At 47.5% G+C, this 71,599-nt stretch overlaps 4 protein-coding genes and 1 long non-coding RNA gene across 5 annotated transcripts; all 5 read right to left on the bottom strand.

The window, feature by feature from the left end:
- Positions 1-17,159: 17,159 nt before the first annotated feature.
- LOC119311184 (serine carboxypeptidase-like 2) lies at positions 17,160-19,222 on the bottom strand. The gene has a single exon (XM_037586815.1). The coding sequence runs from the start codon at positions 19,061-19,063 to the stop codon at positions 17,630-17,632; it is 1,434 nt and encodes a 477-aa protein (XP_037442712.1). The 5' UTR covers positions 19,064-19,222; the 3' UTR covers positions 17,160-17,629.
- A 9,313-nt stretch (positions 19,223-28,535) lies between these two features.
- Positions 28,536-36,653, bottom strand: LOC119311183 (cell division cycle 5-like protein). Its single transcript, XM_037586814.1, has 4 exons — positions 36,303-36,653; positions 33,718-35,433; positions 30,556-30,837; positions 28,536-29,836 (listed from the first exon to the last, which is right to left on the bottom strand). Exons 1-4 carry the CDS (start codon positions 36,477-36,479, stop codon positions 28,757-28,759), a joined length of 3,255 nt encoding a protein of 1,084 aa, XP_037442711.1. The 5' UTR covers positions 36,480-36,653; the 3' UTR covers positions 28,536-28,756.
- Positions 36,654-42,807: 6,154 nt separating this feature from the next.
- LOC119309868 (pentatricopeptide repeat-containing protein At2g36980, mitochondrial-like) lies at positions 42,808-45,497 on the bottom strand. The gene has a single exon (XM_037585770.1). It carries the CDS (start codon positions 45,495-45,497, stop codon positions 43,575-43,577), a length of 1,923 nt encoding a protein of 640 aa, XP_037441667.1. The 3' UTR covers positions 42,808-43,574.
- A 6,821-nt stretch (positions 45,498-52,318) lies between these two features.
- On the bottom strand, positions 52,319-57,766 carry LOC119311182 (probable 1-acylglycerol-3-phosphate O-acyltransferase). The gene is made up of 9 exons (XM_037586812.1): positions 57,410-57,766; positions 56,187-56,423; positions 55,583-55,629; positions 55,152-55,270; positions 54,909-55,069; positions 54,131-54,240; positions 53,940-54,039; positions 52,854-52,977; positions 52,319-52,771 (listed from the first exon to the last, which is right to left on the bottom strand). The coding sequence occupies exons 1-9, from the start codon at positions 57,634-57,636 to the stop codon at positions 52,643-52,645; spliced, it is 1,254 nt and encodes a 417-aa protein (XP_037442709.1). The 5' UTR covers positions 57,637-57,766; the 3' UTR covers positions 52,319-52,642.
- A 2,198-nt stretch (positions 57,767-59,964) lies between these two features.
- LOC119305903 lies at positions 59,965-61,915 on the bottom strand. Its single transcript, XR_005148798.1, has 2 exons — positions 61,621-61,915; positions 59,965-60,183 (listed from the first exon to the last, which is right to left on the bottom strand). It is a non-coding gene; the product is annotated as an uncharacterized LOC119305903 (long non-coding RNA).
- Positions 61,916-71,599: the final 9,684 nt, after the last annotated feature.

Below are 71,599 nucleotides of genomic sequence, written 5' to 3'. Positions count from 1 at the left end.
TTTGGTATTGATTTCTTGCGATGTAAAAAACAAGCAGAAAACAACAACTAGCATTGGGCACTTTGTCAACAGGTTAGTACCAAAAAATGATATAAATGATTATAAAACATCCAATAATGATAATATAACAACATGGAACAATAAAAAATTATAGATACGTTGGAGACGTATCGGATATGTACCCGGTACCCTTCGGAACACTTCCGGTGTCCGAATACCATCGTCCTATATATCAATCTTTACCGATCGACCATTTCGAGACTCTTTGTCATGTCCGTGATCTCATCCGGGACTCTGAACAACACTCGGTCACCAAATCACATAACTCATATAATACAATATCATCATCATCATCGAACGTTAAGCGTGACCCTACGGGTTCGAGAACTATGTAGACATGACCGAGACACCTCTCTAGTCAATAACCAATAGTGTAACCTAGATGCTCATATTGGCTCCCACATATTCTACGAAGATCTTTATCGGTCGAACCGTTATGACAACATACGTTATTCCCTTTGTAATCGGTATGTTACTTGCCCGAGATTCGATCATCGGTATCTCCATACCTAGTTCAATCTCATTACCGTCAAGTCTCTTTACTCATTCCATAATACATCATCCCGCAACTAACGCATTAGTCACTTTGCTTGCAAGAATTCTTATGATGTGTATTACCGAGAGGGCCTAGAGATACCTCTCCGATACTCGGAGTGACAAATCATAATCTTGATCTATGCCAACCCAACAAACATCTTCGAAGATATCTGTAGAGCATCTTTATAATCACCCAGTTACGTTGTGACGTTTGATAGCACACAACGCATTCCTCCGGTATTCGGGAGTTGCATAATCTCATAGTCGAAGGAATATGTATTTGACATGAAGAAAGCAATAGCAATAAAATTGAACGATCATAATGATAAGCTAACGAATGGGTCTTGTCTATCACATCATTCTTCTAATGATGTGATCCTGTTTATCAAATGACAACACATGTCTATGGTTAGGAAACTTAACCATCTTTGATCAACGAGCTAGTCTAGTAGAAGCTTATTAGGGACATGGTATTTTGTGTATGTATCCACACATGTATCAAGTTTACGGTTATTACAATTCTAGCATGAATAATAAACATTTATCATGAAATAAGGAAATATAAAATAACAACTTTATTATTGCCTCTAGGGCATATTTCCTTCAGTTGTGCCATTCAAGACAAGGACTCCTTATTCGTGGAGGACTCCTCTCCACTGACATAATCGACTAGGACTCCCTAGGCCTCCCGTAACTTATATAAATCGGGGTTGGGCTAGTCGATAGAACACAATCTCAACACTCAACAATCTCGAGGTAGATTGTCGGAGTAATGGGCCACGGGTAGCCTAACCCGAGTCCCTGAGCCTTTCAAGACTTTGGGCCAGCTTCGCCCCGAGAGACACCAGCATAAGCACCGCCTTCCGGTGGCCGGCTAGCTCAACGGCCGGCTGCCCGAAGATGGCCGAGTACCAGCAGACGACACCAAGACGGGCCGACTCCTAGCAGGCGGCCTCCGTAGAGGCCAGCTTATAGGAGGCGGCCACCCGGCGCCCTTAGAGTCTGTGCCCCTCATCAAGAGGACAAGACAGGGTGAGGCTACAGTGTAGCCCCTCGCCCCCGAATCCTGGGCTTGGCGTGGCTACAGTGCCCCGTACAGGCGGAGATCTTCGCACGACGCGGCACTATTGCCACTTCCCCCTTGACATCATTCCTCACAGGCGGAGCCCTATTCCCATGACGGCCTATCGGTACGGCCTGCAGGCGGCGGGCCCTACCGGGCAGTGAGAGCCCGGAAGGCAGCGGAAGCCACACCAGCCGGATCTAAGGGAGGTCGACTTCCAGCAGGCAGCCAGTTCCTCCCTCTAGGCCCGAGAACCATTAACCAGATGGGGCAAGGTGTGACTATAGTGATCTCCCCCCAGGCGGCGGGACTGTAGCCACGCTCCCTTGACCAAGCCCGCGTCATTAGCGTCACGATTATAGTGATCAGCCACCAACCAGACCCGCCAGCGGCGAGGGTGGCCTGTCGGCTCTGTACCAGACCATTCGGAGGGCCCCACCAGGTGGCGGGCCCCACCTGCTGGCGGAGAAGCCGGCGACCAGAGACACTGACAGCCGGGTCCGGCACCCGGCCAAATTACCATTGTACCCCTGGGGGGTAGGCCTATATAAACCCCCCAGGGCACCCATGCAAAGGGTTCCCAACTTGTTAGAACTAGCTTCCACCCTAGAGGAGGAAGAGAGCTAGCCCTGCCTCCTTCTACCCCTAGCATACAGCTCGAGGAGTACCATTGTACGCACTAGTGCCTTAGTGATCATGCGGAGACCCCGCAGAGCAGGGCTAGGGGTGTTATCTCCTAGGAGAGCCCCGAACCTGGGTAAAGTGCGCTGGCGTTCGTGTCTACGCCTCAGCCCGCTTCCAGGCACCAGTGACGTTCTACTTGCTCCCACCATGATAAGCCATCCTTTGGCATATGTCGCACCCAACCCCTGACATTTGGCGCCCACCATGGGGGAGGTGCACCGTCATCCAGAGACCTGCTCTGGACGGGAACCTTGTTCCTTCCTGGCGAGTGCAGCCAACCCAGCACGCTCGACGATGTCAGCATCAATGCACTGCACGGCGTGGAGATTGCCTGCGCAGCAAGTTGCCTCGCCGACCTTGTTGGCGAGATCCGCCTCTCTAACGAGCCGGCGTCCGACGCGGGCACCGACTACCCTGAGAGTCGCCTCGTCAGCCTCCTCGAACAGCTCCATGTCGCCAGCGAGCCTACTATCGACTTGGAGTCTGTTGGCTCCACCGACCCGATGATCGTCGACTCCGACATGGCGTCACTTGACGCGTTCCCCACCAACGTGGTGGTCTATGACGAGCCGCCTCCTTGCGAGCACAGCGGCGGGAGCACCATCATGGAGGTGCTTGTCATTAACAGTGGTGAGCACTCGGACGGAGGCGTGCGAGACCCACTCGATGGGCGCTGCGAGACTTGTCAGCGCCCATCCCGGGAATCGCGGACGCTAAGACGCTGGAAGCACGCCGCGTCCAACTCGTCGAAAGCGCCAACCGACTAGCCAGCATGCGACGCCTCTCGGAAGCCTACCGGCGCGAGATGGACCGAGCCGTCGGTGACACGCCGGCTCCCGAGGGGCCTAGCCACATCGGCTCGATCCGGTAGTGTGGCGCGACCATCGTCAGCATGTTTGGGACGGATCGTCCCGTCTACGCCACGCCTGCGGAGAACATCTGAGCTGACCAGGCAGTGACAGATGAGCTGGACAAGTACGAGGGCGACGAGCGTCGCCACATGACAGAGCACGTCCAGCAGCTCCTTGACGCGGCCGCTGAGTAGCATGAAGTCGGCTGCCGCGCCGAAGCACCCATCCGACGGAATGACGAGCCGCCCCTTCGCCAGGATCATGGCGCGACATCCCGGACGCCGACTGGTGGTGCCCGTGGCAGAAGAGGCAATGAGCCAGCTGCTAGCCACAGTCGAACTCACCTCTCCATCGAGCGTGACGTAGAAGACCGCCCCCGAGCTGTGGAGCGACAAGGAGACCCACTTCCTTCTCCGCCTCGCGGAGAAAGGCACCCCACTCTGCCTCCTGTCACGCACCCGACACTCGGCGACCGCCTTGGCCGCCGGGAAGGAGCCGGTGAGAACGACGCCCGCCATCGGATCGACCGCCTCAATCATTCCTTGGTGCTAGAAGAAGAAGACGCGTTGGGCCCACCCTGTTTCGGCCCGCGAATCCGAGACGAGCCTTTCCCTCGAGGGTTCACGCTCCCAAGAGATACGCCCAAGTACACCGGCTCCGTGAAGTCGGAGGACTGGCTGGTCGACTACTCCATGGTCGTCAGCATAGCGAACGGCAACAAGCGTGTTGCTGTGAAATATGTCCCGCTCATGCTCCAGGGCACAGACCGGACGTGGCTTAATAGCCTGAAGCCGCGCAACATCAACAACTGGGTTGATTTCACTGAAGCCTTCATTCGCAGCTTCACCAGCATGTACAAGCGGCCTCCCAAACCCCGCCAGCTCTCCAAGGGCCCAGCAAATCGACTCGCGACTATCTCACGCGCTGGGCCGAGCTGCGCAACTCCTGCGAAGGCGTGCATGAGGTGCAGGCCATCGAATACTTCACCGTCGGGTGTCGAGAGGGCACCCTCCTCAAGCACGGACTCCTCTGCAACGAGCCGACGACTCTCGACGAGTTGCTGATCATCACCGACAAATACGCCACAGCTGACTCCTCCTTGAAGGCGGAGATCCTAGTCTATGCATCCGGCAAGGTAGCTCCTCAGGCTCCTCGGACCCCGGCTGGTGACACCAGTCGGCGACAGCCACCGAGCGACCACAAGCTCAAGGCCACGCAGCCGTCTTCCACCAGCCGGCAGGTGGCGACAGTTGAAGACCAACAGCCGGAAGGGCAGCCTCCGCCCAAGCGTCAGAAGGGAGGCAAGCCCAATTAGTTGCCCGCCTTCTCATACGAGCAGACTCTTGACGCCCCCTGCAAGTTCCATAGCGGCGCGAAGGCGTCCAACCACACCACTCGGAAGTGCCATTGGCTCACCCGAATTGCCAAGGGAGATGGACTCCTGCCTCCTTCGCCTGCCGGCACGCCGCCTCCTCCACCCCAGCAGCCGGCGGTTCGGCCAGTCGGCGCCATACAAGATGAGTATCCTATGGAGCATGGAGCCTATGTTGTGTTCACCAACGTGGCCGACGACAGGAGCAGCAGACGGCAACAGCAACAAGAAGTACATGCAGTGGTGTCAGAGACTCCAGAGTTCATGCACTGGTCTGAAAAGCCCATCAGTTGGAGTAGGGCTGACCACCCGGAGGTGATGCCCTCCCCTAGTTCTTATGCCCTGGTCTTGGATGCCACCTTCGCAGCAGAGAGGCGGGCAGCTCGCTTCTCCCGAGTCCTGATAGATGGCGGCAGTAGTATCAACATCCTGTACCGTGACACAATGGAGAAGTTGGGAATCAAGCAGAAGCAGCTTCATCCCTGTCGGACTGTATTCCATGGCATAGTTCCTGGCCTTTCCTGCTCGCCAATTGGCAAGACCCAGATCGATGTTCTCTTCGGGGACAAAAATCACTTCTACCGAGAGTCAGTTTGGTTTGAGGTGGTGGACCTTGAGAGCCCCTATCATGTGCTACTTGGCCGGCCTGCTCTGGCCAAGTTCATGGCGGTCCCCCACTATGCTTACCTCAAGATGAAGATGCCGACTACCAAGGGAATCCTGACCATAGTCGGAGACTACAAGAAGTTGTTCACCTACGCTGCATACAGCAGTCGGCTGGCCGAGTCCCTTGTGATTGCAGCTGAAAAGCGGCTCCTTGACCGGGTTGTGGCGATGGCAGGAAAGCAGCCGAAAATGTCACCCACCCCCAAGGAGTCGGAAGTTGAGGGCTCGTTCAAGCCGGCGAAGGAAACAAAGAAGATACCCTTGGACCCGGAGAGGCACGCTGTCATAGGTGCAAACCTTGACAGCAAATAGGAAAGCGAGCTCGTCGATTTCCTTTGTGAGAATCGGGACATCTTTGCATGGTCTCCCAAAGACATGTCGGGAGTTCCGACGGATTTCGCCAAGCACAAGCTACATGTCCGACCTGACGTCAAGCTGGTCAGACAGCCCTTGCGCCGCCTATCAGAAGAAAAGAGAAGAGTTGTTGGAGAAGAGATAGCCCGGCTTCTAGCAGCCGGCTTCATCATGGAAGTATTCTTCCCAGAATGGCTGGCCAACCTAGTTCTTGTGCTGAAGAAGAATAAGCAGTGGCACATGTGTATTGATTATACCAGCCTCAACAAAGCTTGCCCCAAAGATCCCTTTGCTTTGCCAAGAATTGACCAAGTGGTAGACTCCACAACCGGATGCGAGCTGTTGAATTTTCTGGATGCATACTGAGGGTACCATCAGATCAAACTGAACCCGGCTGACAGGCTGAAGACTGCCTTCATCACGCCATTCGGAGCCTTCTGCTACCTGACAATGACGTTCGGCTTGAGAAATGTCGGCGCCACGTTTCAGCGTTGCATGCAGAAGTGTCTCCTCAAGCAACTCGGCAGAAACGCCCATGTTTACGTGGACGATGTGGTGGTGAAGACGGAGAAGCATGGCATGATGCTGGAAGACCTCAAGGAAACATTTGAAAGCTTGCGCCAATTTCAAATCAAACTCAACCCAGAGAAATGCGTCTTTGGAGTACCAGTCGGCCAACTCCTCGGCTTCATGGTCTCAGAGCGTGGCATAGAGTGCAACCCTGTGAAGATCAAGGCCATCAAGAAGATGGAGGTGCCCACCTGACTGCTGGACATACAGAAGTTCACCGGCTGCCTGGCATCCATCAGCTGTTTCATCAGTCGGCTGGGCGAGAAGGCTCTCCCCCTGTACCAGCTCATGAAGAAGACCACTTTTTTCGAGTGGAATGACAAGGAAGACGAAGCTTTCCGACAGCTCAAGAAGATGTTGACCACCCCGCCTTTCCTAGCGGCTCCGACTGATAAGGAGCCCATGCTCCTCTACATCGCTGCCACAGTCGGGTGGTCAGCATAGTCATAGTGGTGGAGCGCAAGGAGGAGGGCAGAGCACTGCGGTCCAGAGGCCGGTGTATTACCTCAGTGAAGTGTTGTCCGCCTCCAAGCAAAACTACCCCCACTATCAGAAAATGTGTTATGGTGTGCACTTTGCCGCTAAGAAGCTGAAGCCTTACTTTCAAGAGCACCCAATTACTGTTGTCTGCACTACTCCGCTTGCTGAGATCATTGGAAGTCGAGATGCTTCAGGCCGAGTGGCCAAATGGGCCATAGATATGCCCCCCTACACCATCTACTACCAGCCTCGCACCGCCATCAAGTCACAAGCGCTGGCCGACTTCCTCGTCGACTGGGTCGAGACCCAGTACCTGCCGCCAGCGCCAGACTCCACCCATTGGCGGATGCACTTTGATGGATAAAAAATGCGCACCGGTCTGGGAGCCGGCATTGTCCTCACCTCTCCCAAAGGCGACAAGCTCAGATATGTGCTGCAAATCCACTTTGCCGCCTACAACAACGTAGTTGAATACGAAGCACTCATACACGGCTCCCTCTTGCCAAGGAACTCGGCATTTACCGGATCTTGTGCTATGGTGATTCTGACTTGGTGGTCCAGCAGTCGTCAAGCGACTGGGACGCCAAGGATGCAAATATGGCAAGCTACCGCTTCCTCGTGCAGCAACTCAGTGGATACTTCGAGGGGTGTGAGTTCCTCCATGTGCCAAGAAATGACAATGAGCAAGCAGATGCCCTGGCACGGATCGGCTCCACCCGACAAGCAATACCAGCCGGCGTCGCCCTACGGCGCCTCCTCAAGCCGTCTGTCAAGCCATCACCAGTATCAGACTCCATCTTCGTGCCGGCCCCTCTCGAAGCAGTCGGATCCGACTTGAGGGCCCCATAAGCTGGCGCGGGGACTTCGGCAGGCGGCCCGGGGACTCCAGAACCCGGCCCGGGGACTGCAGCAGTTGGCCCGGGGACTTCTCCAACTCAATAGGCGGTAGATAGCTCCAACCTGCCACCTCCCGGCCCAACCACCCTTGTACAAATTGTAGTCGTGATAGTCAAAGAAATAGTAGCACCATCATGGGCTCAACCCATCCTCAACTTTCTGGTGAACAAAGAACTGCCGACTGATGAGATCTCAGCCCGACAAGTGCAACGACGGGCAGCAACATACACCATCGTCAACAGAGAACGGGTGCGGTGCAGTGTCACTGGTGTGTACCAGCGCTGCGTGGAGCCGGACCAGGGCCAAGCAATCCTCAAGGATATTCATCAAGGTGAATGTGGTCACCATGCGGCTTCAAGATCACTTGTTGCCAAAGCTTTCCGCCATGGTATTTTCTGGCCGACTGCTCTAGAAGACGCCAAAGACTTGGTCCAGAAGTATAAAGGGTGCCAGAAGTTCTGTTCCAAGCCACATCTGCTGGCTTCTGCACTCAAGAACATTCCCATCGCCTGGCCCTTTGCCGTCTAGGGGCTGGACATGGTGGGGCCATTCAAGACGGCTCGCGGTGGCATGACTCATTTGCTTGTCGCTGTGGACAAGTTCACTAAGTGGATAGAAGCAAAGCCAATCAAGAAACTGAATGGGCCGACTGCCATGACTTTCATCGCCGACATCACCACTCGGTACGGTATACCACACAGCATCATCACCGACAACGGCACAAACTTTGCCAACGGAGCCTTGGCTCGTTTCTGCGCGACACAGAGCATCCGACTGGACTTAGCATCCGTTGCCCATCCGCGGTCAAACGGCCAAGTGGAGCGAGCAAACGGCCTCATCTTGTTCGGCATCAAACCCCGACTGGTCGAGCCTCTAGAGCATTCGGCCGGCTGCTGGCTCGATGAGCTGCCAGTCATCCTCTGGAGCTTGCGCACAACTATGAACAAATCAACCGGCTTCACACCCTTCTTCCTCGTCTACAGTGTTGAAGCCGTCATCCCGACGGACATAGAATTCGACTCCCCACGAGTCACCATGTACACCGAGGCGGAGGCCAAAGAAGCAAGAGAAGACGACATCGACTTGTTGGAAGAGGGCCGGATGTTGGCACTCAGCCGGTCCGCCATCTACCAGCAGAGTCTGCGCTGATACTACAATCATAAGGTCAAGCCAAGATCCTTCCAAGAGGGAGACCTTGTGCTCCGGCTGATACAGCGAACAGCCGGCCATCAAAAGCTCTCGGCACCTTGGGAAGGCCCTTTCATCGTCAGCAAAGTGTTGGGCAATGGTTCCTACTACCTGATCGACGCTGAGAAGCCCAGAGCGTGCAAAAGAGACGACTCAGGCAAGGAGACGGAGAGGCCATGGAACGCAAACCTCCTTCGAAGATTTTATAGTTAAAGCAGTATGTGTCATGCTATCTTTTGTATTAAGTACAAAGACTCCGGGTCCCCGAGAAGAACTCAGGGACTACCCTCTTTTATCTATATGATAAGAATTATGCCCATGAATGTGTTGTTCCATTATTTCGCCTGGCATCAGGCTCAACTAGTCGGCCTGGGGGGCTCGCCGCCTTCTACTATGTGCCGTCTCCTGCAGTCGGACAAGTAGTATGTCGGCACCAGAAAACTTCTCCAGGCAGAAACCGCAGCTCGTAGAGCAACTGTACGGTGGACAGGAGTTGCCAAAGCGGTGCCCATATGAAAAATGGCTAAGGAAAAAAGCGCACATAGCCGAGGCCGGCATCCCGCCTACTCGACCGGCTGCTGAGCAGCCGGCCGACCGGCTTCTGCTTACCTTGCGGACACTCCAAATGGCTAAGTACTTGCCCTCCCACAAGTAGCTAAGTACTCAACCCAGCCGCAGTCTGCAGAGCGGCTATTTGGCTGGCAAGAGGGTAGCCAAGGGAGGGCGGCAAAGGAAAGAAGCAGGGAGCAGAAAGCAAGAAAAGTCATAAGTCGGCAAACAAAGCATAATTCATGACAAAGAGTATTTATATAGCAAAAGGCCTATTGGCCAGCATTCAATAGAGTTTGAAATACACCCCGTGGGTGGAATTGTGCAAATTTATCAAAAATTTGTCGAGACCGATAAACAAGGAAAATAAAGGTGACGACCTAAGGAGCAACAGAGGGCTCTGGCTGGATGGCGATGTCAGCGGCATCGGTTGGTGGAGCGGATGGCTGGACGGTTGAGTCGGCGGCGCCGGTTGGTGGAGCAGACGGCTGGTCGGTCTCCGCCTGGTCGCCTCCAGCAGCAGTTGGCGCACTTGAGCATGGATCGTTGCTCGAGGCGCGGTCAGGTTGAGGCTGGCTGTCCACCCCAACCTCCGACGCGTCCTCTTCACTTTCCTCATCCTCCGCGTCCTCCCCTTCGTCGTTGGAATCGATCACCTCGGCCGAGTCCCTGCTGTCCTTCGGATTCAGCCCGAACCACTCTAGTGGCGTCTCGGCGCCGTCGTTAACCAGCTCTGGGACAAAGACGCTGGTGTCGGTGTAGTCGTCGATTGCCGCTGCCCACTTGACAAGGTCGTCCTCCACCGCCACCAGCTCCTCCTGCCCCTCCAGCCGAAACATGGTCAGCTGGGCTAGATCTAGCCCAGGATACCACGCCTTGATGAATTCCAGAGCTCGGCATGCTCCAGCCTAGGCCGAAGAGCCCTTCCAGGCCTCCAGGCGACCAGCCGCCACCTCCAGCCAGTCAGCAGTCCGACTGGGTGTGTGTGGAGCCGGCATGCCTGGCCAGAGGGCGGCCTGGGCCCCGACACGTTGAAGACGACGCATCATCTGGTGAGCCAGCCGAAGGCGGGCCTGGATGCTGAGAAGCTTCTCGCTAAGGGTCCGGGAAGCGTCAACGGCAATCTGCACGCCTTCTTCCCTCCGCTCCTCGCGAGAAGCCTCAATGGCCTGGTTCGCGACAATGGAGTGTCCTGGGAAGAAGTCTGCTTGGGCGAAAAAGCAAAGAAGCCAGAAGTTAGAAGCCAACAGTCAGCCTGGATAGAGGCTGGTGATTCAAAGAAAGGAAAAAGAAGAAGTTTACCGTCGACCATGTCCTCGATGCTGCCGAAGCCGGCAGTCAGCTGCGCCTCCTTGTCAGCCCATGCGGAGCGCTCGGTATCAAACTCAGCGAGAAGGTCGGTTCTTTCGTCTCCGCCTCCTTCTGAGCCGTCTTGAGACGCTCCGTCTGCTCCGACAGCTGCGTGACCAGTCGGTCACGCTCCTCGGCCAGCTTGCTGCACTCCGCCTCCTTGACACGCAGCGCGGTGTTGGCCTCGCCCAGCTGCTGCTGCAAGGCGGCATTGGCCTCTGCAAAGAGAGAAGAAGAAAGAACATTAACACTCATCAAGGAAGGGATGCAGTTGCCGGGGAGATCCGGCATGACTGCTCAGCAGTTGCCGGGGAGATCCGGCACGACTACTCAGCAGTCGACCCGAATCTCGGGGACTACAGCCCGCGGGTGCGCTATCACGCCCCCACAGAAAAAGAAGTCATCAATAGTCAATAAGATAAAATACAGTTGTCGGGGAGATCCGGCCCGACTGCTCAGCAGTCAGCCCGAATCTCGAGGACTACAGCCCGCGGGTGCGCCCCCGCGCCCCCGCGGGGAAAGGAAGCGAAGACTTACTCCGGCTCTTGGACAAGTTGGCAGTCTGCTTCTCCAGCTCCCGGACTCCGGAGTTCAAGGCGGCCGCGCGAAGGTTGTGGTAATCCTGCAATAGGAATGTCAGATGGAGTTAGCATTTGATGCTTGCAAGTTAAAGTTCCGGACCGCCTGCTTAGTAGCCAACCCGAAACTCGGGGACTACACCCAGTGGGTGCGCTGGCGCGCCCCCACCAAAAAATAAGAAGATCAAAAACAAAGAAGTGAGAAGCATACCCGGATGGCTGCTCGTGAGTTCAGGAATGCCTCGTTGCACCACTTGAGGGCGTCAGCTTCAGCCCAGAGCTTTGGTCTGGACCTCAAGGGCCGCCTGGTTCAAGGCTCCCGTCCCGCCTCCGCGCACCCAGCCAGAGGGCGCGGCGTTGGTCGCCTCGATGTCCGGGACCGACGAGCTCGTGACGCCGGCCTCCAGCGGTCGTGGCACCGAGGCAGCCTTCGCAAGACGGCGGCGTGGAGTGTGCGGGCCTTAGGAGGGGGCCCGTCACCATCTCGTTCCCGGCTGGTGGCGCCGGCGGGGCGGGTGGCTGCCTGTCTTGCGTTCCGCTGGTCGGCGGTGGCGGAGGCATGATGACGTCCGGCATGGCGACGTCGCCGCGCTCCCTCTCCATGATCGGTTGCTCGTCGCCGGCCCCCTCAGTCGTCGCCACAAACTCTGGCAGAGGCGGCGCGGAGTTTAGGGGAACCACGAGCAGCGGCTCCTGGCGGCACGCGGCCTCCGCAAGTCGCTCCTTCGCCGCGGCGTCAGCCTCCGCCTGCGCCAGCTTCCTCAGCACAAACGCCTCCTCCTTGTCATCCTCCGCCTTCTCCAGGCGGGCGGCTTCTTGCTCCTCGCGCACCTCCCGCGCGTTTCGCTCCTGCGCCTCCCGGAGGTCGGCGGCCGGATCAATTCGCCGGGTGGTGGTGGAGGTCTCCACCGACCTGATGACCAAGGCGGCGGCCGCCTTGTTAAGGGTAAGCGGGGCCCTGAGATAAGAGAGCAAGGCAAAGAAATTTTTAGGCCGGATCGGCAAGAAAGGGATAGCGTAAGAGAAAATACTTACGCCGACAGCTGCCTCTTAAACTTGGCCACCTTCGCCGCGGCCTCTTTTTGCCTAGTCGCGGCGGCCGGATTCTTGGGCTTCTTCGGCGCGCTGCCAAATAGGGCGGTGCCCTGCTTTCGCTTGCACTTACCGCCTCGAGCAGACGGCTCGGCGGAGGGGCCTGCGCTTGTGTTAGGAGCGCCTCGGGCGGGGCACGGCTCGTCTTCCTCGTCATCATCGTCAGGCCAGGTCTCCACGCCGCCCCCTTCCTCGAAGCCGCATGCTCGATCGCCGCCGCCTACGGCGTCGTCCTCCAAGGCGGTCGCCCCCAAGTCGGGGTCGTCCACGTCGCTCACCTCCCGGTCCGGCTGGTAATCACCACCCGGCCCCACGATGGAGGCCGTCGCCGAGGACATGTAGATCTGCGTTCCAAGGAAGGACCACTTCATACCAAGATCAAGATTGAAGCACGAACTAAAAAGAAGAAACTAAGAGACTTACGGCAGGCGGCGGGTTGTCATGGGAGTACGGCCGCTTCCCGAACCGCCAGGACCCCTCCAACACCTTGAGGTCGGTAATCTCATTCACCATACGGGCCACCTCGGCAGTCGGCATCTCCTTCGTACACATCCGGCTCGGGTCGTGGTGCCCGCTCATCCGACAGATCAGATGAGGGCGGCTTTGGAGCGGGAGAACCCGGCGCTTGATGAAGGCGATCAGCAGGTCGAACGCCACGAGACCCTCCGCCTCCGTCATCACCCCGAGCCGGCTGATGGCAGCAGCCGTGTCGGCCGCCACGGGCTTTGGCTTGTAGCCCCAGTTGGCCCGAGGCCCAATAGGGGGGCCGGCCTCGTAAGGCGGCAAGTTGATGAAGTCAACCGCCGGGTCGACGTTCTCCACGTAGAAATATGATTGCTGCCACAGTTTCACCGACTGTGACAGCTTGATGACCGGGAAGGCATTCTTCTTCGACGGCCGGCGCACGGCGACGAAGGCGTCGCATTCGGCCGCCATCTCCTTGGCGGAGGTGCCTAGTTTGGCGTAGAAGAAGGCTCCCCACAGCTTGATGGTGGGGAGGATGCCGAGGTAGCCCTCGCATGACGTGATGAAGGCGGACAGCAGCAACATGGTGTTGGGCGTCAAGTGGTGCGGCTGGATGTGGTTAAACTCCATGAATGAGCAGAGAAACCCACTCACCGGGAGGCCAAATCCGCGGAGGAAATGTGAGCGGAAGACGACCCGCTCGTCTCCCTGTGGCGCCGGCGAAATCTCCTCCTGCGGCGGCACCCGCACCTTGACGAAGGCCGCGTTGGGCATCCGGCACGTGGCCCGGAGGAAGGTGAGGTGATCCTCGATCACCGTCGAGCCATCCCAGTCTCCTACCTTCTCGCGCGCCATGCCGTCCGGGCGGAGCTGCGCGGGGAGGAGGAGCTCGATGACGGCAAGCTGCAGTGGCGCTACGGAGGGCACTGAGCAGCGGCAGCAGAGAGAGAGGAGGAAGAAAGAGTGGGGAGGAGGGCGCGCGTGCTCCACCGCTCCCCTACCTCCCCCTACTTATAGCCCTCGGGCTGCGAAGCCGAGGGGGCGGGACGTGGGATTGTGGGATTAACTGCGCCCGTGACCCCACGACCCCCTGATTACTACGCAGAGTTACTGCACAGTAACTCCTGCAGGAATGGCATCCGCCCGTCTCGGCCGCAGCGGATCCACCTGCGTGCCGAGGCCTAGTGGTGGCGGGCCTGACCCGCTGTCACGTCCCATCGAGAGCACGGGGTGGCAGGCTGGCCAGGCTGGCGTGCGCCGCGTGGCGTGCTCGTGGCGGGCGGCAGGCCTGGGGAAGCTTAGCAGGCACGCCATCTGTTTCCCGCCTTGGTGTTCGAAATCGGCGGACGAGCCCGCCTTGTCAAATCGGCTTCGGCAGCGGCGCGTCACAAGGCGGACCAAGCGTTCGATCAGAGCGCGGCAAGACGGGAAGCTGCTGAAACCTCGCGGACCGTCAACCGCGACGCCTCACCTTCTTGGGGGACTACTGTCGGAGTAATGGGCCACGAGTAGCCTAACCCAAGTCCCTGAGCCTTTCAATACTTTGGGCCGGCTTCTCCCCAAGAGACACCAGCATGAAGCACCGCCTTCCGGTGGCCGGCTAGCTCAACGGCCGGCTGCCCGAAGACGGCTGAGTACCAGCAGACGGCACCAAGACAGGCCGACTCCTAGCAGGCGGCCTCCGTAGAGGCCGGCTTCTAGCAGGCGGCCACCCGGCGCCCTCAGAGTCTGCGCCCATCATCAAGAGGACAAGACAGGATGAGGCTACAGTGTAGCCCCTCGCCCCTGAATCCTGGGCTTGGCGTGGCTACAGTGCCTCGTACAGGCGGAGATCTTCGCACGGCGCGACACTGTTGCCACTTCCCCCTTGACGCCATTCCTGACAGGCGGAGCCCTGTTCCCACAACGGCCTGTTGGTACGGCCTGCAGGCGGCGGGCCCTATCGGGCAGTGAGAGCTCGGAAGGCGGCGGAAGCCAGACCAGCCGGATCTAAGGGAGGCCGATTTCCAACAGGCGGCCAGTTCCTCCCTCTAGGCCCGAGCACCATTAACCAGATGGGGCGAGGTGTTGCTACAATGATCTTCCCCCAGGCGGCGACACTGTAGCCACGCTCCCCTGACCAAGCCCGCGTCATTAGTGTCACGGCTATAGTGATCAGCCACCAACCAGACCCGCCAGCGGCGGGACCGGCCTGCCGGCTCCATACCAGACTAGTCGGAGGGGCCCACCAGGCGGCGGGCCCCAGCTGCCGGCGACCAGAGACACTGACAGCCGGGTCCGGCACCCGGCCAAATTACCATTGTACCCCTGGGGGGTAGGCCTATATAAACCCCCCAGGGCGCCCATGCAAAGGGTTCCCAACCTGTTAGAACTAGCTTCCACCCTAGAGGAGGAAGAGAGCTAGCCCTGCCTCCTTCTATCCCTAGCATACAGCTCGAGGAGCACCATTGTACTCACTAGTGCCTTAGTGATCATGCGGAGACCCCGCAGAGCAGGACTAGGGGTGTTATCTCCTAGGAGAGCCCCAAACCTGGATAAAGTGCGCCGGCGTTCGTGTCTACGCCTCATCCCGCTTCCAGGCACCGGTGACGTTCTACTCGCTCCCACCATGATAAGCCATCCTTTGGCATATGTCGCACCCAACCCCCGACATAGATCATCTCTACTTTGTACTCCACCCAAACTCAATAAATCACAAGCAAGAGCAGAGTTCTATCTATCAGGAGAGCCCGAACCTAGGTAAAAACTCATGTCATCATTACTATCATCTCTAAACTCTTAGTTCGAGACCCCTACCCGAGATCCGTTGGATTTAGCTCCACCACCATTTGCCCGACCTGGTCTCAAAAGCTCTAGGCCGAAGCCCACCATGTAAGCCCACGGACACGAGCAACATGAGGCTGCACACGTACTCGCACCAGGTCGAGCGCCCCATCAGCATGTGATTCTCGCCCATCACCTACGCCGAGCGTCGAGATCCGTTGGCAAGTCCCTTGACCACATGTTCGCGGGAGGAACCAGACGCCGACGTGGGCCCCGCCGCGGCCGTCGACCGCGCGAGCTTTGCTGGCGACGACGGAAGGAACGAGGGAGTGGGAGGGGAGGCTGGGCTAGAGGGAGGCGACGCCGCCCGAGTCGCCTCAGGGGCGAGTACCACTCTCTTTTAGGCCCTGGGTGTTGGAAAGGATCTAAATGTGGATAATGGATTATCTTGGTCAAGTGTCACGTAAAACCTAAGACCATTCATGCAATAGAACCATTTTTCATTAGTACAAACAATGGTGGACATATCCTGAAATTTTTTTATGGTACCCTATACTGCTATAGATGAAAGTGAGCAGTATACAATCATCTACGCCGTTGATTTCCCGAGGGCAGTCTCGTCAGATTTCCTTTTTCCAGAATAACGCTAACCCATCAGAAATTAGTGTGTTCTTCCTGGTTGTGATGTCGCCCTGTTCCCCGCCGCCCACTCGACGAGTAGTCGGCTCCGCCGTGGTCGAACTCGCCACTACGTCCTGGCTTCACAGCTCGCCCTCGCCACTGGCCTCCGCCCGCGTGCTTGACCTAGAGCGTCGGACGTTGGTCGACCTGGCCGTGGTGTTCTGGAACCTCCAGCCGCGCCTCGTATCACCCTCATTGTATGTCCACGTCCTAGTCAGTATAAGTCACCTTCTCGACGGAAATGTTCTTTTTTTGGTTGATTGATAGAGTCCATCGATTGGCGGCTTCTGAAATACTACCTCTAATTTCCCTCGCTATATGGCGCCTGACAGTTGCGTGCGGCCCTGCCGAAGAAGAGGAGCTCGTTGGAATCGCGCTCAGTCCACGGTCATGGCTGAGTAAGGACGCGGAAGAAGATGAGATGCAACGGCGGCGCCGGCAGAGAGGAAGGGGAGCCGGGAGGAGAGAAGGCCTCGTCAAGGAAGACGATGCAGGTGCACTGACGGTGGACGATCATGGCCGGCGGCGTAGCAGCATCGGTCCACGAGCATGGTCAACAATATGGAAGTGACGAGGCGGCCGCTAGAATCCTAGCCGACGGGCGCGTGCTTACAGCCGAGAAGAACAAGTGAAGAGAACGAGTTCGCTCGGTCATGAGGCGGGCTGACTTTTTTTTTCTTCCTAAATCAGCCTCATGGCAAGTATACTGCTGCACCTGGAGCGGCCAGTGGTACCGATACTGCTGGCGATGGTCCTCGCGCAGTTGAGCAATATGGATGGATCACCACCCTTGGATTTTGATAATAGACGGTCCATATCTATTAGGGGGTACAGTAAAAGAGCTCGTGTTGGAAAGGATCTAAATGTGGATAATGGATTATCTTGGTCAAGTGTCACGTAAAACCTAAGACCATTCATGCAATAGAACCATTTTTCATTAGTACAAACAATGGTGGACATATCCTGAAAATTTTGCTCGTTTTAGTTGAATCCAGCAAACAATTCCAGTAAGTTGGAGAACAATGGGAAGAAGTCACCTTCGTCTTCGTCGCTGTTGCACACCATCATAATCTGCAATGTCATCCCAGTTTATCGGTTCATTCATACCCATTCGGTCACGGGAACAGAAGTACAGACGAGAAGTACAGACGTACTACGTGATAGGGCTAGCTCGGTGGTCTCGAGCTACCCCATGCATTTGGAAAGACTCCATGGAACTCTCCAGGTTTTTTCTGACTTTTATTTATGTCTTCGTCCTCTCGTGTGCATGGCACTTCAATCAATAGTACGACACCGTACATGCAATGATGTGAACAGCTAGCCCTGTTCCAAATCGAAATATACATACAGTACACTCATTTGTACTCGTAGGCAGTATGTATATAGTACTCCGACCGATGGCAACGGAGTGGCGAGTCGGATCACAGGCTCAGAGCCTGCCGTCGGCGGAGGTCCACCTGTCGAGCATGGCGAGGCACTCCTTGGGGCGGTACTCGGGCGCGGTGTGGCCGCCGCCCTTGACGGTGGCGAAGGTGAGGTTGTGGGCGTACTCCGTCGTGAACCCGGCGACCTGCCGGTTGGCGTACCACGGCCGCCACGGCGCCACCGCGGGGTACCCCAGCGTCCGGATCCACGCCTGCGTGCCCACGAAGGTCATGTCCAGGTCGTGGTCGCCGTTGTACACCAGCGCGCGGTAGCCGCGCCGCGTCAGGTTGGCGTGGTAGGGCACGGTGCTGTACACGTCGTGCCGGAAGTGCGTCAGCGTGACGCACCGGCTCCACGCGCCGACCGACCCCTCCCGGATGCCCAGCGTCGCCCTCACCTCCGCGTCGTCCGCCCAGGTGTAGGACAGCCGGTACCCGTTGTCCCGGCACTCCACCGGGAGCGCCAGCCGGTCCGCCTCCTGCACCAGCAGCCTCGCCGACCTTCTCCTCGTGCCCGTGGAGAGGATGCTGCTGATTGGGGTCGTCGGAGGGCGCAGCGCCAGGCCGCACATGGGCTCGAGGATGTGCACCGGGTTGACGGCGAAGGTGGCCATGGTGATCGCCATGAGCGCGTTGGCGCACTGCACGTTCCTGGGCGTCGTCACGAAGTCCCCGCCGCAGCTGCCCTTCGCCGCCTCGTAGAGCTCGTCGGAGATGAGCCCCATGCCGTGCATGAAGGGGACCTTGCCGCCGGAGTCGTACTTGTCGTCGGTGCCGGCGTTGCCCACCAGGTACCCCTTGAGGTTCAGCCCTCCCTTATCCGGCTGGTCGGCGATCTCGAGCGCGGCGACCGGGACGGTGTACCCGGAGTAGGAGTCGCCGCCGATGTAGAGTGGGTTGGAGGCGAACTCAGGGTGATCAGCGATCCACCGCTGCAGGAACACCCGGAGGTGCGTGCCGGTGCCGGTGAGGCTGACGTCGAGGCCCTCCTCGTCGCGCGCATAGGAGAAGCCGGTGCCCACGGGCGCGTCGAGGAAGATGACGTTGCTGACCCGGGTCCACGAGTCCTCGAAGTAGACGAGGCGCGGGAAGCCCTCGGTGTACCCCGCCACGTCGAACTTGAGGGGCCCGATCTCGAAGAGGAGGCCCGAGAGCGCGGAGCAGCCGGGGCCGCCGGTGATCCAGAGGATGAGCGGGTCCTCCCGCGGGCTGCGCTCCGACTGGATGAAGTAGTAGAAGAGCTCGGCGCCGTGCGCCTCGTCCACCTCCACGTACCCGGTCTCCAGGGCGAAGGGCAGCGGGCCGTCGAACCCCTTGACGTGCGTGATCGTGTTCCTCTCCTTCCCCGCCGCCGCCGCCGCCGCGTGGCCGTGGCTGGCGGTGACCACGAGGAGCAGCAGCAGCAGCAGCAGCTTGGCCATGCCCATGCACATGTCCATCTCGAAGCAAATCAGCTGGACAGCGGCGCTAGTGTGTGGAGGAGTGGAGGCAGCTATGTTGCAGCGTGGGAGTGCAAGTGGCGACGCCGTCCAGATGTAACAAATCTGCCGGCGTGAGCGTGAGGACCTAAGATCTTATCGAGACGAACGGCGCACACGGCATATGTACGAGAGGTGCGGTCACTGATCACGTAAGCTACTTGGTCGGTTTCCGGAGAGACCGATCAACCTCGATCGACAATTCATACGTCCGATTGCAACGATGATGAGAAGTAAACTCGCGACCGCGACAGCATACTACACCCCGCAATTTTCTCCGTACGGTTCCAAAGATGCAATCCTGACCGTTTAAAAACACTTCACTTCCCCCTTAAGTCTAATCTCTCGACTCGTCTTCTTCTTTTTTGCGAGTGTTGACTCGTCTACTATTATTCACCTGCAGAGTGTAAAAACCGTTTGGATTTGGGGCCCTATGTTCAAACTGACAACAGTTTCATAAAAAGAACCAAATAATGGTTGGTTAGAGCAACTGCAATAACTTCCCGAAACCAATCGTTTTACGGGATGTCTGTATAATTTAGGGTGAGTTGTCTCACACCTACTTTTCTCAGTTCCTTTCTCCAAAATTATTTTTTTGCATTTTCCATTAAACAAGCATACAAACGGCTTAGGGCCAGCGTCAGTCACAGGGGCGAGCAACGACGCGGCTCAGGGAGGCACGACGGCAAGTGGCAGCGCGTGTCGACGGTGGTTCAATGAGTGGCGCCGCGTTGTGGCGGTTGTTGACACCAGATTTTGGCACGGTCAATAACTTATTTAAAATGGCGTCAAATGGAGAAGTGATCTTCATGAAAGAGTTCCGTATTGTCGATATGAACATGTTTGAAGTTTGGGTCATCGCAGTCCGATTTCATCTCGAAGGCCGAAACTATGCTCAAAGTACTAAGATCTTATATTCAGAGTACAGTTTGGCTGATTAAGCCCCCAAGACGACCTTAAATGGAAACATTATCTACATGGATTGTCTTTGTCTCGTCGAAAAGGTCGATTTTGATATAAAAATCGTTCCAATCCGAGTTCGTATGCAAAAGTTAGAGCCATCGGAATACAGCCCTGTCAGGAGGCAAAAAACTGGCGCGCCCCACCAGACAGCCTGTCTGATGGGTAGCGCGAGGATAGCCTATTTTGCGCGACCGATTTGACCCTCAAGATGACTTCTGATCAAAAAACGTTCAACATAAAAGTTGCTCGTCTCGTCGAAACGGTCAAGATTGCTTTTGGGCTCGTTTCCATCCGAGATCTTTTACCACCACAAAAAAGACCCACGAGATGCAGCAAGTTTAAACCGAACAGTTTTGGAAAGTTCGGACAAAACCAATCCGAATTTGACTAGGGTTTTGAACGTGAATCCAAGCCTTTTCCTTGCATGGGAAGTCCAGCCGCCTCTTATATACCTAAAGGTTGACGGCCGATTGAACAACACACAATCGAACAATCATCTACCACTTTTATCTTTTATCTTTTCTCCTTAACCCTAGTTCTTCTTCTTCCTCGTTCTTCGTCTGTTCTTCTTGTTGAAGGGCGGCGAATCTCGAGGCCCTAGGGGCGATCACGTCGACCTAGGGCAGCCCATAGCCTCCACGCGTCCTGACGGGGTCCCTCCCGGGCGTGTGGGGTTTCGGGTCTACAAAAACGCCCGCCGGATTGTCTTGTGTACCGCGCTTCCGGCGGGTCTCCTTCGACATGAGCTGCGGTGCATCACCCCCGGTGTCGAGGGTACACAGCGACGTGTTCGTGTGTGAACACACTTTTTGGCGACTCCGCTGGGGACGAAGCTTTGAACGGTCTCCAGCCCGTTCTTGCTACGAAGAGATCGTCATCTAGGGTTTGCAATCTACAAAGGTAACATGAATACCCAATTCACTTATGTAGATGCAAATAATACATATGTTGTTGCTAGATCGTCTAATGAGTATATTGTATCGGCTAGCCCTAGTTTTATCAATCATGCATCTAATTATGTGCAACAGCCGATTCAGAATAATCTTCATGCTTCAACTTCATATAATTTTAGCAACATGCAACATATGTATCCCAACTCCCATGCATCGGCAACCCCACAAATCTATATGCCGATGAACAACATGAGGAGTTCGGTTAATCATGTTGAGACACCCCATGTAGGAACTTCCAATAGTATGCAACAAAGTGTTTCGACTTTTTATTCATCGGCAAATAACTTGCAGTATGTTAATCCAAACGTGCCAGTGGATAGGGGAATTGGCCATGCCACTACTTGTTATTCGGCCAATTACCCTCAAACATCGTATGCTACACCTCATGCTACGAATTTTTCGGCACCATACGCAATTGTAGATATTCGTGATTCGGCTCCGCACCTTCATGCTCATGGCCGAATAAGTGAGAATTCTACCAGAGCGCATGTGTCTTTACCTAGTAACGTAGCATATCATGTTGCCCCTGCACAATTACAGAAATTCGGCAACACACCATTGCCGAAAGCGTCTCAAAGTATTGGGGGGCAATCCGATGAAGATTGGGCTGAAATTGGTCGAAAAAAGCTTAAAGATAGACTAGCTACAATGTTTGCTGAATTTAGACAAGAACAAGCAACCTTGCAAATCAAAGAAAGAAAGAGTGGTGATTCGGATAACAAAGTTAATTCGGTTATTAAAAAAGCCGAATCAAATAGTATGTGTACCGAATCTATCAAAGAAAAAGAAAAGGAGGATGCCAAGGCATTGGAGAGTCATTCAAAAGTGGAACAAAGTATTATTCAAGTGATACAACCATCATGCTCTCCCAACGTAAGTGAAGAGGTATGTCTAGCAAGTGACTTGCCTATCTTCCGATTTGGTCGCAACTTTATTGTCGATGCTTCTATAAGAAAAATTCTAATAAGTAATTTTGAAAGACCAATGAACAAGGGTAATTTACTTGTTAGCAACAAAATTGTTATAGACTATATCGGTCAACCCATTGCACCATTTATAAAGACCGATAATGACTTATTGTTGTGGCCAAAGCTTTCCCCGTTGCTTTATCTAAAGTTCATATCTAGTTGGGTAGCTTTGCTTATTTCTTACTTGGCTTGCACTTTGTCTCAATTGAGACATGTGTGTTCTAAATATTTTCGTATCGAAAGTTTAAAGCCAAGGTTAATTTCTTTTGAGAAATCCGATGCTAATATAATATCTTATCCAAAGACACCGGAGATAGAGTGGAAAACACAATGTATAGCCGAATGGGAAGATTCTAAATCTGAACCATTCGTTTGCTTATCTTCAAAGCCGTTCACACAGCAAGATCGGCTAGAAAGCAAGAAGTTTACCTTCAATTCAAGCATGTGTGACCAAATATTTGATTTATTGCTGAAAAATAATTACATAAGAATTCTTGATCACCATGTCAAGCCATCAGTTCAAGGACGAATATATTGTAGGTTGCATCATTGGTTCAAACATAATTTTAAGGATTGCAATATGTTTCGTCAAATAGTTAAATCGGCCATTGAAAAAGGACGATTGAAATTTGTTGAGACACCAAGAGATGACCAGTCTATTCCGATTGGTCTCGACGGTAGAAAGTTTTTGCATCGGCTGCTTCAAGCCGATCCATTTAAAGAGGAGGTAAAAACTGCAGGTGATGGGGTCAAGCTTTCAAGTAAAGAAGTTGTTGAAGAGCATAATGAATATAATTTTAAGGGCAAGAATTCCATCGAAGCTACAATGGAGACACCAAGGACTGGGGGGCAGCAAGCAAATCCAATGATTGGTGCAAGCACAACCAAAGGAAACAAAGGCCAAAATAAGCGCAAGTGTAAGAGATCAAAAATCACCTTCGCTGAACTATTGGATAAATATCAAAAGAAGAGTGAAGAGAAGAATGCTTATCGGCCAAATCATGCAAAGAAACTAAGATCACCTCCAAGGCGCAAATATGAGGATTGGTATTGGCAAAGTGATAATTTTAATGCAACATATTCATATCCTTATTTTGGGCTGCCAATGCCAATGCCGTGGATGCCTCCCTATGCTCATATAGATACATATTCATCATGGGACAGGTATGATACAAGGACACATTCTCCATCTTATTCTAGACCATCTCACCAATACTATGCAGCTCCAAGGAGATCAACATTTGAACAATCACGCGTCAAAGACCGTTTCAATCATAAAGAATCGATCTGGTGCACAAGGAAGAATAAGGAGGTGGTCGAGCAAATCTACCGCGTCAAAAGAGATGGTCGTAAGAGTGCCACTTCAGATATGATCTCAAATGAAAAAGAGCCAATTAAAGTGTTGACATTGGCTACAAAAGGCAACGAGGCAAGTCAATCAAGTGCCAAATCTGAAGGGAAGAAGTTGAGAGTGCACAAGGTAAAACAAGAATTGCCATTACTTCAAATAAAATTGCAGCTGGGATGCCCACTCGACTTATCGTATTGGCAAAAGAAGGAGTTGCGGAAGCTTAGTGCACAAGAACTTGAAAAGAGAAATATGGCGTGGGTTCCCAAAGTAAATATTCAAAATAAGAATTATGTGTGAGCTTCCTTTACAAAGAGTGCGACAAAGGTGAAGAAGGAAAAGAGTGAAAGCTACGAAGGACCAAGCCGAAGGTTTCAACATCTTCGGTCCACACATTATCCATTTTCTTCAACAATGCCGTTGATGCCTATGCCATGGAATTCTTCATCAGGTATGGTTGGTTACCCTCAATGGACTTATTTTAATCCATGGATAAAATATAATTTCTTACATCATGAAAGGGTATTACCAAATCATTATATGTTCGATTAGCTTCACTTTTGTTGCTAATCTAAATGGCCGATATATACTTATCGTCTTAAGAATATGCAAAATGGCCGATGGAGTGTTGACATCGTCCTTAGAACAAGCTATGCGGAAGTTATTTTTCGGCACACAAACTTTGCCGAAAAACAGGGGGGCATGTGTTGACACCAGATTTTGGCACGGTTAATAACTTATTTAAGATGGCGTCAAATGGAGAAGTGATCTTCATGAAAGAGTTTCGTATTGTCGATATGAACATATTTGGAGTTTGGGTCATCGCAGTCCGATTTCATCTCGAAGGCCGAAACTATGCTCAAAGTACTAAGATCTTATATTCAGAGTACAGTTTGGCTGATTAAGCCTCCAAGACGACCTTAAATGGAAACATTATCTACATGGATTGTCTTCGTCTCGTCGAAACGGTCGATTTTGATATAAAAATCGTTCCAATCCGAGTTCGTATGCAAAAATAAAAGCCATCGAAATACAGCCCTATCAGGAGGCAAAAAACTGGCGCGCCCCACCAGACACCCTGTCTGATGGGTAGCGCGAGGATAGCCTGTTTTGCGCGACCGATTTGACTCTCAAGATGACTTCTGATCAAAAAACGTTCAACATAAAAGTTGTTCGTCTCGTCGAAACGGTCAAGATTGCTTTTGGGCTCGTTTCCATCCGAGATCGTTTACCACCACAAAAAAGACCCGCAAGATGCAGCCAGTTTAAACCGAACAGTTTTGGAAAGCTCGAACAAAACCAATCCGAATTTGACTAGGGTTTTGGACGTGAATCCAAACCTTTTCCTTGCACGGGAAGTCCAGCCGCCTCTTATATACCTAAGGGGTGACGGCCGATTGAACAACACACAATCGAACAATCATCTACCACTTTTATCTTTTATCTTTTCTCCTTAACCCTAGTTCTTCTTCTTCCTCGTTCTTCGTATGTTCTTCTTGTTGCAGGGCGGCGAATCTCGAGGCCCTAGGGGCGATCAGGTCGACCTAGGGCAGCCCATAGCCTCCACGCGTCCTGACGGGGTCCCTCCCGGGCGTGTGGGGTTTCGGGTCTACAAAAGCGCCCGCCGGATTGTCTTGCGTACCGCGCTTCCGGCGGGTCTCCTTCGACGTGAGCTGCGGTGCATCACCCCCGGTGTCGAGGGTACACGGCGACGTGTTCGTGTGTGAACAGCGGTGACCCGGCATCAGGACGAGGCGCGCGCCCTGAGCTTTTAGGCGGTTTTCTACCCTCCAAAATATATGGGAGGGTGATGACGGCGACGCGCCTTCGGCTCGCTTCAGTGCTTGTAGTCGCCACTAGATGGTCTGTGGGTCTGGATGTAATTTTTATTATTTCTGATGTCCGTTCTACTGGCATGATTGAAAATGAATAGATTGAAAGTATTCCCACCAAAAAAAGCGAATGGAAGTTTGGATGAATTATACGGGATCCCCTACAAACAGGGGTTTGCAGGATCTGTTGCAGGGCAATTTTTACCTCAACTTCCTGGTAGTTTTTTTTATGAATACAAAAGCTATTGGAGTTGCTCTAAGGAGGGTGGCCATACCCCGGGCTATCAGGGATCAAACCTTAGGTAATGCACATTTTTTTCAGCTCAAGGCAATGTTCCTGTCAATAGCTAGAGTATGTGGTGACTTCATCAATTTTGAAGCTCCACAACTCTGACCCCATCCTCGGTAGGTGTTGTGTGATGTGTGAGTGTATGCATGTGTGAATCTACCTTGTAACTCCTCGGTGTTTCTAAAAAGACTCTTTGATGCATATGATCGCCTAGTCAATAAGATGAGTTAAGAAACTTGGGCAAACGAGGAAAAGTTTGATAATTATCTTTGTCAAAAACAAAGATAATTTGAAAAGAAAACTAGGGGAAAAAATCATTTGCAGAAAACTAAGATAATTTGAAATGAAAACTAGGAAAAGGTGATTTAAAAAAATTAATGCGACCAAAAACAAGAAACCAGTTGTGTACAAAACAGCAAGCTTACACAAGGATATTTTGACTTGAAATTGATCAGAAAACATCTATAACGATAAAATGTTTAGAAAAATGTGGAACAAAAAGATTCTAAAAGTTTTGAGAGCTTTCAAAAGTAATAGTTGTTTATATCTAGTCCGATGTTCAAACTAAAAATGGTATGATAATGTCACGACACCATGACTTGTCAAATTAGGGCAAATGAAGTAGAAAAGAAAATAAATAAACAAAATATTGAAAAGAAATATTTTGTCGAAAACTTAACTAACTCGAAAAGAAAACAATGAAAACTGATGTTAAAATTTATAAATATATGCAAACAAAAACAAGAAACTAATCGTAAAAAATGTATAAAATTATAGAAAAAGTATACTTTAAAATTAAAATTGTCTAGGAACATCTATAAACATATCAAAATTTCAAAAAGTTTTAGATAATGAGGAATAGTCCAAAATACAATTACAAATGTAAAAAAATGTCTACATGGATTGTTTTTGTCTAATTCAATTCTGTTTCAGAATATATGTGTTTGTTAGGCATAAATTCCTAGGGGGTCATTAACATTTCTTATATATTTTAGCTCCTGTTGGTCTTCAACTTTCTTGTTTTCCCAACTTATTTTTGGCTAATTGTATGTCTTTTGACCTCGTCGTCAAAAGAAAAATAATTGGGTAATTGACCAACTTTTAGGCATTTATTAATGTTTTGAGAAACAAGAATGGCGAGAGTTGAGATACCAAGCCAATAAGTTGAGAGCCTACTGGCTACTACCTACCTTAGTAAACAAAAACGGAATTATAACAAGATGATTAATGTGAGAGAGGGGTGGGGAAAACAATGCTTTCGTATTTGTGTATACTCATATGGAGCATATGTCTTACAATGAGAAGCGTGGGGAAAACAAATTGTATACGGCCGGCGGGGTGGGTGATGAAAACTAGGAGCGAGAGATCGTTAGATGGCGACCGGGATATGCAAGTATGGCCGGGGACGGTGTCAATCAACACACATAGCAGGACGTAGTGCATTTGTTTTGGCTTCTCCGTTTGTCCTTTCCTCCTTCCATCATAGGGACTATACGATACGACGCACTCTGCCTAAACGGCAACCGCTAGTCTTACATATGTTCGTCGGATAGCTAGCTAGCGCCACTGGTCGATGGACAGAGGTTTGCGTTCCGTATCAATCACCACCGTCTCCTGCCGAGCTACCTACCGAGACCTTTCGAAACTTGGAAAAATCATGGAGCAGATCACTTCTAGAATCCTGGCGATAGACGTTTGATTCCGCCCGTCTCATAATATAAAATATAAGAGTGTTTTTATCTATAATATCAAAAATCTGTGTCTAGATCTCATTCGACTGAGATTAAGAGAGAAAACTGAAGGAAAAAAAGATATACAAATCTCAATGTAAAATCTCATGGACTCGGAGGATTGAGATGTCAACAGAGATATGATGCCATATGAAGAAGCAGAGTGTGGCCTGCTAAGGGAAAAAAATTATATGAGACCAGGTCTCACGGTTAGCAGGTAAGACCCATCCTGATGGATGACATGTGGCATTCACAAATCACAAAGCATCTAATCTTTCCCCTCCTGATTTTAAGTGGGGGGTGGGGTAGATGTTTTGTGATTTACGTGGCAAGGTAGGGGTGGCACGGACTAAGAGAAGTTTATCCAACACCATCGTTAACTGGATTTTTGAGTGAATATACCATAAGCATAATCTTTTTCAATAAAATTGTCACACAATAAATCAACAAAACCTAAAGTCGTTTCAGTTACCCTTCTAACTTCCTCTGTTTCTAAATATAAGCCTTTTTAAAGATTTCCATACGTACTATATGCGGATGTATATAGTTTTAGAGTGTACATTCACTCATTTTGCTCCCTATGTAGTTCATATTGAAATCTCTAAAAAGGCATATATTTAGGAACAGATGGAGTGCCTACTAAGTACTTTATATGGTCCAAAGAAAGGCGGCTATGATACACATGAGTAAGATTTGTGTTGTTTTCTGGATCGCATCTTTGAACAAGCAATGATATATTTTGGTGATCTGAATCACACACAAGGAGCAGTTTTTTCTTTTCTTCTTAAAACCTCCTCAAACCAGTGAGGCTAACAGACATGACCAACATGCGCAAAGCTAAAGCGCCACATCTTGAAAATCATACGCAAGTAGCACTGCCAACATGAACAGCACCAGCAGCGCAACAGCAGCAGTTATAGGCCCTGTTTGGTTCATCTTTTATCGACGGATTCCGCTGCCGCACAGTAGAATCTGAACCAAAGGGCGAACCCAGCAGAATCCGATTCCAAAAGTCCGCTGCCAAAATCTGAACCAAAATCGGAAGCAGCCCAGGACGTGCTTTTCAAAATCTGATTCCGCTGCGAGCCAAAATTTGAAAAAGCTGTATCATCTGGTTTGCCAAATGACCTACATCTTTATCACATCAGATTTTCCACAGTTGTTTTTCCATAGCAGATTTTTCACAGCTGCTTTTAGAAATCCACAGCCGAACCAAACAGGGCCATAACCCCACATCGCACAAACACCAGCTGCAGCCACCGCCACAAAAGACGGTGATATTTTGCCCCACATGATAAGTCAAACATGGGTACTTCTTCAAAACCCAGACCCGAAGCGAGGCCCATAAAAGAAAGGTCAAAAGCAGCACTAGCGGGATGACCTGTTTCCTCAAGTTCATATTTTCAATAGAAAGCTGTAAATATCAGGTTTTACTTCCACAAATGTTCAGACCAGCAGAGAGTCAAAACGAAAATTAACAAAACAAACATGGCACGCGAGCTAGTGTTCAGTAGTCACCTTTGGCATCATGCTTGTGACATCCGCTGCAGATGAGGTATGCAGAAGATGTTTTATTCAGGAACCATGCCACTCTCTTCATTTGGCGCAGCTTGATCCGAAGATACAGGTGCGTGAACAGCGTCACTCCCTTCATTCGAGACAGCTTGATCTGAAGATACAGGTGCGTGAACCGCATCACTCCCTTCATTCGAGACAGCTTGATCTGAAGATACAGGTGTGTTCCCTACATCTACACTTGTAGCAGCAGCCGCGAGAACATTTTTTCCCTCTTCCTGGCTACCAGCATCAATATCCATGCTACAACTGGTATTGTCCTGGCCATCTAATTTGGATGAATCGACCTTGTCAATGGCTCCCTCATTCACAGTAACGGTGTCACCACTCTGAGCGTTAGAAGTACTCTGTTCAATTGAAGCCCCATCGTTATCCACTGTGTCAGGCAATGGAGGAATTGGACCTACAAGTTCTCCAGCGACATCTGCACTGTCCATATCCATCTGATCTCCATTGATTTCTTTTCTTCCTGCAGCTTCTTCATCAGTAACCTTAGTTGTCTGTCCTGATTCCTCTTGAATGGCATGATTCTTCCTCTCATTTTCTTCCTCAGCAGCACGATTTCGAGCTGCAGCTTCCTCCTCCTTAGCACGGTTTTCTGCCTCTAATGCCTCCTCCTTGGCACGGTTTTCTGCCTCTATTGCCTCCTCCTTAGCACGGTTTTCTGCCTCTAATGCCTCCTCCTTGGCACGGTTTTCTGCCTCTATTGCCTCCGCCTTAGCACGGTTTTCTGCCTCTAATGCCTCCTCCTTAGCACGGTTTTCTGCCTCTATTGCCTCCTCCTTAGCACGGTTTTCTGCCTCTATTGCCTCCTCCTGTAGCTTAAGTAGCCTCTTGTGCTCCTCAAGTTGTCCATGGATGCTCTGGTAACCAGACAACAGATCACCATAGCGGCTCTGGAGAGTCTGTTCCAACGCTTTCTGTTTATTCACTTCTTCAGACAAATTTCTCACACGATAGGCACCAGCCATCTGTTCTTGTTTCTGCAACTCTTGGAAGCATTCAAGTTCTGTGGCTGCAGTGTTCATCTGCTTGAAGGTGTCCTGGATCTGTGACCCCAATTTTGCAGCTCGTGCCTAACAAATCAAATAGCAAGTGAGGCAAACCATCAGCACTACAAATCGACATGGAAAAGCTTGAAACAGAATGAAAACAATATCATACAATATTGTTTCAGTACAACTAAACCAGTATGCATCAAATGAAAAGCAAAATCAGAAGCGATCACTCATCTGTTGTATCTCTGCAAATCCTATATACCTAAGAGGGTCATACCCACTAACTTATTTATCTCAACATGCAAGCATGCCACATCACCATACAAGTATGGATGGGATAAGGCTCGCCTCAACATGCAATCATGCATGGCAAAAGACATACTACACCATTCACCATGCATGGCAAAATGTTTCCCATTAATTTATTCTATTTATATTCAATAAATATTATTACAACAATACATGTTCAAATATAGTAAGTTATATATTTTTTAAATTTTGGTTCTCATGTCATCAAGCCAAATTTTCATCAACCAATTCCCGCAGCAACGCGCGGGGGTATCCTCTAGTTATGCAAGCTTGGTTTGGGGCAACCAGAGAATCTTCAAATTATGGGTTGGCTTCCACATAGTGCATTTTTAACTGACAGCAAACATCAATGGGGCGGAGATGTTTGGGAGGCATCCTTAAACAGACTAAAGAGAAACATTTACCATAGCCAGACTGTAAAATGTTGTCTGAAGAAAAGTTAAAATTAATATAGATACCAATAAGATGATGCATCATCCCCAACTAACCTGGTATCCTTGTGTCAGCAGTTTGATCTTCTGCTCAAGCCGAGAAGCTTTCTTTGCCTCATCATCCATTCTCTTCTTTACCATTTCAAACTCATGTTGCAAAGCAGAAATTTTATCAGCATTTCCAGCAACACTGGCAAGACCATAGCTGTTGTTAGTAGGGAAAAACATAAGGTCCTCTTGGCATGCATCATGTGACTTCACAAAATCCTCAAAAGATTCATTTTCATGGCCCATGGCCACACGAAGATACTGAATCTCCTCCTCAACCATAAAACTTGCCTGTCAACAAATAAACAAGTGATTTAAAAACTTCTCCATCATTACAATTAAACTAAACGAGGCAAACAGGATTGGCACGAAGAACGATGAAGATTCAAATAAATGATCTCCGCATACGGTTACAGAAAACCACTCATAAGACATAACACATAGCCTTCTAGTAAAAAGCAAAAAGCTGCATTCACGGATGATATGCTAGAAAAAATCCCACTTAGTCAGGCTAAACAAAAAGGAACAGATGGCTATAAGTGATTACTACATTGAGGAAGTGTTTCAGTAATCCAATATATGTGTATTTAAGTTCTTATGCAGAATGAATAGAACATCTCGAACTGTGTCAACTACTCCCTCCGTTCCTAAATACAAGTCTTTTTAGAGATTCCACTATGGACTACATACGGAGCAAAATGAGTGAATCTACACTCTAAAATATGTCTATATACATCCGTATGTAGTTTGTAGTGGAATCTCTAAAAAGACTTACATTTAGGAACGGAGGGAGTAGATGATACCCCGCGAGTTGCTGCGGGAACTGTTAATAAATAATTTGATGTTTTAAAACATGTGAAAATTATGAAATATACTCCCTCCGTCCGGAAATACTTGTCGTAGAAATGACTAAAAATGGATGTATCTAACACTAAAATACGTCTAGATACGTTCATTCCCCTGACAAGTATTTCTGGACGGAGGGAGTAGTATAATTTGATGATAATTTTTTTGAAAGAAATATTGTTTAGAGTAAACATCTAATTTTTTTTGATGGAAAATCCAAAAATGAGTGTGATTTTTGTTCTGTTAATTTATTACCTTGACAATATCTCGGTGAGGCGATATGTGATGAAAACAGCGTTGAGTAGAGACAGTGGGGACATCTCCACCCTTGGCTAAACCTAAAACAATGATAGCAACTATAGACGTGCATTCATAAAAAAAATGGTCGCATAGAGAAATAAAATGTGAGTTAACTCATAATTTGATTTTTGATTTTTTATGTAAAAAATTTGCTTGCAATTCATGAGCCCCACTGTTGAGTACATAATGCTTCTCGCCATAATATACCCAGATAGCTCTAGTTCTTTTTATTTGTCTTGTCTGGTGCGCAACCATGGATGCTTCATCATTAGCTGAAGCTCTGTTTTTGAGTCGCCGACTAATCGCCAAGTCGTCGCGGCATGGCTGGCTTGCGCAGGCGACTTGACTCAGGGAGCAAGTGGCACGACTCGCGTGGCTCGCCGGCGACTTGGTGCGATTAGTCGCGCGACTCGCTGGCTCGCGTGGCTTGCTGCTGCTATATATGTCATCATGTGGGAACTGGGGAAGGAGGACCGAAGGAAAGAGAGCGCAGGGTGGGCTCTATATGTGCTCTGCTTAGATGTAGTATATGAAAGATAGCGCAGGGTGGGCTCTATATGTGCTCCGCTTAGATGTAGTACATTTTCTCGGCTGTATACGTGCTCTGCTGCTGCTGTATATCTATGTGCTCTGCTGCTCTATGTACTGTTGTGCCATGGCGACTTGGGGCGACTAATCAAGCCAAGTCGCTGACTCAAGCCAGCAAGCCACTAGCCGCAGCCTCGGCGACTTGGCTTGACTCGGCGACTCAAAAACCTTGAGCTGAAGCTTAGTTCCATCATTGAAAAGGCTGCTTCGAACGCCAGGTTTTGACAAAAAGACATCTAGCGCAATTCTATGGCTTGTAGGAGAAAAAAATCACGGACATGTACGTAGCGCAAGGGAATGGGAATGAAAAAAAATGGATGTTCGGGATTTTGAAATCAGACGGTCGCATTAACAACACGTGAATTCTAACCAAAGGGTTGAACGGGGACTCATGTTGGACATTTGGAGGGGATCGTATGATGTCAAGACACATATATAGATAGCAAAAGAAACCTAGAATGGAATGGATGCTTGAGAGGGCATAAAAAATAGTTAATGTTAATTGTGATAGGTTGCATGCACATGAAGAGTTAATGGGAGCATGTGCATGAAGAGTTAGTGGGAAAATGTTGTTACATGGTGGAGCTATTTGATGATGTGGATAGGTTGCATGTTAAGATAAACAAGATAGTGGGGGTAAATCTCTTAGGTATATAGGATACTATTGCGAAGAGATACTGCACAGTTCTCTACAGGGTGCGTGCCCATGCGCCCATGTGCATAACATAACAATTCTAACTAACACATTACTTGTAGATGATAAAATCCTTACACGCCGGAGGGACAATTTTTCAAACTGTAGAATCCATATTTTCTCATCTTGATATTTCAGACTTTCAACGGCTGTTTTCAAATTCTTTTCAACTTTCAATCCCAACACCCGAGAGAGGTTGTTTTTCAAGCAATCTTGTGCACTCATTGTCTATCCATGACAGTGTCACGTCTAAGTGATGCATGCTTAACCCGATTAGTGGCCTCTTGGATTTTTGAGCATTCATTCATTTTCCAGAAAACACAAGTATCCTAAAAACAGGGTAAGCATTGCATAAAACCTAGCACAATTCTTCTATGGATCCTACAGCTAAACAGTTATCTTGTTAGTGATGTGCTGTATACAGCTCCCACTATGCAAAATAAATATATTTTCCCTCCCTTGACATCTCCAGGATAGCATTCAATGCCATGGATTGGCTATAGAAATAATTGGCTATCAGAAGCAAGATTATAAAGGTTGGTACAGGAATGGTTTAGACCTGCTGCTCTCATACAGGCGCTATATGCCATATTACTGTGCTACTCACTTAGGTATATACAATTATGAACCCACAGTAACTAATTATTGATGTGCCTAGTACTACATGAAATTCAGAATATATGTTAAATTGGATACAGTTCAACATCAAATACCAATAATAAAAGGGCAGAAAAGAAATATACCTCTTTTAGTTCATGCTCATCAAAACCTTCGATTTCAGGGATGAAAGCTGCCCCATTTGCCTGACGCTTGCTCCCTTTCTTTTTCTCTCTTTGAGTTTGTTCATCAAGAGGATATTTAGCATTATCATGCTCAAGGAGCCTCAGGAGTTCCTCATTTATTAGCTCGTCAGCTTGTTCAAGTGATGTAGGAGGCACAAAGGTACTTCTGCTTTCACCACCTTTAATAAGAGATTGCCGGAGAATCTCCACTGAAGCAGCAGGTGGCCTAGGCAAACTCCTCTGCAACACTTTGGACCTCTTTCTGAGCAATGCCTCCTGCCTTGCTTGTTCCTCAGCCCTTTCTCGTGCTAACCTGTCTGACATATCCTCTTCAATTCTCTCTTCAGCTTCTTCCTTCTCCTCTGTGATAGGTGGCATAACTATCTGGTACTCATTCTTAGGCTGTGGAATAGAAGCAAAACCAGACCGCAGACCTCTTCTTAACTCTGCTTGCCTACGAAGCTCAAGCTGAGCGCTGTCTTGCATTTCCACCTCTTCATTTATGTGAAGCTCATCCCTGAAAGGGGTTCCTTTTGGAGTTAACCCAAAGGAATTTCCATCTCTGGACGGTGTCAAACCAATCCTTGGGGTAACACCAGGGCCAGGGCTAGCCAGAGGCGTTGCCATGGGATTCGGAGTCTGTATCTCTTTCTTACGTGGTGTAACGCCTGAGAAATCTGATGGGTGAAGCTCTGGGTTATCGCCTCCTAAAAGAGGTGTTTGTGATTCCCTTAAACGTGCAAGATTCTCTGCCTCCATCATAATAGCATCACCTTTCCCACCTGGCGTTCGTTGCGGCGTTCGCAATGGTGTCATACCAAGCCTTGGAGTCTGGGAATAATTTGCAAGCAGTGTCCTGGTGGCAGTACTTCCTTCACCAAGCTCCTCAGCTAGAGCAGGATCACCGGCATTGCCCATCTTTGCGATCTCCTCCAATTCATGGTCCGAAATTTGGGGTGGTGGAAGCATTAGTTTGGACCTTCTTGTGACAGCTTCTGGGTCATTGAGTTTATTTGCTTGCATTATTGCGGCAGGAGCATCCTGCCTCTGCAGAATCTTGTTCTTGGCGATGTCTTGCTTTCTTAATTGAGCCTCTACATCCACTCTTCTCCTCCCTTCAAGCTCCTCAATGGTAGTTGGAAACTGCACATGCTCAAGTGGCCTGTCCTCGCCCACTGTATCATAAAAGCCTGGAGGGGGTCTCTTTTCAAAAGGGATCTCCGCATTATAGTCAATTCCCTTTCTCTTTCTTTTTTTGTGCCGGTTGTCAATACCAGCTGCCTTCAGTTCCCTCCTTTTTTGCAGTGATGCAAGCCGCCTCGCCTCTTCAAGTTGTTTCTCTCTTGCCTTCCGTTTTGCCTTTTTACCCCTGGTGTTAGCTAAGCGAGCCCTTGCCTCAGAAAGCATTTCCTTTTCATCTTCGTCCATGTCAACAGGATCTGGACGTGCAGGTTTTGACTCAGGGTTTGGATCAATCTCCCCAGGTCGCAACTTTCTTGGGTCATCATTAGGCTCATAATTCTCATCCTTTGCACAGGCAGCATCAAGCAATTTTTCATATCGCTCGAGACACTGGGATGGTGTTCGACCCACAATAGGTGCAATAGTCCTCCACTGAGTAGGCATGAGCTTAGCAAGATGGAGCAGCTTCTCATCCTCTTCCCTTGTCCACTCAGTCTGGTCAATGGACACAGGTTAGTTAAGTGATATAAATGACAGAACCTCTATATTACAAAGACAGCTGAAAACTGAAAATGGAGCAGGTCTATGTCATAATATAGCAGATATAACCAATTAAAAGAATCATTAAGCATCATATGACAGGTAAAGATTGACAGTTATTTTGGACAAGTGAATTCAATTAGAATGTGAATCACACAAACTGAAAGTACAGTTCAGTTAAGTTTATTTGGTTCTAATTAGACGCTTAAGTTTTAGAATTAGATGACAATGCTAATGAAGCATTAAGAATCCAATTTAGAGTTCTCAACAAAAGTGTTAATAGCATAACATCATGCAAGCCATAATAATCATAACCAAAAAATAAGTATACGACGGCAACACAAAGATGACATAATGTGTTCATTATATTACCCTTTCTAACAAGAACATTCCAGTGCACAAAGACAATTAGTCAGCTCCGCTGGTGGAAGTTGGTCATTCAATAACGTACATGTCACAATCAGTGCATTGGATTTTACCATGGTATAGCATGAAGAAAGAATAACATAACCTCAAAACCAATATGTAGGTTGTTAAATATGAGCATTTCAAAAACATGTACAGCAATTTACAACGAAAAATGTACACTAGATAGTACAAACCAAATAGCAATTCCTCAAAACTGTACATGGCGCAGCATTTTCAAAACACCACATGATAATCACGGATCCTCTAATTTCTACTCGCTCCGCATCACAGTTACAGAGCCTCTACAGTCCTTTCATAACAGCATCATCGCAGTTCACTTGCTAACGAAATACTAGCCATCGCCAAAATCTACGACAGAGGATTAGGGATTTAGGGTGGCTGGGCAGTCGCGTTACCTTCTTGATGGAGGGGTCGAGCCACTCGTACCAGCGGGCCTTGCACTGCTTGGCGGACTTGCGGACGAGCAGCGAGGAGATGCGCGCCCACTGGTTCTTACCGTACTTCATCACGGCCGCCTTGAGGATCTCATCCTCGGTGTTCTTCCACACCCCGCCCTTAATCATGATCCTCATCTTGCCCGCTCCTTTGCTGCCCCGCTGGGCCTCCTAGATCTCTTCTCCTCCGCAGAGGGCCTCCGGGGCTCCGCTTCCGCCGCGCCCCGGCCGGGCGGCTCCGGCGAGACCTGGTCCTTCCTAGGGTTTGTGGGGGGAGAGGCCTAGGGTTTAGGATTGGGTGGGTGGGGCGGGGCGGCGGGACCGGGGCGATGGGGCGGTGCGGAGAGGAGGGGATGAGAGAAGGGGGGCTGCGGGAGAGGGCGGGGTAAGGAGGCGGGGAAGCGGGCGGCGGGGAGGGTCAGCCGGCGGCGGAGGGCAGTGGCGGCGCTCCTCTCACGGGACGGATTGGTTCGGGCTCGGGAGACGGGACTTGTCTTGGTGAGGTGAACCCGATGACGTGGCATGTAACGCTCAGTCAAAACCAGTCAACCGTGGAAGGAGGCGAACGTCCAACCACATAGAGGGCCTAAACCACGTTCAAGTCCTAGTGTTCGCATTATTTTTAATTTATTTTAAGATTTTCGGCAATGTGATTTTAGTGGAAAGAGATGTTCCAGTCGATGATGAGGTATCTACGATGACTTATCTTAAGATGATATGCGGACCCAGTCTCTCAAAAGTGTTCATAGGGGTATGATGTGCGTGTGTGCGTTCATAGAGGTGAACGTATGCGTGCATGTGTGAGCACTTGCGTCTATACTGTATCGAAAGACCCGGTGGAAAAGTAGTCTTTTACATGGACGAGAGTGTTTTTTTAGGAAGTACTTTCCTTTGTTTTCCCGCCGGCAAATCTCAAATCGGTGATGGTGTGGCAATCCCGGGAGGCGCATCATTTGCTTTCAATGCATGAGAGGACACAAATGTTTTCTCTCACACACCATCTCGAGCAAACGACTCCGTGTATACAATGGCACTTTTCTGTAATATAGCCTGAAAACATGTGTGATACTCTCTATATTGAAGTCCTTTCTAGAAATATAAATACTTTCTTTGTAAAGAAATATAAGAGTATTTAGATCATTAAAGTCATTATAGGTGTCTTGACATGAACATCTTCTCTCATTAAGTGAACATTAACAGAAAATCTAAAATAGAATCAAAAGAACAAAGCATCCATACTAAATTTATGCTTTAACTCCGGTAGGCTAGTTCCACCACAAGTAAAGAAGAAGCCTAAAGTGTTACGAACTGCTTTTAGAGTCCGGGGAGAGAGAACTGAGCCAAACGAAAGTTTGGTGTAACAATGTAAATAAATTATAGGAGAAAGAAGCGTATGTGCTGAGTAAATAGGTAATTTTTCGTCTAAATTAATCCATAGATAAATCACTAGCATGACATTGACTGAATTGATGACATACTGACTCGATTTAAACATGTACGTACTAAGCAAACAGTAGACAAATCTACACATACTGCTAGTACTACTAATACGAAAATAAACAGAAACGGGATAAACGTGTTATGCCCTCCAGTAGGCCAGGCAGAAGCCACGCCGGTGGTGACAGCAGCAGCGGTATCCTCGGCGGCCTTCTTGTCAGCCACGATCTTCTCGGCGGTGATAAGTTCGGCGTCGGTGGACATGGTGATGACGAAGACGACGCGGACATAGAGGAAGTAGTGGAACGGAGGCGAGCAGTCATGTAGTCGCTTCCCAAAAACATATTCGCCTCTCTCCCGTACAGGAACCGGAGAGATGGGGTTTAGGAGACCTGCTCTCCCGTCGACCGTGTACGCGGCGGACAGGATGGAGTCACCGGCGGCAGCAACAACAAAGGAACGACGTGGGCGGTTCGCGTGGGAGCAGATGTGATCTGTTCGTGGCAACTAGGGTTAGGAGACACCGCACACTTATATAGGTGCAGCCGCGTGGAGAGACGTGGGCTCGACCCACGTCCGAGTCCGTGACAGCCCATGATCCGACGTCTCAGATCATGGCCCAGCTGTCAGAAACTCTCCGTTACTGGCAAAAAATAAGCGCGTAGGTGTGAGCTCAGCTCGGCTCATTCCTGCAACCCACGGCGCATCGTGACGAGGCGGGCGGCGGCGGAGGAGTGCGCGATGGCCTCTTCTCTTCTCAAGCTCCAATAGCATGTAGAAGAGAAACCCTTATAAGGAGGTCCGACTCCTCTTCCACTTCCGGGGTGGGACTAAACTTCCCACTACACCTAGTGCTAATCAACTCACATGGGCCCTTAGAGATTTCCAGAAATTGCTATATGGGCCTAAACCCCATCCCAAATTTCAGTAATCCCCCATCAGATCTCGAGGGCCCATTGTGTCCTCTGTTTCAATTGATGTTTTGATATACTAGTGTTTCAGTGAAGACCTGTTAAGGTTGAGCTTCACCTGGAGCAAGTAGCTACACTCTTTCACTACTGAACAATGGACTATGCCTTGAATTGTCAATTTGGCATAAAGAAGCTTTGATACGTCTCCGTCGTATCTACTTTTCCAAACACTTTTGCCCTTGTTTTGGACTCTAATGATTTGAATGGAACTAACCCGGACTGACGCTGTTTTCAGCAGAACTGCCACGGTGTTGTTTTATGTGCAGAAAATAAAAGTTCTCGGAATGTCCTGAAACTCCACGGAACACCTTAGAAAAAATAAAGAAAAATCCTCGCAAAATATGAAGACCAGGGGGCCCACACCCTGCTCACGAGGGTGGGGGGCGCCCCCCCTGGGCGCGCCCCCTACCTCGTGGGCCCCCTGGTGGCCCTCCGACGCCAACTCCAACTCCATATATTGGCTTTCGGGGAGAAAAAATCAGAGAGAAGAAATCATCGCATTTTACGATACGGAGCCGCCGCCAAGCCCTAATCTCTCTCGGGAGGGCTGATCTGGAGTCCGTTCAGGGCTCCAGAGAGGGGGATTCGTCGTTGTCCTCATCATCAACCATCCTCCATCACCAATTTCATGATGCTCACCGCTGTGCGTGAGTAATTGCATCGTAGGCTTGCTGGACGGTGATGGGTTGGATGAGATTTATCATGTAATCGAGTTAGTTTTGTTAGGGTTTGATCCCTAATATCCATTATGTTCTGAGATTGATGTTGCTATGACTTTGCTATGCTTAATGCTTGTCACTAGGGCCCGAGTGCCATGATTTCAGATCTGAACCTATTATGTTTTCATGAATATATGTGTGTTCTTGATCCTATCTTGCAAGTCTATAGTCACCTACTATGTGTTATGATCCGGCAACCCCGAAGTGACAATAATCGGGATCACTCCCGGTGATGACCATAGTTTGAGGAGTTCATGTATTCACTATGTGATAATGCTTTGTTCCAGTTCTCTATTAAAAGGAGGCCTTAATATCCCTTAGTTTCCAATAGGACCCCGCTGCCACGGGAGGGTAGGACAAAAAATGTCATGCAAGTTCTTTTCCATAAGCACGTATGACTATATATGGAATACATGCCTACATTACATTGATGAACTGGAGCTAGTTCTGTGTCACCCTATGTTATGACTGTTACATGATGAACCACATCCGGCATAATTATCCATCACTAATCCGGTGCCTACGAGTTTTCCATATACTGGTTCTCGCTTACTTACTTTTCCGTTGCTACTGTTACAATCACTACAAAATACCAAAAACATTACTTTTGCTGTCTTTACTTTTGTTACCGTTACCACCACTATCATATTACTTTGCTACTAAACACTTTGCTGCAGATACTAAGTTTCCATGTGTGGTTGAATTGACAACTCAGCTACCAATACTTGAGAATATTCTTTGGCTCCCCTTGTGTCGAATCAATAAATTTGGGTTGAATACTCTACCTTCGAAAACTGTTACGATCCCCTATACTTGTGGGTTATCAAGCTTCACCACATGTCTTACTAGTACTAGGCTGCCGAAGACTGACCCCTCGGGTGAAGCATATAAGTCACACTCCTGACCTATTCATGAGCTTACTAGAGATCACCTCAATCTCATAGACTGTGACCAGCAGTCGGGCTCACATAGGTATGTTCCTCTAAAGATCGCTCTGTAGGATAGCATATTGCTTACATAAGCTATGGAACACATTAAGACAAATAGTCGTCCTACAATACCGTATAGAGAGTATTGCATCTCCAATGGAGTGGGTTAGTGTGGTTACTCTCCTCGGTTCACCACTGGCTTGTTTTCCCAGGTCCTACTTCACGGGATCTCCGATCACATAGGTTGGGTTACCACCATGGCAACTCATATGGGTCTCATACCCATCTCCCTCGACGCACTATCTATCACAACACATGATAGCCCTTTTGTAAAGGGATCTGCTAGATTCTTAGCCGTATGGACATACTCGAACGCTATCACTCCGGAGTTTCTTAATTTTCTGACAGCTTTTAATCTCATTCTTATGTGTTTGTTGGACTTCATGTTGTCCTTTGAACTCTTCACCTTGGTGATGACAGTCTGATTGCCACAGTTCATAATGATAGTCAGAACCGGTTTATCAACCAATGACAAGTCCATCAAAAGATCTCGAAGCCATCCTGCTTTGACACCAGATGTGTCTAATGCTGTTAATTCTGCTTCCATTGTCGATCTCGTTAAGATCGTTTGCTTGCAAGACTTCTAGGAAACCGCGCCACCTCCAAGAGTAAACATATACCCAGTTGTGGCCTTCATCTCATCAGCATCAGAGATTCAATTCGCATCACTATACCCTTCAAGTACCGACGGGTATCCAGTATAGTGAAGTCCATAGTTCATCGTACCTTTTAGATAGCGCATAACTCTCTCAACAACATGCCAATGTACATCACCCGGTTTGGAAACAAATCGGCTCTGTTTGCTCACAGCAAATGTGATGTCAGGCCTCGTTGCGCTCGCTAGGTACATGAGTGAACCAATGATTTGAGAGTATCTCTGTTGATCTTTAGTCGTGCCTTCGAACTTTCAAATTAACACGCTTGGATCATATGGTGTTTGAGATGGTGTGTAGTCCGAATATCCAAAAAGACTCAACACCTTCTCAACATAATGGGATTGCAGAAGTATGATACCACTCTCATTATCTCTCAGTAGCTTGATGTTCAAGATAACATCAACCACACCAAGGTCCTTCATCGGAAAGTTCTGAGACAGAAACGACTTGACCTCCTCAATGACTTTGAGGTTGGTTCCGAATATCAGTATGTCACCAACATACAAGCACAGTATAACTCCTTCGCCCCCACCATGGCGATAGTATACACATTTGTCAGCTTCATTAACAATGAAGCCAACAAATGTCAGAGTTCTATTAAACTTATCATGCCATTGCTTAGGTGCTTGCTTCAGGCCATATAAAGATTTCAGCAACCTACACACCTTTCTTTCCTGACCATCTATCACAAAGCCATCTGGCTGTTGCATGTAGATTTCCTCGTTTAGCTCTCCATTCAGAAAAGCCGTCTTAACATCCATCTGGTGGACGAGAAGACCATGCGAGGCTGCCAACTAGAGTAATACTCGAATGGTAGTCAGTCTAGCCACATTGTGAATAAGTATCGAAAAAATCTTCCTCTTCTTTCTGGTCATAGCCCTTGGCCACAAGCCTAGCCTTGTACTTTTCAATCGTACCATCGGGCCTAGCTTCCTTTTGAACATCCACTTACATCCCAATGGTTTACAACCATAGGGACGCTCAGTGATCTCTCATGTCCCGTTAGCCATGATGGAATCCATCTCGCTACAGACCGCATCGTTCCAGTAGTCAGCTTCTGGAGAGGCATACACTTCTGAAATAGAAGTGGGAGTATCATCCACGAGGTACACGAATAAATCATCACCCTTATAAGGAGGTCCAACTCCTCTTCCACTTTCAGGGTGGGACTAAACTTCCCACTACACCTAGTGCCAATAAACCCACATGGGCCCTTAGAGATTTTTAGAAATTGCTATATGAGCCTCAAACCCATCCCAAATTTCAGCAGTATGTGTACCTTTGGTTTAGTGAGTTGCCAATATGCACCTTATCAATTTTTATCATGACCAAAACTTTGGTCTTATTTTGGATGGTTGCCAACTTTTGGCATACCAATGGCTTCTTATCAACTCTAGTTGGTCAACTAATAGGCACACAGAATTTTGGGTCTTAAAATTGACAAAGTCACCACAGCCCTCCGAAAAAAATATCACCACAGGTGGCTCATTATTGACAAGAACATCACTAAAAACATAAATCTTCTTACAAGACAGTGCACTATCGACGGTAATGTCACCTTCCACTGAAAGAATAATTCATCACCTTCAGTGCTTCTCCGTCTAGGAATAATTACACCTTTTAGGGCATGAATCCGACTGCTAGTACAGGCCAGATGGGTTTAATCCTTACAAAATGGATCTGGCACACCGACAAGCCAAAAATCAGCACCCTATTTGATGATTTACACAAATCCATCTCTGACATGGCTAGTATAAAACGCTCACATAACACTACTACCCCCAAGCAAGAGCAAGCCCGCATCGCAGACGCATGTCCTATATCGCTCCAAAACTGCCCTATCAAAGTTGTAGCCAAACAATGATAAATAGACTCAAATGTACAATACCATAATACATATAGGGGCCGGCAAATGAGTATCCTTCCACGTTTGCAACTCCTGTGTCAGCGACGAAGGAAGCACCGAACGTTGCTTTTTGCCCAGACCAGGAGAGTCGGTTTCCAGCAACACACCTGTGAATTCTGCACAGATACTGAAGTTTGGTATAGAGATTTATCAGAGACTTGCAATGGATGTCTTTTGAGTTTTGAGCACTGAGAAGAAAATCTCCTTTTTGGCTGCTGACTAGCTCACATTTTGACACTACGGTTGTCCTATACTCATTGGATCACCCGTAAGGACAGAAAATATATCCTTAGTCTTTTAAACTGGAAACCACGTGTTCTTCAATCTTTTCAGTGTAGACGCCGTGTGTTTCAGCCACTCTGAACTGCAACCTGCGCTTCAGTGCGTTCTAGGCGTTTTTCTTTTCGCTGCTGTTCTAATCATCTTCGATTTCATGCCGCCGGTCATCTTACTACGGCAATTCCTGCATGTAATATTTGAGCATGGCTAACCAATATGTGATTCTCTGATGAATTCCACACATCAAAGGTGCCGCGCAAAACCGAATGATAATAATTATGCACCGCAACACATAGTATTTCTCATTTCTTCATCCAACAACTGAATGATATCGCATATTCTATCTGATGGATCAAGTTCCTGCCCACCTGATGCAAACACCTTAGCAGCACCCTTCACGTGGATCCAGCTACAGCCAGGAGACTTCTTGACACCATGCTCTGCCATGGCCCTTCTCACCCCCTCGGCTTCCTTCCACTGTCCAGTGGCGCACAACAAGTTGGACAGCACCACATAGCCAGTGTCTCTCACAGGCTCCGTTGACACCATTCTGCTCCCCACCTTCCTTCCGATTCTTGCGTCCAGGTCAACTGATGAGTAGGCACTAAGCAGAGACTCGCGCATATCGCTGCTATGCGTATGAACTGTTTCAGAGTATTGGTCCAGCATCTCAATGGCTTTTGCAATGTTACCTGATCTAGCATACATGTCGAGAATGCAAGCTAGATGCTCTGGTGTTGGCTTCAGTCCATGGACAGACACCATCGACTCAAAATAGGTTCTCCCTTGCTCCAGGAGCCCAGAATGGCTGCAGGCTGTGAGCAGGCCTGTGAACGTGACTTCATCAGGGCAAACATCGTGGGACAACATCCTTTCATACACAGTAAATGCTTCCTTTGCCCATCCATTTATCGCGAACCCAAACAGCATGGTGTTCCATGAGACAGAGTCCTTCTGAAGAATGGCATGGAACACATTGCCTGCAGCCTCGACATCGCCACACTTGGCGTACATGTCCATCAAGCTGTTGGCCACATACAAGTATGAAGCAAAACCACTTTGGAATGCACAGGCATGGATCATCCTTCCACTGGCCAGAGAAGCAGCGGTAGCACAAGCATGAAGCACGGCCCCAAAAGTGAAATCATCGGGACGGATATGCTTGTGTGCCAACATCTTGACAAATAGTGCAAGGGCCTCATCTGCATAGCCATTCCTCGCAAAACCTCCAATCATCGAAGTCCAGGAGATGTCATTGGTCTCAGGAGCACTTTGAAACAGAGCAGCAGCTTGTTCAATGTGGCCAAGCCTTGTGTATGCATCGATCAGTGAATTCCAGGACACAACGGTTCTACTCTCCATAGACTCGAAGATCTTGACGGCCTGATCTAGCAAGCTGAACTTACTGTAGAAGGAAATAAGTGAGTTATTGACTTCGGGGATTGCATTCCAGCCACTCTGCACAACGATCTTGTGGACTGCAACGCCGGTGGATGGGTAGCGCAGCTCCGTGCAAGCGTCGATCAGAATGCAGAGCGTTGCATCGTCGCAAGACAGTCCGGAAACCCGCATCTCGTTGAACAGAAGCAGACACTGCTTGGCATTGCCACCGCGGGAATACCCCGTGAGCAGCGTGTTCCAGGCAACACTGCTAATGCTTCCAGCGGGCATTTCGTCGAACAGCTCGCGCGCGAGCGCCATGCGGCCCGAGGCGACGTAGGCGTGGAGGAGCGAGCACCAGGACAGCGCGTTGCGGTCGCGCATCTCCCGGAAGGCGCGCGCGGCGTCGTCCGCGCGGGCGCACCTGGCGTACATGGCGACGAGCGCGTTGCCGACGGGGAGCGGCGCGCGCAGGCCGATGCGGAGGAGTCGGGCGTGGAGCTGCGCGCCGGCGCCGGGCGAGCGGAGGGCCGCCGCCGCGGAGAGCGCTGCGGTGATGGAGAAGGCGTCCAGCGTGCCCATGCCGGCGAAAAGCGCGAGGGCCGCGCGCGGCTGGCCGGCGCGGGCGTAGGCGGTGAGCATGGCGTTCCAGGCGACGGCGTCGCGGCGGGGCATCGCGTCGAACACGGCGCGCGCCGCGGCGGCGTCGCCGGCGCGGCCGTGGGAGGCGATCCTGGAGGTGGCGGCGGCCAGGCCGGCGATGGCTCCATGCTCTGCCGCGCGTGCCGCGGCGCGGCCCGCCTGTGGGTTTAGGCTCATCAAATGGCGCAGGCGATGCCGCGAAAGAGCGGCACGCTCGCTCGCTGGCGCTGAATGGACTAGTGAGTTTTTCTCGAAAGTCATCTTCTGCTCGCCAGCTCAATTGAGCTCGTGATGAATAGTAAAATCCAAAAAATATAAGAAGAAAAATTTGAAATTTTTTGTGACGAACTTTGGCGAATTTTTCAAGTGCCTGTAAAATGAAATGACATTTGTAGAAGTCATGGCAAAGAAAATAAAATCAGCACTTCAAAATGCTTTCGAAAAATAACATTTTTGGTGCATTGATATTTTTTCCATGACTTCCACAAATGTCATTTCATTTTTTATTTTTTTATTTGCGGGATAAATACTTGTATTACTCAAAAGTCACGGGATTACAATCATCATGCGAGATAACCAAGGTCTCCGGCGGCCCGGAACCTAGCCAGGTCATAGTTCTACCCTGTCCTCTACCAAAAGTAGCTAGGCTATCACTAGCCTTATTTTGAGATCTAGATACAAGAGTAATACAAGTACGACGAAGACTCAAAAGATGTCTAATCTCCTTCACTAGGGCTGCATAAACAGATCGATTAGTTCCCTCACATATGATCATAGACATAGCAACTTGCGCGTCCAACTCCAGCTCAATGGGAAGCTCTGATCGTTGTATAGCCAATGACAGACCCTCCATGCATGCACATAACTCCGCCTCTAGCGCTTCCCTGCACGAGTAGAGCGCCCTACACGCTGAGAAGATGATCTCCCCTCGATCATTACAAAGAATCATTCCGGCCCCCGCCTCATTGCTATTCACAAAAGATCCATCCGTATTCAATTTTACCCAACCTTCCTTTGGTTTTGCCCATACGCGCACAGGTTCGGTGCTCCTCTCTTTCCTTCTACCAGGGGCCAAGGAGATGTATGATTTCCCTTTCTCTGGATCAATATGAGTGTTGCATTTAATAGCCAGAAGGGACACCATATAGCCTTGAAGGAATCTGATCGAAACATCTAAAGGAGGAGCGGGTTTCTCATGGGTCACCTCATTCCTAACATGGCAGCATCTCCATAGGGTCATCAACATCATGCACCTTTCTACCTCATTCAAAGAAGCAAGGGCGATCAGCAGCCACTCCTTCCCGCACCTGGTTACATTCTCAGGGCTTGGTAGCCGCCAGTTTTTTGCCATGGCATTGTACAGGTCCCAGCCGAGCTGACATATCATAAATGGGTGGTAATTATCCTCCTCCTCCAACCCACAAACTGGACAAATGCTGGTAATCTCGAGTCCTCTCTTCTGCTTATTTTTCCAAGTTGGAAGCGTGTACGTGGCAAGCCGCCAAGCAAAGTTTTTGACAGTTGGTGGAACACCACATCGCCAAATCATACTCCAGCAAGTTCTAGCTCCATCGGGGAAGAACTAGATCCCGCCATATTGGTTCTGTGCTGCTCATCGAAAGCTAGCTGATACGCGCTCTTAACAGTGAACATACCAAGTCTCCCAGGTCCCCATGCAATGACATCCTCCTCTAGCCTCTGTGACCCTAATTTTGATAATTTCGTCCACATCCGCTTGCATGAAATACTGCTGCAGCAACCCAACTTTCCATGCTCCATTGTCATCCAAAAGATCCGAAACAACGTATGCGGCATACGCCTTGGGGGAGATTGGTTTATACGAGAAGGGGCGTGGGATCCAATTATCTCGTCAAATTCGGATACTCCTGCCATTCCCGACCTGCCAGACCAAACCCTTCTTAAGGAGGTCCAAACCATAACTGATTGCTTGCCAAGAAGATGACGCATTGCCCGTGAACACCGTGTCCTCAAGTTTACCAGCCAGGTAGTATTTCGCTTTAAGAAGTTGTGCACAAAGACTGTCCGGCCTATCTATCAATCGCCACGCTTGACGAGCAAGTAGGGCCTGGTTAAACAAACGGAGATCCCGGAAGCCAACACCCCCTCTATCTTTGGGTTGCAACAGATGGTCCCATGCTTTCCAATGAACCTTCCTCTTCCCCTTCTCAGATCCCCAATAGAAGTTTCTGCACATTCTCGTCAGATCATCACATACTGAGAAGGGCAGTTTAAACACAACCATAATGTAAGTAGGGAGAGCCTGAGCCACAGACTTGATCAATACCTCTCTCCCGGGCTGAGCCAACCAACCATCACCCCATTGAATAAGTCTCTTAGTAAGCCTCATCTGTAAATTCTGAAATTTGCCCTTTGACATACGTCCTTCCGGAGTTGGGAGGCCAAGGTATTTTTCTTCAAAGATCATACTGGTAACCCCTAAAACATCCCGCACCTGGTCTTGTACAATTGTGGGACAAGCTTTACCAAAAAATAATGAACATTTATTGTAATTCAAGCTCTGTCCCGTCGCTGCACCATACAAATCTAGAGCCAACTTCACATTTTCTGCCTGAACCCTTGAGGCTTCGAAAAATAACATAGTGTCATCAGCAAACAACAAATGTGAAATGCCCGGGGCCCTTCTGCAGACCTTAACTGGGGTAATGCTTCCCGAAGCTACTTTACTCTTCAAGATAGCCGACAAACCATCAACAACAAATAAGAATAGAAATAGTGAGAGAGGGTCTCCCTGCCGTAGCCCACATGACGGTGCAAATGAATCCAAGAGGGTCCCATTTAATTTAACAGAATACCTCACCGATGTGACACAAGACATTATCCAGTCAATCCACCACTGAGAGAACCCCAACTTTTGCATCACCTGCTCCAGAAAAACCCAATCCACCCTATCATATGCCTTTGAGAGGTCGAGCTTATAAGCACAGAGACTTTTTGTAGGGTCTTTTTCCTGCTTGGTATAATGAATGCACTCAAAGGCCACCAATGCATTGTCTGTGATCATTCTGCCAGGAATAAAAGCACTCTGTTCAATCAAGATCAAAGTAACATTATAGAGGCTAATCGGCCTGTAACCAGACATCCTGACAGGGTTAGTAATTTTGGGAATAAGAACAATGGAAGTAGAGTTAACTCCCTCTGGCATAATCCCTGTCTGGAAGAAATCCTTAACCGCTGCAATGACTCCATCCTTCAAGGTGCTCCAATTCCTCTGAAAGAATCTAGCCGGAAAAACGTTCGGCCTCGGTGCTTTCAAGGGCCCTATTTGAAACAGAGCATCTGAAATTTCCTTGTCAGTAAAAGGAGCGCACAGTCTCCGGTTATCCTCTTCAGAGACCAAGGACTCGAACAGGTCCAATACAGGTGCGGCATCAAGTGAAGGAACTGCAGCAAATATAGTGTGAAAATAATCATTCACAACCTTCCCCATAGCTGCCAAATCTGAATGTACAACACCTATGTTGTGAGTAAGCTGCCGGATTTTATTTTTCCTAGCTCTCCAAATAGCTTTACTCTGAAAAAAATTTGTGTTACGATCACCTTATTTCAGCCAAGAGATCCTAGATCGCTGTAGCCAAATCATCTCCTCTTGATACAAAAGTTCGTTCATTCTATCCGTCACTCTTTGGATGTCCTCTCTGTCAGCGTTCATATGCATGAGCTCTTCTAGCTGAGTTTGGGACTTTGCAATTTCACGTGATACATTACCGAATTTCCTGCTCCACCTTCTTAGCGACCTCAAGGTCGTCGACAGCGCCCTTTGCAGCTGCTCTAAATTCTGCACCTGCCCAACTGCTACCCACGCCTCTTTTATCACATCTGGCAAAGACGAATCTTTTTCCCAAAAAAATTCACACCTTCTGTTCTTCACGGGGCTCGGTCCTGGATCTTTCTCTCCTTTCAGAATCACCATAACATGGTCTGAGCAAGGTGACAAGACATGCTCAACAGATGCAAACGCATACATATTACGCTAGGAACTTGAAGCAATAGCACGATCTAACCGCACCCGAACATTGTTCATGCCACTTCTCTTGTTATCATATGTGAATGGTACACCCTTAAACCCTAGATCCACCAATCTGCACGTCTCCAACACATCTCTGAAAGCGATCATTTGAGCTTCGGCCCTTGGTGTGGCGGAGAAGTGTTCAAAGTCCCATAATGCCTCATTAAAGTCACCAATAACTAACCAAGGAATATCATTGACAGATTTGAGCTGTTGTAGCTTAGACCACATGAGATGCCTATTCTCCACGCGAGGTTCTCCATATACAAAGGTGATGCGCCAAGGTGATGCACCAAGGTGCTGCTCCCTCACTAATCCGAACAGTGGTATCAATGTATCTGTCCTCCTTGTCCAATATATCCACCATGCAGTTTTCATGCCAATATAAAGCTAGCCCACCACTCAAGCCATTGCTATCCACACCGCAAAAACCCTTCAGACCCAACCTGCTCCGAAGTCTCCTCATCTTAGCCTCTTTCTGCCTCGTTTCACACAAAAATACGAACATGGGGGAATGCGACTGGCACACCGTCGCTAACTCTCGAACTGTCCGGGGATTCCCCCCACCCCGGCAGTTCCAACTGAGGCAATTCATTGGGCTCGGCGGTCCTCCATGACGGAGGCCGCCTCTCTTGAGATGTCCATGTCCTCTTCTAATCCCTCTATTCCTTCCGCTCCCTGCTTCCTCCTTTTAACAACGGGGGCCTTACCAGGGGTCGACACCGAGGAGCTAGCACTCGGGTCGGTTGCCGCTCCTCCCCCATGCTCTATCATCAATACCCTACCCGCCACCTTTCCTACTAGGTCGGGCACCGGCTGACCTCTCACCGTAATACTACCGTCCCCCGCAATGAGGGACGACCCTCTTCAATAGATCCTCCGATGAAAGCTAATGCTGGCTCCGGCCTTGCCACATTGTCATGGCCATCACCAACTTCCTCCCAACCTCCTGCATGGTTGGTCCTACCTCCCCTAGAACTGCTACCACCTCCTCCTCTTCTTCCTCATCTACTGCCTCCACCTACACCCCCTCTACCAGCTTCAGACCAACCCCCTCTACCGCCTCTAGATCCACTACCAACCGGCTCACTAATCCAGTGTAGCCAATCTCCCCATTCACACGAACGTGGGTCATGAACCCCATCGCCACACTCCTCCACCACATGCCCCATGCATCCACAAAAGAAGCAAAAATCTGGCAATTTTTCATAGTAAACCGGGTACTTCTTCCTTTCTTTGAGTGTAATAGGGACAAAACGAACCAGCGGATTATTCACATTAACAAACACCCCCCCTCTCAAGTAGCTCGACGGCTTGATTCTTCCTTCATTGACAACCACCGTGAATGGAGGCTCCCCAACCTTTTGGCTACCTTCTCAGCGAGCTCCTTCTTCCTTGTCAAGCCATCTGGCAAGCCCTTTACTCTTGCCCACAATGGGTACAGATTCAATGCATAGTCTGACACATTAGTAAAGCCATCGTATTCAACTAGCACCACCGGGTCCCTTCTGAACTGCCAAGCCCCCCCCCCCCTCCATTACACGCTTCCAGTCTCCAAGGCAATGACACTGAGCCAAAAACAAATTCGGGCCTTTGATGTTGAAGGTAACTCCTTGTGCACACATCCATGCGTTCCTCATAGAATTCAGTAATGCAACATGGCTAAACGGGCGATGAGTATGAACCCTAAAAAGGGATAGCCATCGGAACTCTCTGATTAACTCTTCTACCTCCCCCGAGAGATCAAGATCCTCCTCTTCTTCTCCATGTAGGTTAAGAGCCTCGAAAGCATCCTCTAGGTTTGGGTCAGGACCAAGGTGATCCCATCCGCTATCTTCCTCTTCCTCCTGATCTTCGACGTCTTCCTCCTCCATGTCCTCCTCTCCAGGTGGCTCTTGTTGTACTGCACCGGCTGTTCGCCGGCCATCGCCTGGGTCACATGCCTCCCGATCTATATCCAGCCTCTCCTTTTCCTCTTCGTTCTCCGCTCCTCCCGATCCTCCTGCGTTCTCCATGTTCAACGCGCGACGAGAAACCCCGTACGCGATCCTGCGCGCCGATCAGGCGTGAGATCGGCAATGATTTGCCTCGATATGTGTGGACTTCGGCGGGGTTGCCGAAGGAGTTGGGAGACCCTAGGAAACCCTAGGGGAAAAAGACCTTGATTACAAATGTCATTTCATGACTCAATACGTTTGTCAATGTTTGTCTCAAAATAAATTCAGAACTTTTTGATTTTATTTTTATTTATCTTCTGAATTTACTGTTCACCGAGCTCATTTGAATTCAAGCTCAGAGACACCACGTCTGCCTTTTCTTTCTTAGCAACTTAGCATTGACAGTTAAGATACCACCACCACACAAGAAAAAACTCTCAGTACCATAATCAGCAAGCCGTTGAGCTTAGTAACGTGTGAAGGACAATTGCAAATTAATCTGTGACTCTCATTATCGATGATGATCATACAATATATACCCCCGGGGAGATTATCCTTAGGCTTTGTTCGGTTCCACAGGGTTTCAAGGGGTTTGAAGCAGATTGGCAAGGATTAAATCCCTACCAAGTCAAAATCTACATCAAACCCCTCCAATCCTCTCCAATCCCCTCATGGTGGGGATTAACCAAACAATGCCTTAATTAATCCCTAATAGTAACAAAATACAGTGACAGAAATGTTTTTGCTATGACCAATGATGGCAATTGTAGACTAATCGTAGATCGTACTAGTATCGAAATAGTCTGGTAGGATTAGTGTCGTAAGATACACAAAACATATATATATATATATATATATATATATATATATATATATATATATATATATATATATATATATATATATATATCGAGGATACTGGCTACAGGACAGCAATGGCTGCAGCAAATGTGCAACCACAGTTTTTTTTTCAACATGAAATGTGCAACCGCAGATTTTTCTTCGACATGAAATGTGCAACCGCAGTTTATATACTGTAAAGATGTTTCGTAGCAGGCAAACATAAAGTTGACCCTGAAAGAATATAGAGCATCACTCGCAGTAACTTGACCTAAAAACTGACTAGAGTATATGACATAATTATATCTAAACCCGCAACAAAAACATAATTGTCTCACTAGTGTTGTTGGTACGCAAGCACATATGAATGACATATTCACACAATTCATACATACAAAAACAAATTGGTGACACCGGCCATTGAACATTTCTATAATCGTATAGGTTTGGTTTATGCCCATACCGCTACTCGGTATGAGATTACACGAGATGACGCCTCATGCAGATATCAAACCATCAGGAAGTGAGAGACCCTCCCCTGCATCTCCAGATAAAAATTTCCGGCACGCGTAGAAGATGGCTGAGTGGAACCCCGCAGGGTTATCTATAAACACAAAATGTCCTCCCTGCATAGCCGTTAATGCAATATGTCGTCAATACCAATCACAATCTTTTAGCTGTACACGTACTGCCAGAAAGGAAACTGACCTGTGGGACTCTGATGATTTCGCAAGGAACTTTCATGTCCTTGCGTGCTTGCTGCGCCCCTTGGTAATTCATCCAATCGTCATGACCATATATGAAAGTAGTTGGCACTTTCCAGTCGGATGCACTGTTGCAAGTTAATAGGCCAGTGAGAAAAATACAAATATATGTATGCTGCATGATTCACTTATATCTGGTATTTCTGGTCAATAAATTACTGCATCTACAAGATCATTTACCTTATAATGTATATTAAATATATGGACGAACATTGGTAGTATAGTTAGTTAGTTATAAGCTAATACTCTCTTGAAGAAAGAGTGGACGATTAAAACGGATAGTGTAGATTAGGATGATCTCTTCCCCCCCAACAAATTTTATCAACTAAAGTAGTTTCTCGACGTGCAATTTCTGTCCTAACAAGATTGGGTAATGTGATGCCATGGGAGTACAAACTAATGCGTGCTTCAACTGCATCAGCTTGGTACTAAATTCTTATCAAGCATGCACCATGTGAGGAATATTGTAAGCTTTTGAAATTACAATCTGGTAAAAGAGTGCATCCAGGATCGATGACATTACTGAACTGATGTCAGAATACATGACAGGATTGCAGAGTCAGATGTTCAACTTTTCACTAGATAAGCCATGCTGGAATTTGAATCTATGCATGGAAAACAATAAGAGGTTATTAGCAGCCATAGTTACCTACTACCCCTGTAATAAAGTAATATAAGACGTACTAGTTGAGTAATATAAGCCGTCTTATATTAGTTTACAAAGGGAGTACTTAACTAATGCTATAAAGGGAGAAGAAACTAACAAGTATGTCAGGGAAGAACATGAGAACAAATACTATCATGTCCGCTAAAGATTTAAAAGCTGCAATCAATGAAAGTGGATTTTCCTCAACTAGTTGGGTCCACACACTCCTTTTTCGCTTTTTAAAAACAGTTTTAGATAATATAATGGAAGGGGATCTTATGTTAAATTCTTAATGATTACTAAGAAACATAACTATTGTGCCTGCTATTAAGATCACCAGGGAAACAGTTCCAAGAAACTAATTAAATAGGAGGAGGAGCTAACCTGTGCAGAAGTGGTTTCCTTGCAAATGCCCCCAAGGAAAATATATGTTTTAAGCACAGCTCTCCACTAGCTTTGGCAGCTAAAGTGTGGTAAATGTAATCTTCATATACAAGAAAACAACAATAAGGTTCAGTTACAAGCATTATCCAAGAAAATGAACTTATTGAATTAATGTAACAACGAATGTTTACCTGTCAGCAAGGAGGACTCGTTTTCTGTTAGTAATTCACCTGTTGAATGTGAGCCAAACCTAGCAGTGGTATATCTCCGAACTAAATCTGGGCCCCAAGGACCTAATCCTCTGTTTAAGTAAAATAAATGAACGTCAGTACAAAAGGTACCAAAGAGGTAGCTTACAAAGGAAAAAAAGACTCAATCATATTTATAAAAAAAGACAGCAGAAATTCGATTGCTTTCGCATTGTTGCAGCTATCTGCACTTCAATTTGAACATAGTACTCATCTACTTTGATAGAAGGAGCAATCCAGTCCTTCCATTCATTTTAACTGACTGAAGCATGACGTGGTTGTTATAACCCCAGCTCTGACTGCCAGTTCAGAGTATATATGATGCCTTCAATGACTTCTAAGTCAGCAAAAGGAATTTGATTGCGATTTTTGTTAATTTGTGTTACTTTGGAGAACAATTGGTACTTTTCTATTTGATAGAAAAATAGTAGTGCAGCTTATTTGTGGAGCTTCCGTTCACTTTGCTTTTGCTGTTTTCCTAACAAAATCATGCTGGCAGGTTTGGTCTGATATGGCTATCACAGCTGGCCACATAATAATGCCAGCAGTTAAAACGGGAGTGATGGATTGCTCTGTTTTGTAAGGTACATGCACTTTGCAAACTTAACTAGACGTGGATGATTACTAACTATGAAGTGGAGAGGCTTAGATTTCCATCTTGTCTTCATTTGCATTTTTAGGTAAAAAATGAAAATACAAATAGAAGGAGCCCTAGCCTTACCTCACAATTCTTTGAGGAGTAAAATTGGACTCCCAAAGATGGTTTACTAGCATGCCTTTCCACGTTGCACGGAACTTGGTTAACCACTCAGAACTATGATCTGTTTCTGACGAAAAGCCAGCAGAACCAACCAAAATCAAGTGCTGAACATGTTCAGGATGCTGAAACAAAGCATACATTTTAGAATAGTAATCATAGGCATGAGTCGAGTAGCTTCACTTGCTAAATTTATCATAAATATACCTGTAAGGCATACTTTGCCGCAACATATCCTCCGAAAGAATGACCAAGCAATATAAAATTACTAAGGTTTTTTGCTTTGCGCCATTCCTCAAAAGAATCTATGAACCAAGCCTCGGTTTCTGTTTACAAAGTTGACAAAAATAAAAAACGTAAGGAAGCATGTTACTCATTGTTTAAAAAAAAAAAGCATATACCAGAAACTACATCACAAAGCAATATGATGGAACAAATCTACATGGGTTTCTGATAGTAGCAATTGCTTGCAGGATTGTCAAAAATCAGAAGAAAAGGGGATGTTTCACCATAAAATTTGATGCCAAGGCATGGTCAACAACAGACATGATAGTGGCAGTTGAGGGGAACCAATAGCATAATAACATATCAAGAGTACCTTACAAAGCCATGCAACAAATAAAGTATCTGTATCTAACCTTCAGTACTTCTACAGTCAAAGTCAGGTCTGCTTGATCCACCCCAACTGCAAAAGGGTAGGAAAAATTCAACAATATGCGACATCAAAGAATGTGGAGTAATTACAAGAACAGTATGAAACAGTTTTTTTCATCCATGACACATATCCTAAGAGTAGGCAAACATTTGTGTATCGTCAGACTAATTTTCCTTACCTATAGGTAAAAGGACGCGCATGACTCCTCTTAACTCACACTATGATAACATTCAATTTCTGACATTCTTGAACTCTACGATCAATGAATCTACACTAATATTTTTCTTTCTTTACTTCATTTACAAGAACGAATAACATTAACACCGATAATTGTAAACAATCAAAATTAGATTTGTGGCATGTGAACAAGCCAGGAATCATATCCTAGTATTTTGTGGGTATGCAGACACATTGTGTGCAAATGTTGCAATGCACAAAACTGTTCAGACCAATATCCCTTTTCTACAGGTGTCAAGGACAATTGTAACAATTAAGAAACATTGAACAAAGGAATGGAAATATAATTACTTCAATCACCACACTTGAGGAATATAAGTCATAGTAATCTTGATTTTCTTAGAGCTTACCCGAGCTGGTCAATGGCAATCACCCGGAAACGGCTTGCAAGGGCATCAAAGTTTCTAAAGAAGAACCCCTGTGAAGCACCATAACCATGGACCATGACAAGGGTGGGAGCATTCTCCTTGCTATCAAATGTCACTGTATTGATGAACCTTGGCTCATCACTTGATGACCTAAACCATTTTACTTTTGACCCAGGTGGAGCAGAGCCAATGTTGACTTGTTCTTGGACATACCCAGTTCTGCAAAGATAAAAGGTTACGTCAAGTATCAGAACAAATGAATTTTTTTAACTCTTATATACAATAAATAAAGGAAGACCTGGAATATCTATAAAAGCCAAGAAAGCGTAAAACTGGGGATGTCCCATGTCAGTACTATAATACAATGTTATATCTTGGAATGAACACATATCATTATCCCTTGAGGAGTTAAGGACTTAAGACAACGGAAAATGTTCTTTAAATGCCTTGTTACACAAATCGAAACAGAGCAATATATTGACCAAGCTATCATGCATTGGAATGAACGACTAGATCGACAACAAACACAGTTCTCTCTTCCCTACACTATGCAGTTCATGAGTATATTTTTTCAACAGTGTATATTTTTTCAACAGTATAAGAAGACCAATGGAAAAAACCCAACTAATGGTCAACAATGCTTCCAAAGCACTAACATTAACAAATACAACATGTCAACATATGTTACCGATGCATGAGCACCATGAGACCAAATAGATACTAAGCAGCAGACATAACAGCCCTCAATTCCATGCTTAAACGAAACTGAGTGTTATGCACAACAATCGAACAGTTCAAATTAAGTATAATAAATCCAGGCTTTAGTGATCCCAAAGTGAGACGCTGCTCTGATGTGGTCTCAGATTTAAGGTACTATAGTAAGTTCCACATCACAATTGGCTCCAGAATCAGTAGCCGGCGAGATGGTTTTTTAGCACAAACAGACAGCTGTAGTACTTCACACCCGCCCAACGCTCCAAACAGTCAATCGTGGTGGGGGATTAGCGAATTACAGGACCGCAAGTAGAGCAACCCCAAAATTGGGATACATGGGGAAGTCAATCAACTCTCAGGAATCGTGGGATGGTAGATTGAAGACGCGGGAACAAGTAATCGTCCACGTGCTACTAGTAATCGTCGACCAAAGCAACTAATCGTGCTCCTGGAGAGGGAGGGATAGGGTGGAGGGGGGAAGGGGTACTGACTTGAGGATGGAGAGGAGGCGCTTCTCGGCGGCGATGATGCGTTCGGTGGAGGTGGGGATCCAGCGCAGCGCGGAGGGCCAGACCCGCGCCCACCGGGAGCCCGCGGGGGCCGGCACCGACGCGGACGCGGCCTCGGCCGCCGTGGCGGCCGCGGACGCCTGCCTGACCTCCTCCGCCGCCATCCCGATCCTGGTCCTAGTGGCGGTGGCGGCGGCGGCCCGGCGCATGCAACGCGGCGCGAGCGAGCGTGCGTGTTCCCCCCGCGCCGGCTCTGCTGGGCGGATTGGTAGGAGTAGTCACACGAGTAGGCTCTGCCGCGATTGTTTTTTGGGGGCGGGGGATGGGGGGAGAGGCCGGGCTGGTTCTGGAGGAGTTTTTATGGGAGGCAGACGCCGACCGCACGTTGTGGTGGTGTGGGCATGGGGTTCTCCGATCCGCGTTACGTCAGGGCTGGCGTTCGCGTGGCCTGCGGCGCAAGCAAGGATGGGACTAGTAGCAGTGGCAAGCGCGCCGCCGTTGACCCTGCCGATCGGGAACCTCCCGCCCCTGCGGCGCGTGCGTCCTCTTTCACGGTGCGGTTTTCTGCCTTTCTGGGCTAGACTAGAGAAGAGAGGAAGGCGCGTGGTGACGGCACCGCCGCGGCGGGAGCGCGTGGCGGGGCGACCGTCGACGGCAGCGAACATGTGCAGCGCCGTTTTCATGCTCACGCCGTGCGTCATGGCGTGAATGGCCTTTTAAAAAAAATAAAATGCACTAGTGGTCATTGAACTTATCGTATACGCTCACTTTGGTCATTGTAGTTAAGAATACGACCAATACTGTCACTATATACGTGTTGAGGTGATTATACGGTCACTACCAGATCGTATAGCTTTGTATTTCATCTATTTGACCGGTCAAACAAGGCCTTGTCAGTTTTCTTTCTCTGACTGTGTGGGCCTTATTTGTCAGTGGGTGGAAGAAAGGAGTAGGGGGAAATAAAATTATGCGCCTGTGGGGAGTCGAAACCAGGCGAGCAGGGAAACCAGCTTCACCTGTCTCCCGCCTTGTCCAACTTGAGCAAAAAACCATTTATATCCTACTGGATTCACGTGACAGCCATTGCTTTCTTTTTCTTTTGCGTGCGATCCATTTGGGATGTACTAAATCATAATCGTTTCGGCTTCAGTGGTCGGGCTTTTTAGGATTTAAAAAGTTGTTTTGGCAGTACTGTGTACTCGTACATTCGATTCACGGCCAAAATTGCATTAGCACTTCCCTCGCAAGAAAACGAGATTGGATCAGCATTTCAATTTCTTTTGTTCAATATGCACGCGTGAACGGCGGCTCGACAGTGACGCGGCCGCAGTGACAGCGGCAGCTCCAGTAAATTTGGCGGGCGTCGTTGCTCTGTTTTTAGCACGAGACGACCAGGGATTTGGCGTGCGGTCATCTTGTAGCTAATCATGGCGGAGTGTACTTATCAAAATGGTCAATATATGTCTATATAAATTTTTATTAATAAACGTTTAAATGCATAAAAATAATATACACGTGTTAAGTACTCCAAATTATGCTTATAAATGCTATCAACAGAAATATATACGTTAGCCAAATTACATTTGGGATGGTGCAATTTAGTACGGTAAAACGCACTATCATCTAAATCAATAGAATGGTCTTATATATGAACATACGCAAAAAGGAAATATCCCAACGCTGTCACGTGGATGACTAGAAGATATAAAAGGTTTTCTCCTCTAATTTCACACAAGATTCGAACCGAAGCGGCTGGTTAGCCTGCGTGCACGTTAGCGCGAGGTATGGGGTTCTAATTCCTACAGCAGAATTTTTATTTTCGCTCTACTTCTTACTTCCACCCACTGACAGGTAGGGCCGCACGCCATGTGGATTGTTTGACCAGTCAAATGGATGGAATACGGACTTGTCACAGTGACCATATAATCATCTTAGCACGTATATAATGATCGTATTGACCGTATTTTTAAGTACAATGACCAAAGTGAGCGGACATGATAAGTTCAATGACTACTGGTGCATTTTACTCTTTTAAAAACATGGTATGGACTATGGAGACTTCGCCATGCACGCGCACACACTCGCTCATGTGGACATGCACACACAATCTATCAACATGAGCACCTTTGAGACCAATCCAAAAGCACGGAATAAATCAAAAGAAAATGTGACCATCCATGCCAATTTGAAACTGGGTGGACATATTTACCTTTCTATGCGTACACCGGAGGTGTTGCTATCACTAAGGCCTCGTTTGGTAGAAGAGTATTTGAGAGGTTTTGGGAGGAGAGGGTTTTGGAGGATTTGGTGAATCCCTCTCTTCCACCCAATCCTCTGAAATCCTCCCAAATCCTCCCAAACCCCTCACATAGCCCTTCTATTTGGTACACAGGGGTTGATACAGAGGGTTTGCAAAATTAGTATACTATAATTAAAGGTGCAATTTTTACAACTTCAAAAGCTTCAAAAGCTCATAGAATAAATGTACTTGCAACAATGGTGCAACTAGATTACGCAAAATAACAAAAAGGCTCATATAATCTGTTGCATGTACTATCAACTGTTCAAATGAAATGTTACATGCATACATGCCACGGTCCAAATGAAAAATACAAGATGTTCGATTAACAAAAGTCAACGGTTCAATACAACATAAATTTGATCGGCAAATGCTCCGAGACATGTTTGCGGGCTACACGGTGTGAAGGAGACTTGTGGCAGCGAAGTGGTCACCCGTCTTCCGCGAGATCGGGTCCCTATAAAAAACAGATGGATTGGTACAAGGGTTAGATGTATTTTGAATTTTTGAGTAAATGATATTAAAGCTCGCACTGCGATCTTGCCGCTGAAAACAAAATTCAGTGTGAAGGGACCCTATCTGGTCAAATAAAAACTTTCCGTCCTTAGTCTGTACATCTCCTGTTATCTGTTGGCACTCGATCAAAAGAATTAAACAGAAAAAATAGTACACATGTACAGCATGATGATGGAATTAAACCAAGACCTAGGTCAATGGTGAATTCAATGAAATCGTAAAAGGCAAAAGCACAAGGTTCATAACAAACAAACAAAAAATCTCAAGCAGAATGCAGAGTTAAAATTCAAACAACTGCCATCTTCCGAAGTGAAGCAAAACACATTTGAAACTAACTAGAATACGTCTGGACTTCTAAAATTCTCAGAATGTGTTAAAAGCTCGCAATGAAATATTGCCCTGGATGTATGTATGTTTGTTTCCTTCAAATTCAAACAACTATTCAATGAAGCTCGCAATGTGGACTATTTCCTTGCTGGCTAGAAAGAGCACTGCAAAGAAACTGTAATGAATGATCAGCTACTGAAGATGAGATAATACATCCTCCACTGCCTCTCTGGATGCAGTCTCCAAGAAAGATATCAACAACATAAACCCGACTTCATAGTTGAAATCCTGTTGGGCAAACTTATTTATTTATCTGACATTTTTAGGCCGAGTTGCACAAAAAGGAAGATTTTGCTAGTAGTACTAAAGTACTGCTTTCTAAACCAAACTCTAGAGTCCAGCACATGGATGGAACAAGTACATTCTGAAACAAAGAAGTACAGTACAACTTAAAACGGCTTCTCACTGCAAGTTGGCGCAAGCAGATCAGCTTAAACCTGTTGTATCGCATACTCGTGTTGTGAGTTGTGACAACATAATCAAGCAACACTATACTGCAAGGTCCATGCATTTTATCAAACTTCCAAACAAGCTAACAACAAGATTATATACCAAACAACATATTTCACTGCTAAACTCTTGGAATAATGAAGAGACAGTAGCATTAGTCGCAAGTGTTGTAGATTTGCAAGTTCAGATGACTATCGCTAAATTAGACTGAAGAACAAGACTGTCGGTCCTCACCACAACCCAACAAGTCCTCCTTTGCATCAACTACTAACAAATCTTGACATCTCCGGCAATGGACATTTGAAACATGGATTCTCTCCTAACAAATATGCAAAGCACTCATCCATTTCAAATAAAATGAAATAAACATCTCATTCTATAGAAACACAATATTGCTACAAACTGTCAATCCTCCTAGATCCATCAGACCATCACCATCACCATCAGAAAATCATGGCAATCTCGTCGGGTAGGGTTAGGGTCGATGAGTGGCTAGAAGAGGACAGCGTTCTTGGCGAGCTCGCCGGCGTCGATGACTTACCACCGGGGACAGGGTTAGGACCGGGGAGAAGGCCAGTATGTTGGAGGAGTAACGCCGGTGTCGGGCAGAGTCGGGCGGCGTCGGGGCGTCGGGCAGAGTCGGGCGGCGGCGTGGGGGCTCCTCCTCTCGCCGGCGGGGCTCTTCCCCTCGGTGGCGGCGGCGGGGCTCTTCCCCTCGGTGGTGGCGGCGGCGGCATCTCTTCCTCTCGCTGGCGGCGTGCGATGGGACGAGCGATTCACTGAGTCGCTGGACGAGGGTTTCGAGTCGCGTGGTTCGCGTGGTTTCGCGTGGATTATAGAGGATTGGCCCGTACAAACCCCTTGTACCAAATGGACCAAAGAGGTTTCTGGGGGTTTCTGGGCCCACGCGAGGAAAATCCTATCGAAACCCCTTCAACCCACTGGCGCCAAATAAGGCCTAAAGATTGTCACCAAGCTCATGCACTCATACGTCTACACACAAACGACGACGTACGGGGCACATCTTGATGAAACCAGAGGCTCAAACATATGAGCTATAGAGACATGGTAGAACACGCGCCTCTTCTTGGATTTGTGCATCAACATTTAAACCCATGGGTTTAGTTATTATACTTGGTTATCTAGTTATATCTTCTCTTGATCATGTACTCCCTCTGTTCGGAATTACTTGTCACAAAAATGGATGTATCTACAACTAAAATACATCTAGATACATTCATTTTTTAGACGAGTAATTCCGGACGGAGGGAGTATAAGCCAATTTGATACATTTTAAAGATGTTGTTGGAAATATGAGCAAATTACTACGAGTTTTAATCTGAATAAACAAAAGATAAATCATGACAGCACTAGCAAAGATTAAACTAATCATGCGAACTAGCATAGTAGATGAACAAATCACATCTTGGGCACATACTAGAAACATGAATTCTACCACGATCTCGAACAGGAAGGATAGAATGACCCACGGTGCAGCGGGAGTAGCACCGCCAGTGTTGACGTTGTCGCCCATGTCGTCGAGGATGAGGTTGCTGAGGTCGGGGAAGAAGTCGTCATTCGCGAAGTCATCGCTGCCAGCAGTCACGTGAGTGCACTCCCCAAAAACCTGATCGCCCCTCTCCCGTACAGGATCACGAGAGGCGGGGTTCCGGAGGCCTGCTGTCCCTTCTCCTGGTGCACGCCGAAAGGGGGATGGAGAAGACTTGCTTGGCGGCGCAATGATCTGGAACAGTGGTGAGAAATCATGACCCACAAGTGTATGGGATCTATCATAGTCCTTTCGATAAGTAAGAGCGTCGAACCCAACGAGGAGCAGAAGGAAATGACAAGCGGTTTTCAGTAAGGTTTTCTTTGCAAGCACTGAAATAGTAGATGATAGATAGTTTTGTGATAAGATAAATAGTAATGAGCAACAAGTAAATAAAGTAAATAAAGTGCAGCAAGGTGGCCCAATCCTTTGTGTAGCAAAGGATAAGCCTGGACAATTTCTAATAATAATGAAGGAGCTCCCGAGGACATATTGGGAATTATCGTCAAGCTAGTTTCCATCACGTTCATATGATTCGCGTTCGGTACTTTGATAATTTGATATGTGGGTGGACCGGAACTTGGGCACTGCCCTAACTTGGACAAGCATCCCACTTATGATTAACCCCTATTGTAAGCATCCGCAACTACAAAAGAAGTATTAAGGTAAATCTAACCACAACATTAGACATATGGATCCATAACAGCCCCTAACGAAGCAACGCATAAACTAGGGTTTAAGCTTCTGTCACTCTAGCAACCCATCATCTACTTATTACTTCCCCATGCCTTCCTCTAGGCCCAAATAATGGTGAAGTGTCATGTAGTCAACGTTCACATAACACCACTAGAGGAAAAGACAACATACATCTCATCAAAATATCGAACGAATACCAAATTCACATGACTACTAATAGCAAGACTTCACCCATGTCCTCAGGAACAAACGTAACTACTCACAAAGCATATTCATGTTCATAATCAGAGGAGTAATAATATGCATAAAGGATCTGAACATATGATCTTCCACCAAACAAACCAATTAGCATCAACTACAAGGAGTAATCAACACTACTAGCAACCCACGGGTACCAATTTGTGGTTTTGATACAAGATTGGATACAAGAGATGAACTAGGGTTTTGAGAGGAGATGGTGCTGGTGAAGATGTTGATGGAGAATGCCCCCCTCCCGATGAGAGGATCGTTGATGATGACGTTGGTGATGATTTCCCCCTCCCGGAGGGAAGTGTCCCCAGCAGAACAGCTCCGCCAGAGCCCTAGATTGATTCCGCCAAGGTTCCGCCTCGTGGCGGCGGAGTTTCGTCCCGTAAGCTTGCCCACGATTTTTTAGGGTAAATGTGATGATATAGAATAAGATGGACGCCGGAGGCCCACCAGGGGGCCCAGGAGATAAGGGGCGCGCCCTATAGGGGGGCGCGCCCTATAGGGGGGCGCCCCCTGTCTCCTGGACAGGGTGTGGGCCCCCTGGCCTATTTCTTTCGCTAAAAAATTCTTATTAATTCCAAAAAGTTGTTTCGTGGAGTTTCAGGACTTTTAGAGCTGTGTAGAATAGGTTTCCAATGTTTGCTCCTTTTCCAGCCAGAATTCCAGCTGCCGGCATTCCCCCTATTCATGGTAAACCTTGTAAAATAAGAGAGAATAGCCATAAGTATTGAGATATAATGTGTAGTAATAGCCCGTAATGCAATAAATATTGATATAAAAGCATGATGCAAAATGGACGTATCAACTCCCCCAAGCTTAGACCTTGCTTGTCCTCAAGCGGAAGCCGAAATCGAAAAATATGTCCACATGTTTAGAGATAGAGGTGTCGATAAAAATAAAATACGGACATGAGGGCATCATGATCATTCTAATAACAGCAACATATTATAGATTCTGTCATATGATTTCCTATGCTCAAGTAACAAGCAATTCACAATGTCAAGTATGGTTCAAAAACTTCATTGGGAACTAACAAACTATAATCTCAGTCATTGAAGCAATTGCAATTTATCGTAACATCAGAAAGAGTCAATAAAAGAGCTTTTCAGCAAGCTCACATACTCAACTATCTCGTAGTCTTCTACAATTGCTAACACTCACGCAATACTTGTGGTTATAGAATTTCAGCCGGACACTGAGAAATATAGGGGCTTATTGTGTTGCCTCCCAACGTATTCACCTTTAGGTAATGTCAACAATAATAGCCCATGCTAATTTACATCCAATTGGATATATATATATATATATCATGATCTTTCAAACACGAGGAGCTTGCCAAAGGATGAAATGAAAAAGGGAAAGGTGAGGATCACCTTGACTCAAGCATAAAGTAAAAACATAAAGTAAAAGATAGGCCCTTCGCAGAGGGAAGCAGAGGTTGTCATGCGTGTTTAGGGTTGATGCATAAAATCTTAATGCAAAAGAATGTCACTTTATATTGCCCCTTGTATGTGGACCTTTATTATGCAGTCCATCACTTTTATTACTTCCACAAAAAGTTCGTACAAAGCTTATTTTCTCCGCACTAATAAGTCATACATAATTAGAGAGCAATTTTTATTGCTTGCACCGATGACAACTTACTTGAAGGATCTTACTCAGTCCATAGGTAGGTATGGTGGACTCTCATGGCAAAACTGGATTTAAGGGTAATTGGAAGCACAAGTAGTATCTCTACTTGGTGCAAGGAATTTGGCTAGCATGAGGGGGAAAGGCAAGCTCAACATGTTTGGAAGGTCAACGACAATATACTTTAACTGAGATGTCGGAAAACATAAACCATTACGTTGTCTTCCCTGTCCAACATCAACTCTTTTAGCATGTCATACTTAATGAGTGCTTCACAATCATAAAAGATGTCCAAGATAATATATTTATATGTGAACTCCTCTTTCCTTATCACTTCCTATTAATTGCAACGATGACCAAGGCTACGTTCATCAACTCCCAACAATTTTTAAGCCTCATACTTTCTATGTGTGAAGTTATCACTATCCATAAGATCAATATGAACTCTTTTATTCTTTCTACTTTCTAAAGATCATAGCACATAGCAAAGCCCTTGACTCAACACTAATCTTTATTATAAATAGCTAACGGACTCGGTTACATAAAGAGATCACAAAGCAAAACTCAAACTACTTGATATCAAAACTTCTAGATCAAGATACTACTAAAAGGATTGAACTAAATAAAGTGGTAAAGATAGGAGTGTGATGGTGATACGATACCGAGGCACCTCCCCCAAGCTTGGCAGTTGCCAAGGGGGTGCCCATACCCATGTGATTATTTCTCCTTCTTCACGGTTGGTGTTATGATCTTCTTGGCGATGATGCCCTTCAGAATGCGGTTCTCCTCCTCGAGCTTATCGACTTGTTGTTTGAGATCCATAATTTCTTTACGGAGCTTGCGCGTAACGGCCAAAGCTCCTTTTACCCAAGGATGCTGCATAGCTGCTAGAGAACAAGTGAAAGTCTTTTTCATATTTTCATAATAAAGAAATCTAGAGTTGGAGGGGATGACCGAAGTTGGAATAGCCACGCTCGGTAGTTCCCCCATCATGAATTCTGCTCGGAGATGAGAGGTGACTTCTTGATCTTCTTCCATGGCATCTATCCTTTTCAAATCAGCCTCCATCTCATCCTCCGTTGATGATCCAAAGTGGTAGGCATCGCTATTCGCTCCTGGACCTGGCGTTGGGTGAGACACCCGGCTCTCCCCAATTGACTCCTGAGAAGACATCTTGCTTAATTCTGCAACAGGAACAACTCGAAACGAAAACAGAGGATATTTGCGTGATACGGTGGTCAAAACCTTCAGGAGTATATATAATGAATTTTTACCGACCAAAATACATAACGTGCAAGAAAACGGAGTCCGGGAGGCACACGAGGTGCCCACGAGACAGGGGGGTGTGCCCTACAGGGGGGCGCGCCCTCCACTCTCGTGGGAGCCTCGTGTCCCTTTCGGACTACTTCTTTCTTCCTAAAATTCTTAAATATTCCAAAACTGATAAAAATTGCCATTGGAGTTGTTTTGGAGTCGGTTTACTTACCGTACCACATACCTATGCCTTTTTGGAGTCTGGAACATTCTGGGAAGTGTCCCTTATGTATTCCTCAGGGGTTACGGTTTCAATAATATTAGTTTCAACATTGATAGGATTACCTGAAATATAGTGTTTAATTCTTTGACCGTTTACCACCCTCGGATTTGTGCCTTCGAAGTTGTTGATTTTTATGACACCAAAATGATAGACCTCCTCGATAACGTAGGGACCTTCCCATTTTGAGAGAAGTTTTCCTGCAATAAATCTTAAATGAGAGTTGAATAATAACACATAATCTCCTACGTTAAACTCACGCTTTTGTATCCTCTTATCATGCCAGTGTTTGACTTTTTCTTTGAAAAGCTTGGCATTCTCATAGGCTTGGGTTCTCCATTCATCAAGTGAGCTAATATCAAATAACCTCTTCTCACCGGCAAGCTTGAAGTCATAATTGAGCTCTTTAATAACCCAATATGCTTTATGTTCAAGTTCAAGGGGTAAATGACACGCTTTTCCATAAACCATCTTATAGGGAGACATACCCATAGGATTTTTGTATGCAATTCTATAGGCCCATAATGCATCATCAAGTTTTTTGGACCAATTCTTTCTAGATCTAGTCACAGTCTTTTGCAAAATTAATTTGAGCTCTCTATTGCTCAACTCTACTTGACCACTAGACTGCGGATGATAAGGAGATGCTATTCTATGATTGACATCACACTTAGCAAGCATCTTACAGAAAGCACCATGAATAAAATGTGAACCACCATCAGTCATAAGATATCTAGGGACTCCAAACATCGGAAAAATAACTTCTTTAAGCATTTTAATAGAAGTGTTATGATCAGCAATACTAGTTGGAATAGCTTCTACCCACTTAGTAACGTAATCAACAACAACTAAAATATGTGTATAACCATTAGAGGCAGGAAAAGGTCCCATATAATCAAAGCCCCAAACATCAAACGGTTCAATAACAAGAGAATAATTCATAGGCATTTCTTGACGTCTACTAATGTTACCTATTCTTTGACATTCATCACAAGATAAGACAAACTTACGAGCATCTTTGAAGGGAGTAGGCCAATAAAAACCAGATTGTAGTACCTTGTGTGCAGTTCTATCTCCAGCGTGGTGTCCTCCATAAGATTCAGAGTGACACTTACGTAGAATCTGTTCTTGTTCATGCTGAGGCACACAACGTCTAATAACACCATCTACTCCTTCTTTATAAAGGTGTGGATCATCCCAGAAGTAATGTCTTAAATCATAAAAGAACTTTTTCTTTCGCTGGTATGTGAAACTAGGCGGTAAATATTTAGCAACAATGTAATTAGCATAATCAGCATACCAAGGAGCAGTACGAGAAGCATTGACGGTCGCTAATTGTTCATGAGAAAAGCTATCATTAATAGGCAGTGGGTCATCAAGAACATTCTCTAACCTAGACAAGTTATCTGCAACGGGGTTCTCAGCTCCCTTTCTATCAATAATATGCAAGTCAAATTCTTGGAGCAAGAGAACCCATCTAATGAGTCTAGGCTTAGCATCTTTCTTTTCCATAAGATATTTAATAGCAGCATGATCAGTGTGAATAGTAACTTTGGAATCAACAATATAAGGTCTGAACTTATCACATGCAAACACAACTGCTAAAAACTCTTTTTCAGTAGTAGCATAATTTCTCTGGGCAGTATCAAGAGTCTCACTAGCATACTGGATAACATTCAATTTCGTATCAACTCTTTGCCCTAAAACAGAACCTACAGCATAATCACTAGCACCGCACATAATTTCAGAAGGTAAATTGCAATCAGGTGGCTGAACAATAGGTGCAGTGATCAAAGCTTTCTTAAGCACTTCAAACGCTTCTACACAATCATCATCAAAGACAAAAGGAATATCTTTTTACAATAAAATAGTCATAGGCCTAGAGATTTTAGAAAAGTCCTTAATGAACCTCCTATAAAAACCGGCATGACCTAGGAAACTTCTTATACCTTTTATGTCCTTGGGACATGGCATATTTTCAATAGCATCAACTTTGGCTTTATCAACTTCAATGAAGGAAATATGCCCTAGAGGCAATAATAAAGTTATTATTTATTTCCTTATATCATGATAAATGTTTATTATTCATGCTAGAATTGTATTAACCGGAAACATAATACATGTGTGAATACATAGACAAACAGAGTGTCACTAGTATGCCTCTACTTGACTAGCTTGTTGATCAAAGATGGTTATGTTTCCTAACCATAGACATGTGTTGTCATTTGATTAACGGGATCACATCATTAGAAGAATGATGTGATTGACATGACCCATTCCGTTAGCTTAGCACACGATCGTTTAGTATATTGCTATTGCTTTCTTCATGACTTATACATGTTCCTATGACTATGAGATTATGCAACTCTCGTTTACCGGAGGAACACTTTGTGTGCTACCAAACGCCACAACGTAACTGGGTGATTATAAAGGAGCTCTACAGGTGTCTCCAAAGGTACATGTTGGGTTGGCGTATTTCGAGATTAAGATTTGTCACTCCGATTGTCGGAGAGGTATATCTGGGCCCTCTCGGTAATGCACATCACTTAAGCCTTGCAAGCATTGCAACTAATGAGTTAGTTGTGAGATGATGTATTACAGAACGAGTAAAGAGACTTGCCGGTAACGAGATTGAACTAGGTATTGAGATACCGACAATCGAATCTCGGGCAAGTAACATACCGATGACAAAGGGAACAATGTATGTTGTTATGCGGTTTGACCGATAAAGATCTTTGTAGAATATGTGGGAGCCAATATGAGCATCCAGGTTCCGTTATTGGTTATTGACCGGAGACGTGTCTCGGTCATGTCTACATTGTTCTCGAACCCATAGGGTAAGCACGCTTAACGTTACGATGACAGTTTCATTATGAGTTTATATATATTTTGATGTACCGAAGGTTGTTCGGAGTCCCGGACATGATCACGGACTTGACGAGGAGTCTCGAAATGGTCGAGACATAAAGATCGATATATTGGATGATTATATTTGGACACCGGAAAGGTTCCGGGTGAGATTGGGACAATACCGGATCACCGGGAGGTTATCGGAACCCCCCGGGAGGTATACGGGCCTTATTGGGCCTTAGTGGAAAGGAGGGGAAAGGAGCAAGGGAGGGGGCACCCCCCCAAGCCCAATCCGAATTGGGAAGGGGGCCGGCCCCCCTTTCCTTCCTCCCTCCTTCCTCTTCCTTCCCTCTCCTACTCCTCATAGGAAAAGGGGGAGTCCTACTCCCGGTGGGAGTTGGACTCCCCCCCTTGGGCGCGCACCCCCCTTGGCCGCCCCCCTCCTCCACTCCTTTATATACGGAGGAGGGGGGCACCCCATAGACACAACAATTGATCCCTTGGATCTCTTAGCCGTGTGCGGTGCCCCCCTCCACCATAGTCCACCTCGATAATACTGTAGCGGTGCTTAGGCGAAGCCCTGCGACGGTAGAACATCAAGATCGTCACCACGCTGTCGTGCTGACAGAACTCTTCCCTGACACTTTGCTGGATCGGAGTCCGAGGATCGTCATCAAGCTGAACGTATGCTAGAACTCGGAGGTGCCGTAGTTTCGGTGCTTGATCGGTCGGGTCATGAAGACGTACGACTACATCAACCGCATTGTTATAACACTTCCGCTATCGGTCTACGAGGGTACATGGACAACACTCTCCCCTCTCATTGCTATGCATCACCATGATCTTGCGTGTGCGTACAAATTTTTTTTTGAAATTACTACGTTCCCCAACACTGGCATCCGAGCCAGGTTTTATGCGTAGATGTCATATGCACGAGTAGAACACAAGTGAGTTGTGGGCGATATAAGTCATACTGCTTACCAGCATGTCATACTTTGGTTTGGCGGTATTGTTGGATGAAGCGGCCCGGACCGACATTACGCGTACGCTTACGCGAGACTGGTTCTACCAACGTGCTTTGCACACAGGTGGCTGGCGGGTGTCAGTTTCTCCAACTTTAGTTGAACCGAGTGTGGCTACGCCCGGTCCTTGCGAAGGTTAAAACAGCACCAACTTGACAAACTATCGTTGTGGTTTTGATGCGTAGGTAAGAACGATTCTTGCTAAGCCGGTAGCAGCCACGTAAAACTTGCAACAACAAAGTAGAGGACGTCTAACTTGTTTTTGCAGGGCATGTTGTGATGTGATATGGTCAAGACATGATGCTAAATTTTATTGTATGAGATGATCATGTTTTGTAACAGAGTTATCGGCAACTGGCAGGAGCCATATAATTGTCGCTTTATTGTATGCAATGCAATCGCCCTGTAATGCTTTACTTTATCACTAAGCGGTAGTGATAGTCGTAGAAGCATAAGATTGGCGAGACGACAACGATGCTACGATGGAGATCAAGGTGTCGCTCCGGTGACAATGGTGATCATGACGGTGCTTCGAAGATGGAGATCACAAGCACAATATGATGATGGCCATATCATATCACTTATATTGATTGCATGTGATGTTTATCTTTTATGCATCTTATCTTGCTTTGATTGACGGTAGCATTATAAGATGATCCCTCACTAAATTATCATAGTAAAAGTGTTCTTCCTGAGTATGCACCATTGCGAAAGTTCTGCGTGCTGAGACACCACGTGATGATCGGGTGTGATAGGCTCTACGTTCAAATACAACGGGTGCAAAACAGTTGCACACGCGGAATACTCAGGTTAAACTTGACGAGCCTAGCATATAACAGATATGGCCTTGGAACACGGAGACCTAAAGGTCGAGCGTGAATCATATAGTAGATATGATCAACATATTGATGTTCACCGTTGAAACTACTCCATCTCACGTGATGATCGGACATGGTGTAGTTGATATGGATCACGTAATCACTTAGAGGAT

The sequence above is a fragment of the Triticum dicoccoides genome, chromosome 5B (genome assembly GCF_002162155.2).
Source record: "Triticum dicoccoides isolate Atlit2015 ecotype Zavitan chromosome 5B, WEW_v2.0, whole genome shotgun sequence".
Lineage (NCBI taxonomy): Eukaryota > Viridiplantae > Streptophyta > Magnoliopsida > Poales > Poaceae > Triticum > Triticum dicoccoides.
This window is presented reverse-complemented; position numbering and strand designations above follow the sequence as displayed.

Coding starts and splice junctions, on each gene's coding strand:
- LOC119309868 (XM_037585770.1), bottom strand. CDS start 45,497: ATGAGCCTAAACCCACAGGCGGGCCGCGCCGCGGCACGCGCGGCAGAG.
- LOC119311182 (XM_037586812.1), bottom strand. CDS start 57,636: ATGCGCCGGGCCGCCGCCGCCACCGCCACTAGGACCAGGATCGGGATG. Junction 52,978..53,939: donor AGGAAACCACTTCTGCACAG/GTTAGCTCCTCC, acceptor AACTTGCAACAG/TGCATCCGACTGGAAAGTGC. Junction 52,772..52,853: donor AAATCATCAGAGTCCCACAG/GTCAGTTTCCTT, acceptor ACGGCTATGCAG/GGAGGACATTTTGTGTTTAT.
- LOC119311184 (XM_037586815.1), bottom strand. CDS start 19,063: ATGGACATGTGCATGGGCATGGCCAAGCTGCTGCTGCTGCTGCTGCTC.
- LOC119311183 (XM_037586814.1), bottom strand. CDS start 36,479: ATGAGGATCATGATTAAGGGCGGGGTGTGGAAGAACACCGAGGATGAG. Junction 30,838..33,717: donor ATGAGCATGAACTAAAAGAG/GTATATTTCTTT, acceptor ATTTGTTGACAG/GCAAGTTTTATGGTTGAGGA. Junction 29,837..30,555: donor TGCTGACACAAGGATACCAG/GTTAGTTGGGGA, acceptor TTGATTTGTTAG/GCACGAGCTGCAAAATTGGG.